The sequence below is a fragment of the Cajanus cajan genome, chromosome 5, assembly GCF_000230855.2.
Source record: "Cajanus cajan strain Asha chromosome 5, NIPB_CcT2T_4, whole genome shotgun sequence".
In the NCBI taxonomy this organism is placed as follows: Eukaryota; Viridiplantae; Streptophyta; class Magnoliopsida; order Fabales; family Fabaceae; genus Cajanus; species Cajanus cajan.
In genome coordinates, this window is record NC_138521.1 from 59,784,532 (window position 1) to 59,850,002 (window position 65,471).

At 31.4% G+C, this 65,471-nt stretch overlaps 4 protein-coding genes and 1 long non-coding RNA gene across 6 annotated transcripts; 3 read left to right on the forward strand and 2 right to left on the reverse strand.

Moving 5' to 3' along the window:
* Positions 1-3,349: 3,349 nt before the first annotated feature.
* On the reverse strand, positions 3,350-4,728 carry LOC145958402 (uncharacterized). The gene is made up of 2 exons (XR_014434171.1): positions 4,534-4,728; positions 3,350-4,204 (listed from the first exon to the last, which is right to left on the reverse strand). It is a non-coding gene; the product is annotated as an uncharacterized LOC145958402 (long non-coding RNA).
* A 14,722-nt stretch (positions 4,729-19,450) lies between these two features.
* Positions 19,451-23,758, reverse strand: LOC145958403 (uncharacterized). Of its 2 annotated transcripts, none has more exons than XM_083075516.1 (2): positions 23,130-23,758; positions 19,451-21,414 (listed from the first exon to the last, which is right to left on the reverse strand). In XM_083075516.1, the coding sequence occupies exon 2, from the start codon at positions 21,411-21,413 to the stop codon at positions 19,596-19,598; it is 1,818 nt and encodes a 605-aa protein (XP_082931642.1). In that variant the 5' UTR covers position 21,414; positions 23,130-23,758; the 3' UTR covers positions 19,451-19,595. The 2 variants fall into 2 exon arrangements, with proteins under 2 accessions (XP_082931642.1, XP_082931641.1); XM_083075515.1 differs by having other exon boundaries at positions 19,451-21,853.
* A 9,468-nt stretch (positions 23,759-33,226) lies between these two features.
* On the forward strand, positions 33,227-36,799 carry LOC109809577 (putative arabinosyltransferase ARAD1). The gene is made up of 2 exons (XM_020372918.3): positions 33,227-34,619; positions 35,988-36,799. The coding sequence occupies exons 1-2, from the start codon at positions 33,663-33,665 to the stop codon at positions 36,486-36,488; spliced, it is 1,458 nt and encodes a 485-aa protein (XP_020228507.1). The 5' UTR covers positions 33,227-33,662; the 3' UTR covers positions 36,489-36,799.
* Positions 36,800-50,166: 13,367 nt separating this feature from the next.
* Positions 50,167-51,389, forward strand: LOC109809362 (protein EMBRYO DEFECTIVE 514). The gene is made up of 2 exons (XM_020372645.2): positions 50,167-50,541; positions 50,934-51,389. The coding sequence occupies exons 1-2, from the start codon at positions 50,269-50,271 to the stop codon at positions 51,216-51,218; spliced, it is 558 nt and encodes a 185-aa protein (XP_020228234.1). The 5' UTR covers positions 50,167-50,268; the 3' UTR covers positions 51,219-51,389.
* A 5,886-nt stretch (positions 51,390-57,275) lies between these two features.
* On the forward strand, positions 57,276-59,697 carry LOC109807036 (protein RKD1). The gene is made up of 2 exons (XM_083074179.1): positions 57,276-58,474; positions 58,736-59,697. The coding sequence occupies exons 1-2, from the start codon at positions 58,241-58,243 to the stop codon at positions 59,042-59,044; spliced, it is 543 nt and encodes a 180-aa protein (XP_082930305.1). The 5' UTR covers positions 57,276-58,240; the 3' UTR covers positions 59,045-59,697.
* Positions 59,698-65,471: the final 5,774 nt, after the last annotated feature.

A 65,471-nucleotide genomic window follows, 5' to 3' on the forward strand; every position in this document is an offset into this window, starting at 1 on the left:
TGGTGAAAAGAGAATATGGGACGTCATCTTCTGCGGTGGGGAACATAAGATACGGTGAGTGCCAGAAGAATCATGCAGCGAACACGGGAGGTTACGCTGTGGATGGTTGCAGGGAATTCATGGCCAGCGCCGGAGAAGGATCGAGTGCGGCGCTCACGTGTGCTGCTTGTGGCTGCCACAGGAACTTCCACAAGAGGGAAGTACTGCACGTGCACGGCGTCAACTGATGAACAAGTACGTTGTTCTTGTCTCAGACTCCCACTGAGTTCATTCTTATTGCTCTCCTTCTAATTCTGCTCCTTCATTCGTATCTACAGTGAGAAACAAAAATAGAAACACCAAATATATATATATATATATATATATATATATATATATATATATATTGCAGAGTTTGTGTATCGAATTCCATGATTGAATTCAACTTTTCTTCTTCTCCTGCTTAATTTCTTTGGTGCGTGCGTGCTTGCAAGTGTTCATTGCCGATACAACAGACATTCATCATTGATCATTCTTGTAAAAGAACATATTGAACTTATGGACTTGTGTTCTTCGAATATTATTCAATTTAATTAAATTCTTCTCTTGTTTTCTGCTCCTCCATTGGTTTACAAGCCTTAACCTGGCACGCTGGGATAAGATAATTAAAGCGATACCCACCTCCTTCAGCTTTCTTTTTTATTTTTTAATAATTTTCAAAACTTAATATCCTTTATCATCTTCTAATTTACCTTTTCGATTTCATTCATCCAAAAACAGGTGGAAATCTTGGATAATAAATTTAGAGGAGATTACGCGTTAAGGACATCTGTTAAAGAAAGAAAAAAAGAACTTTATGTCATTTTTTTTAATTAGAATTTAGTATTAATGAATGAAAATTAACAATAACTTATAATATGAATGTTAATTTTGATTGAAGAATGATATAATAAATATTTATTTTATTTAAAAAAAATTTAAATATAAAATACTTGATCAAGAGAATAGCATTTAATACATTAGAATTTTCTTTTTTAATTTTCATTTAATATTTGATGGGAAATACTCTACTGCTTTTTTAGATCATTTTTGTTGGTTTTTTTCTCTACCAAAAAGTTTCTCGAAAAATATCTTAAAACATTTGCCAATTAAAGTTTAATACATGAATGAAGGATAATTCATTAATCTTATAATTAACTTTGAATTAGAAAGTATGTATAGTTGGATGTATAAACTAACTAAAATTTATAACTTTATTATATTTCCCGAAAGGCTTAGCTCTATAAATAGTTATTCGTTAATATGATATTAAAATATTTAATTATTTATTATTGAGTAAGATTATTAATTTAAATAATTTTTAATCTGTCCCTAGCTACTTCTGATTACACGAGGTATAAATAATAAATATGCCTTATTAAATATTTTAAATTATGAAGAAAAAAACATTTAATGATTTTATATTTTATAATTATATAATAAATATTTTAAAATTTTGTTTCTATTTTTGTCTTTAATTATCACGTGTTTATATAAAAAAGTTGGATGTACCAAAAGGAAATATTCAAACGTTATAGGAAGTTCCTTTATTTAACCATAATCATCCCTATTTCTTTTTAAATGAAGTCCAATTGTTATTGAATGTCTACGGATATATAATAAAAAAATTTAAAAAAAAATACTTTATTAAACTAAAAATATATAAATATTTAACATTTACCTTTTAAGTAATTTAAAATATTTATTAAAATATATTTCATATTATTACATGTTAATTAAAAAAGTCTAACTCAGATGGTTAAGTAAAATATGAGTATTATAAAGTTCTTTAGTATACTATTCCATTCCATGATTAAAAGAAAATACTATATACATGATCTATGAAATAAAAAGCTTCAACTTAACTCAAATTTAACGTCTAACCATATTTTAAACAGAATTATTTCTAATAAAGTAAATAGAAAAAAAACTCAAAATAAATTTATAAATAATCTACAATTCATTTCCCAAAATGTGCTTTCCCAAGTAAACTTAAGCTTTCAAAATAATTAAGTGGTTCGTCATGCTTTTCATCATATATCACTTTGTATAATAATTACTATCCGATGCTCCTATATTAATTATATAGCTCATTATTTTGAGTTTGGCAAGGGGTCCAGAAGCTTTCTTTTTTGTACACTGTATTGCACTCAACACTTAATTTGAGTGAGCTGTCGAATTTTTCTTATGATTATGTTTAAATGTCTTTAATGAGTGAATTATGTCCACTCTAGCTATATAGATGCAGTAGACTCAGTCAAATATATTGACATTGACTGACAAAGGAACTTCAATAATATTGATATAAAATGGTTCTCTTGCTATATAGTTTACTTATTTAATTTAGGTGGTAATATAATTAAAAATGCTTTTAATATTAGTTCTTTATATTAATTTTAGATCGGTTGTTTGAGAAATAAAAAAATAGATATTTTTTAAAAATTGATTCTATATATAATTTTATATTAGTTACGACCACATCGAATTTTATAATTTTTTATATCAGATATGAGTATACACCGATATGGAAAGTCTGTTTAAAAAAATGCTACAACTGCATTATATTCTTAATTAATGTATAATATATTATCTTTTTATAAATTAATATATAATATTCTGATTCAAATTTACGAAAACTTAATTAGAAACAGTTACAGAAAAAATAAAACACTCGAAAAACATTTCATTATTATATATACACTATTTCATACATGAAAAATATAAGTGTAATTTTTCTATTATATATAATGACTAAATCAGAAAACACTATGTTGACAATTTTCCTGTTACAAAGCTAATTTCATATCTCATTGTACATGAAGAAATTCGAATTCTCGCAAAATCAAATAAAAACAAAAAAGAATAACCAAATTCCTCACATTTATCTTATGTTAAAAAAATATATTTTTTTAGAAATATTTTTTGAAGCACCGATTTGTTTTTGTTAACTTTGTCAAAAGTATTTTTTAGAAGGTAAGAAAAACAAATAAGTGTTCCAGAATCTACTTTATGAAAAAGTAATTATAAATATGTTTGTTTAGACTTTTTTTTTTATTAAAAAAACACTTTCTTTTAATAAAATAAGCATTTTTTTTTAGTTTTATGTTAAATTTCTTTTTTAAAAATAATCAATTTTTTGTGTCTTAAAGAATTGTTTCTTTTTGAAGCACTTATTATAAACACTTACTTTTAAGTTTAAACAAACAAATCTTATATTATCAATGATTGCTTAAAAAGTGGATTAATCCAACTTTACTTACTTGAATGAACTTTAAAAAGTGAACTTGAATTGGACTATCACAAGTTAATGAATTAAATTGAGTTAATTCACTTAATTAAAAAAAACTTATAATATTGTATCTTATAATTACAACTGTGTTAATAATAAGACAATAAAAAATATTATAAAAAAATGTTGTGGGTTGCATCAATTGTCCCGTGGCGGAGGCTAGGTGGGCCAAGTCACTGTCGAATCATGGCGCTTGGGCTGCTGCGCTCTTAAGTAAAAAGAGTTGCGCCCTGACTAAAAGCTATAGCTTTTGGCCTAGTGGTAAGCGCTCGATCCAACAATTGGTATCAGAGCCAAGGTCATGAGTTCGATACCCAGCGGGGCAATTGCTGAGGGGGAGATTGTTGCGGGTTGCATCAATCGTCCCGTGGCGGAGGCTAGGTGGGCCAAGTCACTGTCGAATCATGACGCTTGGGCTGCTGCGCTCTTAAGTAAAAAGAGTTGCGCCCTTAAGTAAAAAGAGTTGCGCCCTGACTAAAAGCTATAGCTTTTGGCCTAGTGGTAAGCGCTCGATCCAACAAAAAAGCAGGCATCAATTTCAACTAATTAATCAACTTACTAAAACAAGTTTTCTACATTAGTTGCATAACCAATGTAGATCACACTTATCTTAAAATGATGACATTTAACATCAATTAAATTTTAACCGATGTAGAAATATATGAAAAAATATATATATTATGTTCATCACCTCATTATGCAACCTCCTTGCCCACCCCTTCCTTCCATCATATCACATCACCTCCTCATGTCTAGATATAAAATTGTTCACCCACAAAGCTATCATTATCCTGTTATGTCACCTCCTCACATCTAGATCTGAAATCCACTTATAGTGTTAATCCCTCAATCATACCAACAACAAGCCTTAACCAACATCCAAGAGAGAACACCTATCTAGAGAAGAACAAAGAGAGTAATGCACCATGGCAATGATGAGAAAAAAAGAAAGAAGAGTGCATTGGTAGTTATCTTTTAAAATCAATTATTTTTAACTGATTTAGTATATTAAATTCAAAATCACTTAAATTTTTAACTAGTATACTAAATCAATTTTCATTTAACCAATTTTAAAAATGTTGACATAATTTCAAAATGTCAATGCTTCATCTATTAAATAAGTTACAACATAATTGGTTTAATAGTCTGACATGGTAGGGTCTAGGGTTTTTTTTTGCCTGACTCTTTGGAGTTAAGAATACTGGTTTTTAAGAATGAGTGATTACCTTTCTCTGACCCTTATTGTCCAACGTGAGAGCGGATAGCTAATTTATTCCACTATTTGAATAGGGTTCTATGGTCAGTCTGTGACCCTTGGATGTCGAAGGCATCCTTGGGGTGATCTTGTAGTTCCTACGAGACGGAGGCGATGGGGTCAGACGTCCATGGATTCTTTTTTCTCTTTCTGCATCTCGCTCAAAGGGTTGAAGGAAGATAGTGCATCAAGCTGTTCACAAGGGCCAGCTTGATCCTCTTCCCCATGATCCCAAATGAGGAAACCCTAGGAGACCAACTCCAACGTACCGTCCATGTACGATCCATACTAGATCTGACCAATTGTCTATCCTACCTCCTCTACGTTCTTAATAGCCCATTTTTGTCTCTGTAGAGTCTTTCAATGACATGTTTTGGTCCTCTTTCCCATTAATTAGAAAAAGTGAGCCACCGATTCAGGTGTGTATATATATAGGGAGAAATTCATTTCTTTCAAGAATAAGTCTTGTTAGATTTACTCCACTCAATAACATATTCTATATCAAATTTTAGTGATATAACCATTGAATTAAAAATTCTTAATGCATAAATTATGTCTATAAATTTTTTAAAAAAATTAAAAATTATTTGATACTCTATTTTATTAATTTAAACCAGCGTATAAAATGTCTATAATTATTCATCAATTTGAATTAATCAAACAGAGTATCAAATAGTTTTCAAAAATTTTAAAAATTTGTAAACTTGATCCATGTCATAAAGTTGCACATAAAGAAGAGAGAAAAATCCTTACAAAGGATGAAAATGGATCAACAGCAGCTTAAGCATTATTGCATTGATTGTATCCAAATATATAAAATGAAAAGGAACAAAAAAATAATAGAAGAATAAAGTTGTTATAAAGAGAGAAAAAGAAATGACAATGAAAAAAGATACAAAATAAGATGTTGATGTGTACGACCATGCAAAACCAAGCAATATTGCATGTAAAACTCCAAAATGAAAATATTAGTTAACAACCCCCCCTCTCAAGCTAGGAATAGATGTTTGTCATTCCCAGCTTGGAACGTAGAGTCTAAATAATGGAGGGTGAAAAAGCCTTGGTAAAAAAGAGAGAAGAGCAGGGCGAATAAAAGTTACACGAAGGTCCTACAAAAGATAGATAAGTCATTGTAGTTCACATGTTGTGGAGGCAAGTGCATGATATTCAGCGTTAGAAGAGCTCTTGGACATAGTTGGCTATTTCTTCAATCTCCAAGAGATAAGAGAATAGCCAAGATAGATAGAAAAATTGGTGATTGATCGACAAGAATCCACACAACCATCCCAATCTGAATCACTGAATGCTTTTAACTGTGGAGAACTACTAACATCAAGAAATATGCCTAAACCTGGAGCTTGTTTTAGATAGCATAGCACATGAAAAACGGTTTGGTAATGAGTCGTAGAAGGCTTAGAAACAAATTGACTAAGATGTTACGCAACATGAGTAATATCTGGATGGGTGCTTGTGAGATAAATTAATCTGCCAATTAATCGTCTATAAGAAGAATGGTCTTCAAGAGGTGTGCCACTAAATGCAAATAAACGAGTTGAAGAATCCATTGGAGTAGAAATAGGACAACAACCTAGCATACCAATATCAACCAAAATGCCAAGGATGTACTTGCGTTGAGATAAATGGATCCTAATTTTGTTCGTAACAACCTTCAAGCTAAAGAAATATGTAAGATCACCAAGATCCTTGATTTTAAAAGCCGGATTAAGGAGAGTGGTGATATTATGAATCTCAAAAAGATCATTGCTACCAAGAACTATGTCATCCACATATACAAGAAGGGTAGTAATAGAGTGATCAGTAAACTTCAAGAATAGAGAATGATTAATACACGAATGATGATACCCATGAGACAAAAGAAAGGCCAAAAGACGGACATACCATTGACGATTGGCTTGCTTGAGCCCATACAAAAATCTCTATAATTTCATACTTAACCTAGCTTGGGAGAAAATAATCCTGGTGGGAGTTGCATATAAAATTCCTCATGAAGTTCTCTATGCAAGAAGGCATTGTTGACATCTAGTTTCTTAAGAAATCAGTTGTTGATGGCAGCCAAGGAAAGAAGAAGACAAATTGTAGTAAGCTTAGCAACATGTGAAAATATATCAATGAAATCAAGTCCCTCAAACTGAGTATACCCCTTGGCTATGAGGCACGCTTTATGGCGTTCAACAGAACCATCAGCTAGCATGACATTTAACTTTGTAAACCCATCTACACCCAATAGTTGACTTATTAAGAGGAAGAAAAGTAAGGGTCTAGGTGTTGTTTGCTTCAAGTGCAACAATCTCCTATCTCATAGCTTTAATCCAACAATCACCCTTGGAAAGCTCAACATAAGAAATAGGCTCAATGCTGGCAAAAATAGACATTATGAAATGATGGAAAGATAAAGATAAAGGCGATATGAAACTTTAGAATCCAAGGGATAGGGAATAGTTGAAGAAGAATGTGATCTAGCTGATGTGAATGTGACATGAAAGTCTTGGAGGTATAAGGGTGGTTGACGTGGTTGAGTGGATCAACGAAGATTAAGAGGAGAAGCGAAATTCTTAGTAGAAGGAGCAGAGGCTACAAGGGTATCATAACAAGTATGCTGAGTAGGTTCAATGAGATTATTAAAAGGAATGGGAAGGGAAGGAGGTGAGGATGTCTCGTGAGACTTTGAAGTAAGGTATGGAAAATGGTTTTCATAAAAAATGACATTACGGGATACTTCAAGATGGTGAGTTCGAAGATAAAAAAAAAATAAGGTAGCCTTTTGTATGAGGTTTAAAACCAAGAAAGATGCAAGGATTGGCCCTGGGATCAAGTTTCTTTCGATGGGTTTTATAGTGCCATTGTAACAAAGGCAGCCAAAAAATCTAAGTGTGGTAATATCGTAAGGTTTGGCATATAGTTTTTCAAAAAGAGAAACATGTTGTAAGAAAGGAGTAGGTATGAAATTGATGAGATATGCAGTACACATGAAAGCAAAATTCCAAAATGAAAGTGGTAGATTAGATTGAAAAAGTAAAGCCCGTGTGATATTTAATAAGTGATGGTGTTTACGCTCAATGATTCCATTTTGATCAAGAGTCTCAGTGCAGGTTGGTTGATGTATTATACCTTTTGATTCAAAAATATGGTTGATGTAAAACTCCAGACCATTATTTGTTTGAATAGCTTTAACTTGTCTTTCAAATTGTGTGGCAATGTGATGTATAAAGTTTATTATGTGAGTTTCACCTTTATTAGTCATAAGTAATATCCATGTAAAACGAGTATGATCATCAATAATAGTAAGAAAATACTTGTGTTCATCAAAAGAAATTTTGGAACATGGTCCCCATATGTCAAAGTGAAGAAAATCAAAAGGATGAGATGCAGTCACTCAAAGAAAATGGAAGTTTCCTTTGTTTAGCATGATGACAAATATTACATGTAAAATGTTTGTTGATGTAAATACAAGGATAAGATTGTTGCATCATTTTTAATCTATCGTATGACAAATGACCCATGTGATAATGCCACAAATCAAATAGGCTGAATATGATATTGAGGGTGAATTATGGCAGATGACATAAAGGAAGGACAAAGAACAACAAGTCATGGTGTAAAGGTCAACATTCACATCAACTATACCAATCTTTTCTTTGGTTTTCACATCCTGAATAATATAAGAGGTAGGACAGAAAATAAGCTAACAATTAAGGGAAGAAACCAATTTAGATATAGAAATTAAATTGAAATTGAAATCAAGAATGTATAAAACATTAGTCAGGTAAAAAGAGTTAGTGAACTTGATAGTTCCTGAATGAGTCACAAGAACATAAAGGCTTGATACTGTTGAGGGGTGAAACGAAAATCTTGAACCTTGGGAGCTTGTTGTTGATCTGATTCAGGAGCTCTACAATCACTAGCCACAATGTTGTTAATAGTGGAATTCTTCACGTTAGAGGATTTATTAGGAGGAAGTTCGTGCTTACGATAATAAACTTCTATAGTGTGACATGTTCTTCTATAATGAGTGCATATCTTATTGGATTTAGTGGAGGAAGTGCGTGGGCCTTTGTTATCATTAGTGGAAGGAAACTCGTGCTTCCTATAGGGGTATTTGGTACGTGGAATGTTTTTACATTCATGGGAACCTTAAAGCGGAAATCTTAGTTTTTCATGTTTGATAGCTTTTTTTAAAAAAAAAAAGATTCTCAGAAGTATAGTTTCCCGAGAACCATTTGTATCCCATTTTCTCACAAAAACATTTTCATGAAAGAGGTTGGAATCTAACTTTTTCGAGTTAGGAGAAAAGTTTTATATATATAAAAAGACTATATTATCTATTTTTAAAATAAAAAAATATCTTTTTCTCAAATTTTTTATTTCTCTTTCTCTCTCACTCATATGCTCACCCCTCTCTTTTCCTCTCTCCCTCTCCCTCTCCCTCTCCTTCTCTTTCTCTCTCTTTGTCTCTCTCACTCTCACTCCTCCTCTCTTCCTCCCCTTCTTTCTCCTTCTCCCCCTTGCTCTCCCTTCCTCCATATCTTTATTTCTCTCTCTTTTTCTTATATCTCATTATTTATTGACCTTGTCAATTTAATAATATTATTAAAATCTATTTTATTTTTACATTTTAATGATATTTATTGACATTTTTTTTATTTGAATAAAATGAAATAATATATTTTTATTCTTCTTAATTATAATGTAACATTTTTATTTTTTATTTTTTATTGTTGAATTCTGTATTTAGATAATTTTAATAAGTTTTTAACTTTTAAAAATAATTTAATATCCTATTTGTAATAAAATTTGAGTAAATAAATATATCTAATGAATTTATTTTAATAAACGATATTTTTGTAAAAAAAATATTTATAAATTTAAGAATATATTATTATAATCAAAAATAAAAATCTTTAATTCTCATAAATCATAAATGAATAATTTTAAAAAAATTTATGAATAATCAAACATATTTTAGTTATTTTCAGGAATCGTAATTTTTATGTGTAAAAAACCTTTTCCTCTATCAAATACTCCTTTAAAATAAGTGGATTTCTTTTATATATATTTATTGAAGAGGACAACTATGGCAAACATAACCAAACATTCGTATGGGTATTGTAGGGGCCGTCTAGTGTGGAAAAGAGTAAGGATTACATCATGTAGTGAGCCCATAATTAGGTATAGATATGGATGGATGACCTTAAAATAATATATGTATAGGCTCTGTCAGGGATAGATATGAGTGCATGCATATGTCTACTCTGCCTTCTCATTCTAAACTTCCGGAGTTAATTTGTTGAATATTCTTCAATGCAATGAAAAGCATATAAATCCAAACCCTGTAGTGGAGTCTCGATCATGCTCTACCATTTCCACCATATCTTTTAAAATAACTTATTTATGTCACGGAAAGAAAATAATGAAAAAATAATTAATAAAGTTCAAAGGTGTCAAATGAATTAAACTCTATGGGTCAATACAATTCATCATGGGTCGAGTTAAGTTAAAAAAAAAAAATTATATTAATTTTAGTTAAATTCTAATATGACACACTTAACCAATGAGTCAAATGGATTCAAGTCAAATGAGTTGGGTTAGCTTCTTTAACTCACTATTATATATATATATATATATATATATATATATATATATATATATAATTTTTATTTAAAATTTTGATCGATATTTTTTTATGTATTATATTTTAATCAATGATAAATTTGATTTATGAATATAAAAGGTTATAACTTTATTTTATTTATTAAAAATAGAAACATGTAATTAATTATTTTTATTTTTAAAAAATTTGATGAGTTAACCCACCTAACCTACCAATCCATGATGGATCAAACACGGTTATAATTTTTCTTGCTCAACAAAAAGTAAGTCAAATTGGGTTAACTCATTTAAAGTGTCAACATGTGATGAGTTAACCTGTGTAAGTCGGATTAACTCGCGATCAAGTCTAATCATTTATATTTTTCTTTTTAACTTGACATGTCTAAGTTTGAAGAAGATAAAAGAATTTGCATGACATGATATCTAAACTACTCTAAACTAGTTTGAAAAGGGTTATAAATTTGTTTGACCAAATTTAATTTTTATTTTGTAAAATGTCTTATTTTACTATATTAAGATTTAATTTTGGATAAAAAAAATAAGATTTAATTTGGATAAACTTGTGAATATTTATTTGTAAGAGAGAGAAAATTAGAAAGGTAAACTCGAAATTAAAACAAAAATGAGTTATTCTTTTCAAACTCCTACCATAGTTCTGTTTGGGAAACATAATCATATAATTAATATTCTTTTCTTTGTAATGGAAACAATTTTTTTAAAATAAAACTTAAATTACAAAATATTTTATATTAATATACATGAATTTCTATAGTTATAATTTGCTAAAATATTTCTTCTAAAACGTAGTGTATACTACTATGCTAGCAAATAAATCTCACAAACTTTAATTTGTAAAACCCACTTATTTTTTAGTTGAACTAAGTTAACAAGCTATACTCGAGTATATTTAAAAAAATGTAGTTATAATTTGTTAACTTACTACAACTAAAAAATAAGTAGATATAAGTTAACAAACTTTAAATGTGTGTGTAATTAATGTAATTAATAATAAATACGGTGAAATAATTGAATATTTTTTTAAAAAAATTCTACATCAGTTACAAAGAAATCAATGTAGAAAGTCCTCTTTTAATAAATGATAGTTTAGCTGATGTGAATGAGATATTATATATGGATTCAATCTAAAGAAATTATTTGACTTAAATATGTTTTTAATCTCTCAAATTTAAAATAAATTTATTTTTAGTATCTTCAATTTAAAATTGATCTTTTTAATTTCTGTAATTTTCAAAAATATTATTTTAATTATTATACTAAAATTTTGTTAAAAAATCTATTAAATATTGTCGCATAAAATCTACCTATTAGTTTTTTCATTAGTGAAAACATCGCATTAAACCCAATTGATACTATATAATTGTCTTAATCTGTTACTTTTAGATTTGTTATTAGTAACATGAGAGACTAATTAAAACAAAATTTTTAAAAATTACATGATTAAAAAAATAATTTTAAATTTAAGAAATTAAAAATAAATTCATCTTACTTGAAGTACTAAAAACATATTTAAATTAATCTATTTTTACATTGATTGTACAATAAGCGAGGTAAAAATGTTTTCCTTATAAAATTGGTGTGTATAACATTTGTTCTACAACTGATGTAAAATATTCAAAATAATATGTGTAGATCAAAAGATCCTTCTATATTAGTGATATGACTAATAATTATGATAGCATTAACAATTGGGAGAGGGACAAAAGAATTATGATAGCATTAACAATTGGGAGAGGGACAAAAGAAGGAGAAAGAAATATAGTTATTAAATAAAAACTGAATATGAATTATAATTTAAGTATTTTATATTCGGGACATAAAATTGCTTCATCATTTATTGTATAATATGAAGTTATGTTCTGTCTTTGTCTGTTTTTTCTTAGTTAATTTGTGTTATCATACAAATGTTTCTTAAATAAATATAGAACAATTATATTTATATTATTTAATATAATAATTTTCAGCAAATAAAAAAAAAAGGTTAACTCAAGACGATCTTGTGCGATAAAAAATGCGACTTGATTTTCCTTATATATATTGTTAAATGGTGCATATGCTATACATGAAAAATTGATATAATATAGCATTGCATGGTTTTGTAAGTTTGGGGTGTGGGATATGAACACACATTTATATTTATAAAAACCCATATGGGCATGGTAATTCTTATTATTTATTATTTGATCATATAAATAATTTGAGTTATTTTATGCGTATATAATCTATGTAATACAAAAGCAAACAAATGTTTATTATTTGATTGTATTTTACAAATGTAATGTAATGTGGTAGAAACTTTGGGATGGTTTTTACATGTAGGACCTACGTGGCGAATACGTCTCTTTCAATAAATATTTGATACACAGAAACAGAAGGCAAATTTGTTGGATCATACCCTCATCCGAGTGGCTTTGTACAGAAACCCATGGCATGATACTAATAATGGTAGCAAATGGCCAAATCAGACTCACTGCAGGGCTGCAACATCCAATTAGTGTAGCTAAAAATAGCAAAGCTACAACCATCACGACTCATGTCTTGCACCTGTCACTGGTTGTGTTTGGATTGAAAGATGGATTTGGGAGAGTGGAAAAGGAAAGATTTGAAGAGAAAGAGAGTGGAAAGTGGGATTATTTAGATTAAAAGAAAGATAGTGAAAAGTGAGTGGAAAGTTTCTGAGAATTTGTGTAGAAATTGATTAATGTAATAGATAAAAATTAAAAATTTAATAGATGAATATGTAATTTACACTTTTATTCTTGGATTAAAAATGAGTAGAATATTATTTATTGTAAATAATAATAATTACAATAAAATTATATTAATAGGTATAATTTATTAAAAAATAATAAATAATGATAATAATAATAATAATAATAAATATTAGAAAAATAATAAGAATCATAATAAATAATAATGATAGTAATTATAATGAATAATAATAATGATAATAATAATAATATCTATAATAATAAATAATAATAACAAAATATATTATGATAATTATATTTTCTAACATTGTTTTTACCCATAACAGCCAATTTGGAACGGCCCGTTCTCAACTAGGATTTTTAAGCCAATTTAGTAATTTAGAACGGTCCGTTCCAGTTTGGGAACGGGCCGTTCTAGGATACTAAATTACCCTTGTTTTAATAGTTTGGAATGACCCGTTCCAATTTTGGAACGACCCGTTCTGGGATTGCCTCGAAGCAAAAATATGCCACCATAATCGATTATGTGTCATGCATAATCGATTATGTGCCTCCATTCTTCATCTCTTTTCAGCCTTTGGGGTAGGGGTATTATCAGTTTTTCTCATTTCTTATGTGACTTTCATCTCTTTTCAGCCTTTGGGGTAGGGGTATTATCAGTTTTTCTCATTTCTTATGTGACTTTCATCTCTTTTCTTCACAACTTCGTGAGGACATTCTCCTGCTTTTTTTCGCTTTTCTTTCGGTGCAAATCAGCGGAAACAAACGTGAACTTTCTTCACCTTTTGTTCGTCATAAACAGTAAATCCCCTGAAACAAACAGGGACTATATATCAAAATTAAACCAAATTTCTTAACTCTTCACCCTATTGAATTATATAAATTTAAGATAAATTTATATTTCATTTTTCAAATTTAAAATTGTTTATTTTTATTTGTATAATTTGAAAAATTATTTTAATTTTTATATTTAAATTTATTAAATATTATCACATAAAATTTATTTATTAATATTTTTGTTAGTAAAAATATTACATTAAATTCAACTAATAATATTTAATTATTTTAATTTAATTATCACTTTTATATATTTAACAATGATTTGAAGGATTAAAACAAAATTTAAAAAAAAATATAAGACTAAAAATAATTTTTTTAAATTTAAAGAATAAAGACAAATTTATCACTAAAAATATATTCATACCGAATATATATTATGTTTTTCTGAAAGAAGGAGGCATTGGGGAAAAAAAAAAAAAAAAAGATGATGACTCATGATTGATTGGAAAGAACTCAAGAAAAAACAAAAACTTCGTCGCTTACCTCATCGGGCAACTTAAAACGAAATGTTGGGATATTTTAGCATATTAATTTTATCATGCGTTGAGCTTATATTTTCTAGTGTTTATCGTAAAATATTTAGATATTGGGTTAAATATATTTTAAGTTTTTAAAAAATTGCATCTATTTTATTTTGTTATTTTTAAAAAAATATTCTTTGATTTTGGTTCTTTAAATTTATATAATACTTATTTTTAATTTTTTTAAAAAAATATTGTTAAATTTTATTGTTAAAATAAGTTATTTCAATACCTAAATCACCATTAGTTTTATATACATGTAACTTTTTTAATTTAAAATATTAATTATTTTAGTATTAAATTAAGTTTTAAGATACAAATAAGTAACAAGACTTACTAATTGTAGTTTTAAATATATTTTATCTAATAATTAAAAATATATTTAAAAAAATGTATTGTTAATACATGTGACTTTAATATCATAAATTAACTTAATATATAGATGCAACAAATAAACAAAATCACTAAAATCACATGAAGGAATAACATTGAGGGAGGAAGCTTAGTCGTAACATTATGTAGTGAAATTATGAGTGTTTGGTTTAAGAAAAATGAAAAAGAAATAATATTACAAAGTTATATAATTTGAATGAGAAGACAAAGGATAAATCAAAATAAATTAAAAGTCAAATTTTTATTATGGTTATATTTATGTCGGGACAAACATTGTATCACAAATCGTTGGTCGGTGATCCTTTGCTATATATTTTCACTCACATTAGCATGAAAAAAAAACGAGTCCCACCACTTTTTAAAGCTCTCTCTCCTATTTCAATTGCACCAAACAATCCAACTTATTCCCTTATCCCTATTTTAACTGTGTTTCATAGGTTAGAATTTAGAAATACATTAAACAAATATTACTGACACTTTTTCTAACATACAAATTTTATGTATACATATTATGCTTTTAGCTCTTAGGAAAAAATTATTGTTTTAATTTGTATTAATTTTAGTCTCATTTTGTTAAGTGATAATATGATCAATAAATATTGAAAATTAAGCAGGATTATTTTCTAAAATGATAAAGATGAAAAAAAAAAAAGAGGAATTTATTTGGAAATTGATATTTTGTAAGGTATAAACCAGTAATATCTAATGCTAAAATAGAAAAAATATTGATAAAAATTCATTTAAAAAAAATCAAGAATAAAATAAAAATATGATATGATGACTAAAATTTATTCAAATCTTTTTTTTTTTTTTTAAACTTTTATGTTATTACTTGCTGAATTTGATTTAATTTTCCATCCGTGGTGACAATTGTAACGACCCGCCACGGTCTCTACACTTAGTGGAATCGCACTACAACTAGTTAACTAAGAGAATATTAAACTGGATAACACATACATACAGGCATAAATATAAAGATCGAAATAATTAAGTTTCTGTATATAAAATATAGCACCATATATGTACAGTCATCCCAAAATATTCCTTAGTGCCGGTCAAGCACTGACAAAAAAAATGTTACCCAGAATGGTAACTCAAAACACGAGACTCAGCTCCTCGTCTCACAACGATCATCTCTACTCCCAAGCTATCCCTGACCTGCTCCCATACCAAGTATGATCATCGCAGTTCCACCACATGGAAAACAGAAGGGTAAGCTAGAATTCAAAGATCAATAATACAAGTACAGAATAAAAATTCTATACTACACATGCATCCCAAATCCTGTCCCTAAGGAACCTTTCATCTCAATCAATCATTCATTCACCAAACATGAAGTCAAACACCACACTTCATCATATTAATAATCATGCAATGAATGCAACTCATGACAGATAGGCATACATATCAATCATCTAATGCGTCGTCACGCATACACCTAGGAGATCTCCATAACAATAGAGCTGTATAAGTGACATTCCATCCTACCGAAACCACCCCAACCGTTTTCACGCCCAATGCGCCCGCTCGGTCACAGCTAAACAGGATATATAATCCTCACTCGGGTTTACTCGGATGATGTCACTTACACACTTGGAAGTCCAGATCCACCGTCAGGTATAGCACAGCTGGGTACGGGCTTACCACGACCTTGGCATGCATTAACCAAGTCAATTGTGGAGTTCGCCCACCGACTATCCGCAAGGATCCACGCACCTTCCCGAGTACTTGGTTAAGGGAATAACCCTCGACCTCATACCCTGCTCCAACACTAGCTAAGGACTTAGAGGAGACTCACCCAACCCAGTGGCCTATCTGAGCACCACTCTCCCAAATCCAGTGGCCTCCCAGAGCACCACTCTCATATATTAGTGGCCTATCCAAGCACCACTCTCAAGAGACTCTATGTGAGCTCTTCCAGTTCGAAATATTTTTCCTCTCCTCAAGTCCTAGGCTAGACTCATGCCATAGGCATCACATGCAATCATGCATCATACATCATAATGGTCTGCCCACCATCATGATCAACAACCATACACATGTCATAAGACATCACATGCAATAATGCATCATACATCATAAATGGTCTACCTACCATTATGATCAATACATACCATATGAACGTATCATATTCAAACATTCATATATATCATCACAAAGCATACATATGAATCACACCTCACCATACATCATATATCATACATACATGATCTAAAACTTCAACTTTAAACATGCATAAGCATCAATTCATTCATAAATATATTCAAGCACAGTGCCGTCAACTCGCGCCTGGCCTAACACCAACCCAAGAGCTCTAAGCTCTTCCACGCCTGATACGCTCAACCTGCGCCCGGCCTAAAACTATTCAGAGAGTTCAAAATTCTCATCCAAACTAACAAATTCAGCCACATGCAAACAATCTAGCTTCCCTTACCTGAAGATTGGCTCAGATAGCCAAAGACTGAATCAAAAGTATAATTTCCCCTCGAGGCTCAACTCGAAACTTCAGTCCTCCCAAAACAAGCTTTCTAATCTGAAATTCAAGAAAAGACAGAAGGAGTTATTGATCTAGAGGAGAAAAGGAGTTAAACAGAGAAATTTGGGAGAGAAAGGAGCTCACTGACCCAGAGACCTTCTCTCTAAAACTTCTCTCTAGAACCATAACTCCTCACGGCCCCCCCTTCACCCCTATTTATAGGCAATCCGGAGTGGCCAGAACGGCCCGTACCGATACCGGAACGGCCCGTTCTGAACTCCCAGATCACGCACAAAATCCACGCCCAGAACGGCCCGTTCTGAAAACAGAACGGCCCGTTCCGGGACTCATCCAGAACGGCCCGTTCTCCCTCAGGAACAGCCCGTTCTCCCTCCGGAACAGCCCATTCTCCCTCCGGAACGGCCCGTTCTCCTTCCTAGAACGGCCCGTTCTCCTTGCCGGAACGGCCCGTTCTCAACTACAATATGTAGTTCAATTCAGTAGTGTGGAACGGCCCGTTCTAGTTTGGGAACGGCCCGTTCTGGGCTACTGAATCAGCCTTTTTTTTTTTTTTTTTTTTTTTTTTTTTTTTTACAATGTTACAATACTCCCCAACAAATAAGAATTTTCGTCCCCGAAAATAGGCTTACCTGAAAAGAGGAATGGATATTGTTCCTTGAACCGACTCTCTTCTTCCCAGGTTGCCTCACTAGTAGCTGCATCCCAAAGAATCTTCACTAAGCTAATAGACTTGCCTCGAAGCTCTTTCAACTTGTGATCAATTACAGCTATCGGTCTCTTCTCGTAAGTCAAGTTTTCTCTAACTTGCACCTCATCCATCTCTATCACGTGACTCGGGTCTCTGATGTACTTCCTCAACTGTGAAACGTGAAACACATCATGCAGGTTGGACAGAATCGGAGGTAACGCCAACTGATAAGCTACTGGACCTACACGACGAAGGATCTGATAAGGACCAATGAACTTCGGTGTGAGTTTCTTGGCCCTTACAGCCCTTCCCACTCCAGTAGTGGGTGTCACCCTGAGAAACACATGCTCTCCCTCCTCAAACTCTAGAGGTCTCCTCCTCTTATCAGCATAAGACTTTTGTCGATTCTGAGTAGCTCTCAACCTCTCCTGAGTCTGTCTCACCATCTCAGTAGTCTGAAGAACTAACTCTGGACCAACCACTACTGACTCACCCTCCTGATACCAACATAATGGAGTCCTACACCTCCTGCCATATAGAGCCTCAAAAGGTGCCATGCCAATACTCGCATGATAACTATTATTATAGGTAAACTCTACCAATGGCAACACCTCCTCCCAGCTACCCAGATGGTCCAACACACAAGCTCTCAGAAGATCCTCTAGTGACTGAATTGTCCTTTCCGACTGACCATCTGTCTGTGGATGATAGGCGGAACTCAACCTCAATCTCGTTCCCAACGCCTGATGTAGAGTCTGCCAAAACCTTGAAGTAAACCTTGGATCTCTGTCAGAAATAATACTGGAAGGCACTCCATGCAGCCGTACTATCTCTCGGATATATAACTGTGCAAGCCTCTCCAAGGACCACCTCTTGTTGACAGGAAGAAAATGAGCACACTTTGTCAACCTATCAACAATCACCCAGATAGAGTCACTGTTCCTAGTTGTCCTAGGCAATCCAACCACAAAGTCCATAGTGACACTATCCCACTTCCACTCAGGAATCTCCATCAACTGTAAAACCCCTCCGGGCCTCTGATGCTCAATCTTCGCCTTCTGACAAGTCAAACAAGCGGCTACAAACTCTGCTATCTCCTTCTTCATACCAGGCCACCAAAAACTTTTCTTGATGTCTTGATACATCTTAGTCATACCAGGATGTATGCTAAGACGACTCATGTGTCCCTCCTCTAGAACAACTCTCCTCAACTCTGAATCACAAGGCAGACAAATTCGACCTCTGAATCTTAGAATCCCATCAGTACCAAGCTCAAAACCAGCTGCCCTCTCAGTACCAAGTAATCCCAAAGTCCTTAACAACTCTGGATCCTGTAACTGTTTAGTTCCCACCTGCTTCAAGAACTCATTAGTTATGGTGATCATACCACAGCTAATGTGATCCTGAACAACCTCCACCTCTAGTCTCAAATCTCGGAACTGTTCAATCAACTCCAACTCCCTAATCATCATAGCCGACATGTGAATGGATTTCCTACTCAATGCATCAGCTACCACATTCGCCTTTCCAGGATGATACATCAACTGGAAATCGAAGTCCTTTAGAAATTCCATCCACCTCCTCTGCCTCATATTCAACTCTTTCTGATCAAACAGATATTTCAAACTCTTGTGATCACTGTATACACTGAATCTCGCACCATACAGATAGTGCCTCCACGACTTCAAGGCAAATACCACAGCTGCAAGCTCCAAATCATGAGTAGGATAATTTCTCTCATGGGTCTTCAGTTGCCTCGAAGCATATGCCACTACTCTCCCTCCCTGCATCAACACACAAACGGGCCCCACCATCTTTCTTCTTCACTAACAGTACCGGAGCACCCCAAGGAGAAACACTGGGCCTCACCATCTGTTTCTCCAACAAATCCTCAATTTGTGTCTTCAGCTCTACCAACTCAGCTGGAGCCATCCTATAAGGAGCCACTGATACCGGTCCTGCACCTGGTACCAGATCAATGCTAAACTCAACATCACGCCTGGGTGGCAATCCTGGCACATCATCTGGAAACACCTCAGGAAATTCACTGACAATCTCGATCCCAGCGATAGCTCTCTCTGTCTCAATACTCAAAGTTGCAAACAACATGAAGCACTCAGCTCCATCCCTCATCAACTGCTCAGCCTGACCCGCTGATACCAACACCTCATCCTCCAACTGAGGAAACATCAACTCTCTCCGAGCACAATCTATAAGGATGTGATGGGCAGATAACCAATCCATCCCTAAGATTATGTCGATATCCACCATGGGCAACACAATCAGGTTCACTCGGAACCTCCTACCAGACACCTCTATCGGGCATCTCACACACATCTCCGACGTCACCACAGAAACTGAAGCCGGAGTAGACACAAACAAATCAACATGCAAGGAAGATACTGACAAACCCAATCTCTTCACACAATCAACAGAAATAAAAGAATGCGTGGCTCCAGAATCGAATAAAAATAAAACATCCTCACCTGCTGCCTTCCCCTTTCCCTTCACTAAGTCTGATGAAGTAGAAGCCTCTGCACCTGACAATGCAAACACTCTCCCCGCAGCTGTAGGTCTGGGTGGCCTCGCAGATGAAGTCGCCGGTGTCTGACAATCTCTAGAGATGTGGCCTGGCCTACCACATCTGAAGCAAACATTCCCCGGAAGGGAACAATCTCTCACCATATGTGCTCCTCCACATCGATAACACCGCATCGACTGTGCTCCGCCCTGAGGAGTAACAGGTCGAGGTCCCCTACTAACAGCTCCTCTCTGAGACTGTACAGGTCTGTCATAAGGTCCCCTCTGCTGGCCTCCCCTCCTGGACCCAGATGATCCCTCCTGAACTCTAGCAGCCTTACTGCTGCTACCACCACTCTCCAAACTCTCAACAGTCTTTGCCTTCTCAACCAAGGCAGGAAACTCTACTATGGACATGGGGACTATAACCCTCTTCAGCTCGTGCCTCAATCCCTCCGCAAACTTTCTACATCTCCAAGCCTCGGATATGGCCTGAGAGTAGAAACGAGCTAGATGCTCAAACCTCATAGCATACTCAGAAACAGACAAACTCCCCTGATGTAATCTCATGAACTCTGCCTCCTTAGCGTATCTAACGCTATCCGGGAAATATTTCTCCAAAAAGACCCTCCTGAAGCAATCCCAGTCAACAGGCACACCCCTGCTCTCTAACATCTGCCTGGTGCCTCTCCACCAGTACTCAGCCTCGCCCCCCAGCATGTAAACTGCATAAGCCAACTTTCTCTCATCAGAAGATCCTAAAACACTAAAAATCTTCTCCATATCCCTCAACCACTGATCCGCCACATCAGGATCTGAATCCCCTCTGAACTGAGGAGGCTGACATCCCCTGAACTCTGCTAAATCTCTCCCCTCCTGAGAGACCACCGGTCTAGCTGCATCAGCCGCAGCTCTAGCTGCCTCAGCCGCAGCTCTACCTGCCTCCATATGAGCAAAGTGAGCACTCTGCTGCTGCATCGCCATGGCTATCATCTCCATGGCCCTAGCAATCTGGTCATACTGGGGTCTCACCATACTACAAGAATTCAAACATCCTATTAGTAACATAATACCCCCACAATTCACCAAAGGCTAACACATATCAGAGATATGACACAACAGAAACCTAGAAGGATCACTCCCCACATAGTATCCTAAAAGACTCGACCGGCTCTGATACCATAAAAGTGTAACGACCCGCCACGGTCTCTACACTTAGTGGAATCGCACTACAACTAGTTAACTAAGAGAATATTAAACTGGATAACACATACATACAGGCATAAATATAAAGATCGAAATAATTAAGTTTCTGTATATAAAATATAGCACCATATATGTACAGTCATCCCAAAATATTCCTTAGTGCCGGTCAAGCACTGACAAAAAAAATGTTACCCAGAATGGTAACTCAAAACACGAGACTCAGCTCCTCGTCTCACAACGATCATCTCTACTCCCAAGCTATCCCTGACCTGCTCCCATACCAAGTATGATCATCGCAGTTCCACCACATGGAAAACAGAAGGGTAAGCTAGAATTCAAAGATCAATAATACAAGTACAGAATAAAAATTCTATACTACACATGCATCCCAAATCCTGTCCCTAAGGAACCTTTCATCTCAATCAATCATTCATTCACCAAACATGAAGTCAAACACCACACTTCATCATATTAATAATCATGCAATGAATGCAACTCATGACAGATAGGCATACATATCAATCATCTAATGCGTCGTCACGCATACACCTAGGAGATCTCCATAACAATAGAGCTGTATAAGTGACATTCCATCCTACCGAAACCACCCCAACCGTTTTCACGCCCAATGCGCCCGCTCGGTCACAGCTAAACAGGATATATAATCCTCACTCGGGTTTACTCGGATGATGTCACTTACACACTTGGAAGTCCAGATCCACCGTCAGGTATAGCACAGCTGGGTACGGGCTTACCACGACCTTGGCATGCATTAACCAAGTCAATTGTGGAGTTCGCCCACCGACTATCCGCAAGGATCCACGCACCTTCCCGAGTACTTGGTTAAGGGAATAACCCTCGACCTCATACCCTGCTCCAACACTAGCTAAGGACTTAGAGGAGACTCACCCAACCCAGTGGCCTATCTGAGCACCACTCTCCCAAATCCAGTGGCCTCCCAGAGCACCACTCTCATATATTAGTGGCCTATCCAAGCACCACTCTCAAGAGACTCTATGTGAGCTCTTCCAGTTCGAAATATTTTTCCTCTCCTCAAGTCCTAGGCTAGACTCATGCCATAGGCATCACATGCAATCATGCATCATACATCATAATGGTCTGCCCACCATCATGATCAACAACCATACACATGTCATAAGACATCACATGCAATAATGCATCATACATCATAAATGGTCTACCTACCATTATGATCAATACATACCATATGAACGTATCATATTCAAACATTCATATATATCATCACAAAGCATACATATGAATCACACCTCACCATACATCATATATCATACATACATGATCTAAAACTTCAACTTTAAACATGCATAAGCATCAATTCATTCATAAATATATTCAAGCACAGTGTCGTCAACTCGCGCCTGGCCTAACACCAACCCAAGAGCTCTAAGCTCTTCCACGCCTGATACGCTCAACCTGCGCCCGGCCTAAAACTATTCAGAGAGTTCAAAATTCTCATCCAAACTAACAAATTCAGCCACATGCAAACAATCTAGCTTCCCTTACCTGAAGATTGGCTCAGATAGCCAAAGACTGAATCAAAAGTATAATTTCCCCTCGAGGCTCAACTCGAAACTTCAGTCCTCCCAAAACAAGCTTTCTAATCTGAAATTCAAGAAAAGACAGAAGGAGTTATTGATCTAGAGGAGAAAAGGAGTTAAACAGAGAAATTTGGGAGAGAAAGGAGCTCACTGACTCAGAGACCTTCTCTCTAAAACTTCTCTCTAGAACCATAACTCCTCACGGCCCCCCCTTCACCCCTATTTATAGGCAATCCGGAGTGGCCAGAACGGCCCGTACCGATACCGGAACGGCCCGTTCTGAACTCCCAGATCACGCACAAAATCCACGCCCAGAACGGCCCGTTCTGAAAACAGAACGGCCCGTTCCGGGACTCATCCAGAACGGCCCGTTCTCCCTCAGGAACAGCCCGTTCTCCCTCCGGAACGGCCCATTCTCCCTCCGGAACGGCCCGTTCTCCTTCCTAGAACGGCCCGTTCTCCTTGCCGGAACGGCCCGTTCTCAACTACAATATGTAGTTCAATTCAGTAGTGTGGAACGGCCCGTTCCAGTTTGGGAACGGCCCGTTCTGGGCTACTGAATCAGCCTTTTTTTTTTTTTTTTTTTTTTTTTTTTTACAATGTTACAGCAATCAAAGTACAATCATATATATATATATATATATATATATATATATATATATATATATATGAGGAGGGTTCAAAAGGCACCGGTGTAATTTTTATCAAGTGTTACACTGCTCAATAACTTTATATTAAATGTTATTTTTTTAAATCTAACCGTTAGATTTAAAGTTCGTATCACGTAGATCATATATGTCAAATTTTGTTAAAATTGAACAACAACTTGAAGGTAATCAAAATCTTCATATTTTAGTATATTTTGAAATATATATATTATGTCAATTTTGTTTTATGAGAATGGAGTATCAAATCATCTTAGATTAATATAAAATTTGACATACATGATGTAAGAGATATGAACTTTCAATCTAACGGTTGGATTTTCAAAATTCACATTTAATATAAAGTTATTGAACAGTGTAACACTTAGTAAAAGTTACATCGGTATCATTTGAACCCTCCTCTATATAATATATATATATATATATATATATATATATATATATATATATATATAAATTACTCCCAGTGTTCGAGTACTAGATGTACATTTCTGTTAAATATTTAAAGTAAAAGTTTTTTTTTTTTGCATGATAATCTTAACTCGAATAGGATTGTCTTATCCAAAAGTACATATTTTATAAAAAGAAAAATACTTAATAGAATCATGAAAATGATTAGAACTTGATTAAAAATAATTTATACATTTAAAAATCTAATTACAAACTTTTTGATACACTACTAGAATTTTTCTTATTACATACGACTTTTTCTGTGAATTTTTATGAAAAATTCGCAGGAAACGTTGTTTCTACAAATTTTTCTGCGAAAGTTTATCTTTAATCGATATGGAACTTGAATTTGTTTTAAAATATTAAACTTATAAATTTAAATATTTTTTCCTGCGGATTAAAATTTGCAGGAAAAGTTACCTGTAAAATTTTTCTACCATTTAGTAAACATTACTTGCGAATTTATATTTTGCAAGAAAATCTGCAAGAAACAAAATAAAATTCTTACAATATTTTTTGCAAATTTTTACCATGAAAAAAAAAATTCTATGATTAAAATTATAGCAAAATTTGTAAGAAATATCTGTAAATTATTTTTCACACAAAATTTCTGTGAATATTTTTTTACAGGAAAATTCATAAAAAAAATTTCTACAAATATTTTTTTGCAAGAAAATTCACAAAAAAATGACATTTTTATAGTACTGATACAGTGCCATTAATATTCTCCATTTTTGACAATCTTCCTGAAGCTATATAAAATCATTATAATTAAATAATAAAGCTTTTTCTTTGAATATTTAAAATAACTATATTCTCAAAACTTAAATTCGAAACATCTAATTAAACTAATAAGATATGCATGCAGTAGGGGGATTTCTCAAAAGCTACTCATCCTGTGATACTCTTTTCAAAGTACGCTTAATTGCTAATCATATAAGATACGATGTATCAGGACTGGTATGATATTGATGACACCTAATATTTTCACCATCTAAATTGGAGTCGTTGGCATCCCTAGCGGTTTGTTTTGTTTGGTAATATAGCATGATTTTAGGAAGATAGAAATATGTGAAAAAGAGGTGATAGACAAAATGAAGTTTTTTTTTTTTTTGTTGTTGGGGAAAACAAGAAAGAATAGTGTGTGGGGATCCACATTAAAAAATAATATCCCTTCATGTGGTGAGATTTTATGGGAGAATGGAGAAAAAAAAAATATTGACTGATCCAAAAAAATAAACTACATTTTTTTAGATTAAATAAATATATTTTGGAGGTAAATATGTTCTTATAACACACTCATTTTTGGTAGAATCTTTTATTATCCAAACAAAGCATAAGTATCGATTAAACCCACTATCATATTACGCCGGAATCAAACAGCTATCCCTCTTTACAATATAAAGTTTCAAAGTAAAGGGAGAAAAATAAAAATTTAAAAAAAATGAAGAAGAAATGAAAAAGTATCGCTATCATTTTAAATGGTATAAAACAAGAAAACAGCACATGGGCGTAGGTAATTGACCTTTGGTTGTGAAGCACATGGGTCTCTGCTTTAGATAGAACGAGTGAATGAAGTAATCAGCAGAACTACAACGATGCCTGACATGGGACTGCACGACAATTACCAATAAAACGCCATTCCATATGTTTCGACAAATAAAATGTGGATGTCTTACCTACAAATTCTTTTCCAACTACTGACATTTTTAACGTGTGCTTTAATGCATTACAATTTTTAAATTATTTCTAATTTCTATATTTAGATCAACACCATTTTCTTATACCATACCTATTTATTTATTTTATATTTTCCTTTTTCTTTTCTCTTCATCACATTTATTTATTTCTTTCTTATCCCAAGATATATATGCCCTGAAAAATGAAAAATAATAATTTATTATTTTCAGGTTCAGCGTCCGATTATGGGTACCAAACACACTGATAATTGTTGTGGAGATAAGATTACAAAAGATGATACTAAACAAAGCCATCAACCAGCAAATAGTATTGATTACACATATGCTGCACATGATGCATTTAATATGATTATCTAGCTGCGATGATTATTTAGCTGTGGCATTTATGCTTGAAAATAATTGCATATTACATAGGTACGTAGGTCCATTATATACGTATGAGTTGAATACATAAAATGGTTCAAATCCGTATTCAAGATAATTCTTCTTTCTGACAATAAAATTTACGTACATTCCAACACTTTTTTGTTAAGTTTTACTCAAACATATATTACCTTAATAACAAAATTAAATACGAACATAAGTATAGAGTATTTTATCTCCAAAAATATTTGCAGAAACTGATTCAATTCACTCTATCAGGTGATATCAACTAAACTCCAATTTGACGCTTCTTAATCATTATGATCCAAGATAACAGCAGAACTGTAGAAGGGTGTGTTGGAAAAAACAAAAACATCAAAATGGTTGTGTTGTTCATTTTTCCCTTTTGAACATCTATTGTGTCCTGTCCGGTATCTATGAAAACAAGAAACGATGTGGTGTCGTGACAGTAGCGACAACTTTTTGTAAACAGAAAAAGTAAGAAAGAAAACGTGCATAGATATATGGCCCATTTTTTAGGGGTAGTCTTCTAGGGTGGTAGTGGTGGCAAATAGTATTATAGCTCGACGGCACTGTCTAGCAGGCGTAGGCATCGTGCGGTGGAGCCAACCAGCCACTGTACAATGCATCATACGTACCCTTTCCCTTTGTGACGCAAATAAAGTCAAAAGACAACACTTTAATATTAACCATAAAGAAAACCAACCGAGCTGGTTAAGTGGTTGTAAGATACTATACGTTCTAAAACACCAAAATTTGATCTACACGTCTCTCATCATCGATATTAAAATAATATTTTTACGTGAAAATCACGTTCTACAAATACAAGTTAATGTTGATTCTCAACCTTGAAATATTATGCGAAATTATACTCATGAAAAAAAAAATATTAACTATAAATAGTACGGAATAGAACTGTTAATTAGAGGAAGTGTGTGTGACACAGTGACCGTACATGCAAACTCAATCACAGCCTAACTTCACGGATTCGACTGACAGCGTTGCATATAGGGATGGATGGATCCAAAAATCTATGGAAAAGGTCATAAAAAATTTAATAATTGGTTTGTCCGGAATGAACGAAACCGCCAACCCGAATTCTTTGTAGATGTTTGATCTAATTAAGCAAGCTGTACGTGGACTTTATCCAAGTTATGGAAGGTTTTGATCTGATTTAAATCCTGCTTCTGCACCACCAATGATGTGCTATTTATAAAGATTCAATGAACTTTCACGTTGAAAGTCGGTAAAAACTTTTGCACAAAGATTATATGCAGTGTAGTAGTAAATACATATACTTTAGTGACGTTCGGACTATGGCCAATTTTCAATAAATGTATATAACTTAATGAGGAAAGGAATGAAGACAAACTATGGGAAAACTAGTGTAGTGAGGTGCTCAGACATACATATGATAAAAATTAAAGTTAGTTTGATAGAGAAAATAAACTGAAATTTTATTTTTTTATAAAATTATAAATAAAAACTATTATTGTTATTATTTTAAATTTATTTATTATATATATATATATATATATATATATATATTATAAGGAGAGATCCATTTACTGTACTTAATAACTCGTGTTCTACATCAAATTTTAACGTTTCAATCGTTAAATTAAATTTTTTTAATTAATACATAAATTAAAACTATAATTTTTTTAAAAAATTGAAAACTATTTAACCTTTGTTTTATTAATTTAAATTGACAGATAATCATAAATATATTTTAAATGTTAATTTAAATTTATATAATAAAGTATCATATATATATTTTCAATTTTTTTTAAAAAAATTATAGACTTGATCTATATATTAAAAAAATTTAATTTAACAATTAAATTATTAAAATTTAATATAAATAATAAATTATTAATTAAGTGAAATAAATATACTAAAACTTATTTTTTTTTTGGAGTGTGAATATATATGAGGGATCCCATCTTATCTCTACAAGTTGCAACAGTAGTTCTATTTTTCACCGTAAAATTTCACACATTTCTCTCTTCGTTTTAGAAAGAAAGTTTTACATAATGTCTCACATTAAAAGACATATTTTCCCCCCTTTTCTCTTCATACCAAGTACATTTCATTTTTCAACTTCTTTTCATTTCTCCACACTCTTATTCCTTTATTTTTTTCCCACTTACTATCTTTCTTCACAAACACAATCTAAATGTGTATTATGTTTTTTGAATATTGAGAATGTTAGTTACACATTTTTTTAACAAGTGTTTTATTGTTGATTAAAGTTTTATTGAAAATTATAAAACAAGAAAAGAGACTCATTAAATAAGTAACAAGACTTACTAATTATAGTTTTGAATATATTTTATCTAATAATTAAAAATATATTTAAAAGAATGTATTGTTAATACATGTGACTTTAATATCATAAATTAACTTAATATATAGATGCAACAAATAAACAAAATCACTAAAATCACATGAAGGAATAACATTGAGGGAGGAAGCTAAGTCGTAACATTATGTAGTGAAATTATGAGTGTTTGGTTTAAGAAAAATGAAAAAGAAATAATATTACAAAGTTATATAATTTGAATGAGAAGACAAAGGATAAATCAAAATAAATTAAAAGTCAAATTTTTATTATGCTTATATTTATGTCGGGACAAACATTGTATCACAAATCGTTGGTCGGTGATCCTTTGCTATATATATTTTCACTCACATTAGCATGAAAAAAAAAAAAAAAAAAAACGAGTCCCACCACTTTTTAAAGCTCTCTCTCCTATTTCAATTGCACCAAACAATCCACCTTATTCCCTTATCCCTATTTTAACTGTGTTTCATAGGTTAGAATTTAGAAATACATTAAACAAATATTACTGACACTTTTTCTAACATACAAATTTTATGTATACATATTATGCTTTTAGCTCTTAGGAAAAAATTATTGTTTTAATTTGTATTAATTTTAGTCTCATATTTGTTAAGTGATAATATGATCAATAAATATTGAAAATTAAGCAGGACTATTTTCTAAAATGATAAAGATGACAAAAAAAAAAGAGGAATTTATTTAAAAATTTATATTTTGTAAGGTATAAACCAGTAATATCTAATGCTAAAATAGAAAAATATTGATAAAAATTTATTTCAAAAAAATCAAGAATAAAATAAAAATATGATATGATGACTAAAATTTATTCAAATCTTTTATTTTTTTTAAAATTTTTTTTGTTATTACTTGCTGAATTTGATTTAATTTTCCATCCGTGGTGGCAACCAAAGTACAATCATATATATATATATATGAGGAGAGTTCAAACGACACTGGTGTAACTTTTATTAAGTGTTACACCGCTCAATAACTTTATATTAAATGTGAATTTTGAAAATTTAACCGTTAGATTGAAAGTTCATATCTCTTAGATCATATATGTCAAATTTTATATTAATCTAAGATGATTTGATACTTCATTCTCATAAAAAAAAAAATTGACGTAATAACATTTCAAAATATACTAAAATATGAACACTTTGATTACCTTCAAGTTGTTGTTCAATTTTAACAAAATTTGACATATATGATCTAAGAGATATGAACTTTCAATCTAACGGTTATTTTTTCAAAATTCACATTTAATATAAAGTTATTGAGCGGTGTAACACTTAGTAAAAGTTACATCGATGTCGTTTGAACCCTAAACGACCCTCCTCTCTCTCTCTCTATATATATATATATGTTATAATTATATGGTGTAACTTTTACTAAGTATTACATCACTCAATAACTTTATATTAAATGTGAATTTTTTAAATCCAACTGTTAGATTAAAAGTTTATATCTCTTAGATCATATATACAAAATTTTATATTAATCCAAGATGATTTGATACTTCATTTTTATAAATCAAAATTGACGTAATATATTCATTTCAAAATACACTAAAATATGAATACTTTGATTACCTTCAAGTTGTTGTTCAATTTTAACAAAATTTGATATAAACAAATAAAGTGGTATGAACTTTCAATCTAATGGTTAGATATATAATAACACCGGTGTAACTTTTACCAAGTATTGCATCACTCAATAAATTTATGTTAAATGTTAATTTTGTATATTTAACTGTTAGTTTGAAAGTTCATACCACTTTATATGTTTATATCAAATTTTGTTAAAATTGAACAACAACTTGAAGGTAATCAAAGTGTTCATATTTTAGTGTATTTTGAAATGAATATATTACGTCAATTTTGATTTATAAAAATGAAATATCAAATCATCTTGGATTAATATAAAATTTTGTATACATGATCTAAGAGATATGAACTTTCAATCTAATGGTTGGATTTACAAAATTCACATTTAATATAAAGTTATTGAGTTGTGTAATACTTAATAAAAGTTACACCAGTGTTATTATAACCCTCCTCATATATATATATATATATATATGGGGAATGCTAATATACTCCCACCTATTTTTTAGTGGGAGTATGTTAGCAACTACACCAAAATTTTAGGATAAAAAAACCACTCATTTTTTTATTTGGTTAATTTGTATAAAGGATATTATAGTAATTTAATTTAATTTTAAATAAAAATAAAATATTTTTTCTCTCTTATTATCTCTAAGTCATTCTTTCTCCTATTAAATTCCTTCTCCAACCCATTTCTCTTTCTTATTAAATTTTTTCTCTAACTTATTTATCTCTCTCTTATTAAATTCATTCTTTAACTCATTTCTCTCTCATCTCTCATGATGTCTCCCTCTCTCTCTCTCTGAACAAATAACAATTCATTTAATAGAAAAAAGAAATGAATTGGAGAATGAAGCTAATAAGAGAGAGAAAATAATTTATTTTTATTTAAAATTAAATTAAATTACTATAATATCCTTTATACAAATTAACCAAATCAAAAGAAATGAGTGATTTTTTTGTCCTAAAATTTTGGTGTAGGTTGCTAACATATTCCCACTAAAAAATAGGTGGGAGTATATTAGCATTCCCCTATATATACATATATTTACTTGCATTCGGAAGAAAACAAAAGGCTCTTGATATATACACCTCCTTTATTTTTTGTAAAAAAATTATAAAATATTGTAGGTTTTTTTTTAGTTTTCTAATTTTACACCTTCAACTTTCAATTTGGTATTTTGTTTTTCTTTTTCACACACTTTTTTTATTTATTTTAGTTTTCACATGCTACCAAAATAGGTGGATAAAGGAAAGGTAACGGGGTGCATATAAAAATTGAAAAAATGAGAAAAGATGTGTGAAAAAAAAGTACTAAATTAAATATTATAGATATAAAATTAAAAATTAAAAATTAAAAATTAAAAAATATTTTAGAAATTTAATTATTTTTTTTAAAAAAGAAGTGTACTTATATAAAAAAGGAGGTGTATATATCATGAACCAAAAAAAACATGGAGCAACCTGAATTTAATAGATAGCCCATTGAAGGCGGCGAGAAGAGAAAGGCCCACCATTATTATTTTTGGAGGCCCAGAGCAGAGCAAGCTGAGACATTCAGTTCCTCCTTCATGTGCCCACTTTTCTGGTTGTTTCGGTCCATCTTTCTTCTACTTTTTCTAGTGTGAATTAATAATATTTTTACCCAAAAATTAAATTAATCTTTTTGCAACGTAAAATCATTCAATATTACAAATTAAAACATATAATTCGATAATAAAACTCATACTTTACTAGTTAAATATTTTTAGTATTTTTTTTTATCTTTTAGATCATTGGATATTCATTCCAATTCCGTACGCTGCCTTTCAATTAATAATAAATAAATAAACCTCAACCATGACAAAAAAAATACCTTTTTTTTTAATCTTTCAATATCCTCTTTTTAATCGTCATATTTATACTTGACCATTTATCTGTCTATCCCTTTTAATATGTTCTTTTTTAACTTTATCTTTAAATTGATTTTTAATCCTTTTTCTTAAAAAAATAACACGTCATAATTTAAAATATAAGTTATATTTTAAAAAATATACGTTTATTATGAATTTTAGTATAATATATTTTATATATTAAAATTTTTTAATTATTATAACTTTTAATTATATAAAAAACAATTCTTTTATATAATACACACATACTAAAATACTAGTTAAAATATATTTTACTCCCAATAAAAAAGTATTTGATTAAAATCGTGGTAATCTACCCACTCATGTCTATGATATGTCTTACCCACCTTATCTTCATGTCTATCATCTATTACTGTCAATATTATTATAATGCTATTACTTGCACATGATTTTGCCCTTTGAAAATATGTTATCTAATAATGAGTATTTAGTCGTATTAAGTATTAAAATAAAGTGATATGATAAACTATCATATAAATTTTAAATCATATAAGATTTTGTATACTTAATCTAATTAGTAAAAACAATAAATATATAAATTAGATTAGTTAAATTTATATTTTTATAGAAAAATATCAAAAAGAAAGTAGAGATCAGATAAGGTCATCTTTATAATAATTATAAATTATAAATCTATACCAAAATAAAAGATATTTTTTTATTTAATGTCCTTTTTTAATTTCGTTATTTTATCCTTAATAATTATATTAATCTCTAACGGTACAAAATTTATCAGGAGAATTTTATTATTTCATCTCTTTTTAAACGAAGAGAGCCTAGTATTTTTTTCTATTAGGATATGCAATTATAATAACGTTTGATTTTTTAATTTGAAAAACAAGAAAGGATAAAGAGATGGAGCAACTTTGAAAGGGTTTTGAACTCTGATATTGTTAATGAATCTCAGGATAATTCATTTATTGATTTATTTAATGGATTTCAAAATGCCGGAATAGAAAAAACGTGACGTGAATGTGATAGGTAATCACGAATTTGCCAAACAAAGCCTTCCTTGCTTCCTCTTGTCCCAGTCCAACCTGTGAACTTGATCACTGTTATCAGCTACTCTTTATTGTCCAACTCAACCCCTAAAGGTTCTCTCATTGGGCCACGTGTCTTCTTATGCCCTTTCTTAATTGTGATACTTCATCCTTTTGGGTCAGAGAACTAAGTGAACGCTTACAAATCTATTTATAAATTACTTACTCACCAATAATTTACGTATTTTTCGAATACATGTTTATTACCAAATGGTGCAATTTTTGCTGGTCAATGCATATACCAAGGACTTAAGGCATTTACTTTGTGTGTTTCAGCAAGCAATTAGGCTTTAATGAAGAAATTCTGTCACTACATTCTGTAATTTCTGTGGCTGTTTTGATTTATTAGTTGCATTTCCTAGGCTACTTTCTTGGGACCTTGTTCTTCAACAATGTCAGACAAGAACATGGTTCCCTCAAGGTTTATATTTTGTGTGATGGTCATGGCTATGTTCCTTTTGGTCCTGTCTTCGTTTTCCCTCCTCCACTTGAGCAATCGCTCATTCATTCCTAGATCAATGTTGGAGCTTATTGTTGTCAACAACACATCACTTCACTTCAAACCCAATTTCAAGAGGCAACAAATAACACCCTCTCCCCTCCCTTCTGAAGATGCAAAAGTTCAACCACAAAGCTATCAACTTTATCATAATTCAAGCCAGAAACCAAGTTCTCCAAGGCAGCAGAGAAAGTCGGCATGTGACTCAACACGTGCTCTCTTAAGGGTGTTCATGTATGACTTACCTCCAGAGTTTCACTTTGGGTTGTTGGGTTGGAAGGGGAGTGTGAATCAAACATGGCCTAGTGTGAGTAACCCCAAACAAGTCCCACCATATCCAGGTGGGCTTAATTTACAGCATAGTGTGGAATACTGGCTCGTCCTTGATCTTCTGTCTTCAGACATTTCAAAAATTATCAGGCCTTGCAGTGCAATTAGAGTGCAGAATTCTAGTGAAGCAGATGTGATTTTTGTGCCATTTTTCTCCTCTCTGAGTTACAACCGGCATTCCAGAATCCATGGGAAGGAAAAAGTTAGTGTTAACAAAATGTTGCAAGAGAGATTGGTGCAGTTCCTAATGGAGAGGGAGGAATGGAAACGTTCAAGAGGGAAGGATCATGTGATTGTGGCCCACCATCCTAACAGCATGCTGTATGCAAGAAGAAACTTGGCTTCTGCCATGCTTGTGCTTGCAGATTTTGGAAGATACCCTTCAGAATTGGCAAATATTAAGAAAGATATAATAGCTCCATATAGGCATTTACTAAGCACTATACCAAGAGCTGAGTCAGCTTCATTTGAGGAACGTTCTACACTTCTGTATTTCCAGGGGGCAATATATAGGAAATCTGTGAGTTTCTCCTACTCTAATATTATCTTTTTAATGCATGCTCTAATTAATATTATGCTTTAATACAGTTTTCTCCCCTGTTTTGGGTGGTAATTTATGCTGAATTGGTAATTGATTGTACGCATTAGAAGTTATAAAACATATTCCATGATGCAAATTAAGGTGAGTTTAGAAGCTGAGTTAATTCTTGTTTCAGAAATTTTGTCCATAAAAATAATTAATTGCGAGTAAAATAGGGAAAGTTTTGTTCTCCACGGTCTTTAATCTTTAGTAATAAGCACCGTATCTCCTGTGATCTCCAGATGCATATTTTGACTGTATAGTATATTGTTTTCTACTTAGCTGACTGTGCACTTTTGTTTCAGTTGTAATTTGTTCTTTAATTAAAATTCATAGAAAAAACAATAAAGAAATGAATAGAAGAGTTAAGTTGAATCCTTTGCTCCTACAATGAATTAGTTGAATTTTCACCACTTCCATCATAGATAGGATCATTGTTGTATTTTCATGCTGCCCATGCCAGAAAGCACTTTGATGGTTCATTTCAATATCGTGTAATTTTCTTCATCATCAAAATGCATAAATTGGGTGTATGATTTAGGATCACTTTGTTAAGATATCAAAAACTTATCTTGTTATGTTATGGTAGCTTGATAGGGTTATTGGGTTTAGTTTGTTTGAGAAAGATATATTTATCAAAGGAGAATTATACTTTGTTGTTTATAGAGGATAATTTGTCCACACATTTCCACATTAGTAAAATATTATTCACATTAAGTTTTTTTTTAGTCATCATCCAAATTGGATGTCTAATTTAGGATTACTTTATTAAAATATCAAAAACTCATCCTTGTTATGGTAGCTTGATAGGGTTATTGGGTTTGGTTTGTTTGAGAGGGGTATATTTATGAAGAGGAAAGTCATATCTTGTTGTTTGTTGAGGGTATTTTGTACACACATCTTCATATTAGTAAGATATTATTTACTTTGAGTTTGTTTTTGGTCATCACCTAAAATAATTTGTTACCGATAGATTATGTGTATCATAAAAACTTTTATTTCTCTTCTTATTCTAAAGATGTGAGATTTTGAACTTAGTTAGATATAAGTTAGAAATGCTTTTTAAAAATTCTATATTGAAAATAAAGAGTAATTTTTAGTAGATAAGCTCTCAAAAACCCTTCCAAATTTGTATCCAAACATGCTCTTGATTTATATCTCAACAAGCTTTTCTTTGAATCATCATAGCAAGTAATGATGTGATTTTTACTACCTTTCGTCATATTATCAATATTATTGTAACTAATTCTATATGGATGAATGCTAATTTATTGTAATTCATTTAATTGTCATGGTTAAACTCTTTAGGGAGGAGTTATTCGCCAACAACTATATTACCTCCTCAAAGATGAGAAAGATGTGCATTTTGCATTTGGAAGCTTCAGAAGAAATGGGATCAGTCAGGCAAGTCAGGGCATGGCCTTGTCCAAATTTTGCCCAAACATTGCTGGAGATACTCCATCCTCTAATCGCCTCTTTGATGCCATTGCGAGCCACTGTGTTCCTGTGATCATTAGTGACAAAATTGAGCTACCCTTTCAAGATGTTTTGGACTACTCAGAATTTGCCTTATTTGTCCAGGCATCAGATGCTGTGAGAAAAGGCTACCTGCTGAATCTCCTTCGTTCAATTAAGCCAGAGGAATGGACCAAGATGTGGGAAAGGTTAAAGGATATTACACAACACTTTGAGTATCAATATCCAAGCCAGCCTGGGGATGCAGTGAATATGATTTGGGAGGAAGTTGCACATAAGAAATCTTCACTACAGTTCAATTTGCATAGTAAAAATAGATACCAGAGATCTTAGCTTCTTGCTCATGACCTACTAAAGTACTGTTTGGAAGTATTTTTCCAACATTGTAGATGTTTCAGGTGGTCAAGAAGGCTCTGGCAGCGGCACAACCAGATAATGACTGTGGTCATATTCATGTTCAACTTATCAATGGGAGAGTCACTGACCTGATTTTACTTATTTGCTACTAGCACGCTTAGCTCCCTCCTCTCCCTTGTTACAATTTTTTGCCGAATCATTTTTTATCTTCTTAGTGAAAAGATGAGTTGTCTTCTTATATATATATATATATAATTGAAAAGAGTAAAATAAAACATTGATTTTTCCTTCTCTTGGCAATGACATATTAATTATATGGAGATTTCTACAGTATCCCCATCCTCTGTATGGTAGTACCCATGCATTTTCTTCTATTAGATTTTTTTGGTATGGAGATTCAAGAAACAATCATCTAACTGGCCATAAAGTACTACAACAATCTAACTGGCCATAAAGTACTACAACAAAGAGGTAAGTCGCCTAATTTCATTCACAAACTAGTGTCTTTTTTTTTTTTTCCGTGTTGAACCCCTACACGATACGAGATCCATATTGACGAGCTCCACAAATGCATTACCCCTAGCTTTTGTAGTGTTTATGGATTATTGATGAGCAAATAAGTTAAATGGCAAAGGCAGTACGGACTAAAAATGTAGAGTAGATTTTGATTTTCAAGTGAAAACTTCATCTTAATTTTATTAAATGCAAGCATGGTATAAGCAAAGGTGATTATTCAGGAAAGACAGTCTCCAAATTGAGATAAGTTCTGATGATAATAGTAATAATACACATAACAGCTAAATTTTATCATGTACTTAATTTAATGTCACATATTTAATTTGTGGACTACATGTTAATCTTTTGATTGATTGTGCGTATACCGATGTCTCCTGAATTAGTGGGAGAAACAAGTACAAACATCAAGAGGGGGGAAAACCATATAAATATATATTCTTCCTCTTCATAAGGGGGAAAATTAAAATGCACTATATTCATCAGTATTTGAGAACTAACAAGATCATGAGCTATCCAGCTATTGGTCAATTCCTACGATTTCTCTACCCTATTGGAAACAATGCAGGCTCAAAGATTTGTTCAGCACTTCAGCTGCAGTTTTTCAGCTGATAGATAAACTCAAGGTAGAACTGAAAACTAATCCAAAAGAAAACGCAGTAAACCAACCAACCTTCTTAACAGTTAAGGACGCAAAGAACAATTATTTTTGTCTTTGCATGGGGAACTCTCTTGGAATTCTCTTGTCATTTCTCAGCATAGAGAAGCATGTCAACTTCTGTTGTGAATTGGGTCTGGTCCTTTTCTAACTGTCCTTTTGTCTGACTCATTAGGATCAAAGGAAGGTGTAGGTGCCAACTCCACCTTTGATTGCAAATCCTCCACTGCAACATCCTTTAGGAGACGAAAACTTCTAACCAATGGCAATAGTCCCTCATCCCATCTCAGAGCAAGATCTTTGCTTCTGAAGCCATAAACCTTAAATGATTGAGAAGCCAAAATCCCAACACAAACTAAAACAAAGAAGCCTCTAAAACTCAAGAGACTCATGCTCCTTTTTTGTGCTGTGGAATAACAGAAACTTGTGTGTTTGAAGCAAAGAAGAGGAGATAGGTAATGTGCTGGCTGCAACTGCAACTCCTCTATTTGTTGTTGTTACTCATTCGTGTATGGGACTTGGAAGAGTAAAAGCATAAAGCATGAGAAGCCTGGAACATGTAGGTAAGGAAGTTTTAGATTCACCCCCAATCATAAGCATCCTATAGAAGCAAATTTATAAGGGTGTTGTGGAAGACACTGACAGGTTTTGAATAAAAGTTAATTGGAACAAGAACAATACCCTTGGGAAGCCAAGTATCTTTTCATTCAGTTTCCCTACGTCCGTCCCTATCATTTCTCATTCTCTTTTTTACCAAACAAAGACCGAACCAAGTTTCTTCAACACTTTATCAATCTGCCACGTCAGCTCCGCTTGCTGATGTGTCCATGTATCGTACCATGAAAACGTTAGCTGACCAGCCAAGATTCCATGCATTGTGCTTAATTGCTGATGTGTTCATGTTTTATTTTTTTTTATTCATACGGATCACGGTAACGGAATTCACATATTATTTAATTTTCAATCACTAGCTCCATCCTTAAATAATCAAAATAAAATAAATTTAAATATTCTCATTAAAATTAATTTATGCTCTTTTTTAAATTAAAGATATTTCAACATATTCTCAATAGTAATTTATGAACTTATTTTATTAGAAGAAAATGAGATACACCAAAATAATCCCTAAAATCATAGAATTATCTAATTATTAGATAATATATAAAAATTCAATTATCTAATTCATTTTTTATCCACATATACTTAACTGTTGAGACTAAATTAACATATTGGTTAATATCTTTGATAGCATTAAATTTTTTTCTTAAATTTACTTTTTTTATTCAAGACTATATTTAACATTAAAGAATTTTACTCAACTAACTATTTATGGAATTAAGAATAATTATTTTAATTAAGGGCATTTTTTTAAAAAAATTACGTGGAATACATTTTAGATCCGTTCTTATAGACTAAACAACATTTCTAATTTGCGTCTTATATTGGAGGGAGAGAGTATTTTGGTACAAAGTTGCATATATTCTCCATGTAAGATGATTTTGCTTGATATACTATTATAGTTGAAAAAAAATTGTAGCTATTTAATATAATTGCATATATAGAGTTAGAGTTAAGACTACGTACTAGTTATCGTAATAATTTTGTGTAAATTAATTTATGTAGTTGGTGATAAATAATAGATATTTGATCTTTTACATTATAAACATTAAACAACGGTGAATTTAATTCTGAAAACACTAATAAAGAGACTACCATACCAAAGTTTAACGAATTGCGTTCCATGACTACTAGAAATAAAAGGTAGAAGAAGTTCAGTGAGTCATTGAGAATGCTAATGCAACATAGACAAGAAAGTCATTAAAAGTAGAGCATTTTGGTAGAATAGGTGGGGAATAGCAACCACTCCCAAAAAAACCAACCAACCAATAACTGTCTTTTATGTTTCCCCTACTTTCTTTATGCGAACTATCTTTAGAATTCCAAGCACTTCTATCCATGAAAAAACAAACATGCATTCTCGGTTTCTTGTGTTTAATGGAATTCCTTTATGCTTTTCTCATCTCTCTTTGGATTGCTTAGCCCAAAACACACCATTCAAAGTTTAAAGAAAACGTTTGTTAACTTCCAAATATGGCCAATCTTCCTTTATTTTTCTCGCTTATCCATGAAGACCAACCCCAACTCTCTTTTCTCCAATATCCTCTTGTCTCTTCTATCCAATATCTCCTTCAAACTCTCTTATAGTATTTTATAAATTTTTGGTTCCAATAGACTGGATAATTCATGTGTTTCATCACGTTTACAGAAAAAAGAATCAACGAGGGAAAGGGCATGGTCAATTACTTAGATACTCTTTCTGACCCACCACTTTAGAGCAACGTATTAAAGTAAAAGATATATCTGACCATTGTTTAAGGAAAAGAGAAAGAAATAAATGAACTGTTGCTTTACAAAATAACCCTTCACCGTCAGTAACAGCTTTTCAGATCCATCAATGTAATATAATCACTATACGATCAGAATGAGCTCAAAATGATTCCGGACTTACGGGTATCGCTAACCAGTGCGAATTAGTTAAGGAGTCAATATGTAAAAAAATTACTATAAAGTTATACCAAAAAATATGTTAATACACTTTTCAATAATAATTTTCTTTCTTTTGATTCATTAACCAGTGTTGTAACAGTCCTACTTAACATTTTCCCTGGCTTATGAACAAGCATTTGGTAGCTTCATTTTCCAATTTCTCATCAATTATTTTTTATCTGTACCAACCTCGGTCAAATGGTGATCGAGTTTGAACCAACTCGGCTTGTCCAAGCTTGAATCACAATATCAAGTAGTTAATTTAACGGTAATAATGACGGTTACATAGAGAAGGAAAACGGACAATAGCAGGTAAAAATATATACATTTCATTGGACAATCTCAGATAACTAATTTGATCGTCGGAGTCCTTTTTGTAGGTACATCCGAGACGCTTGGAGAAGGGCGACCAATCTCGGCGACCAATCTCGAAGACCAACCTCAAAGACCAATCTCAAATACCAATCTCTCATGATCTCTAGAGAAACCAAGATAGAGAAGATGATAAATCTGACTTGAAGGACCGACCTGATTCTGGTAAGAACATCTTGGCGCTAGAAGGAGGGCATGTAAAACTTTCCTCCGATAACCTTATGGTTTCAACTCGAAGCTAGATTCGCCATACAACTGAGGCTGTAGCCCATCGAACTTATGCCTCAACAAAATTCCACAACTATGGAAGTCATGCGCAAACAACCTGAGGCCGATCTCCAACGGTTACGGGCTAAAAATGGTATCATTGGATCCCAATTTCCCAACCAAACAAGTTACATCCCCCAAGTCGAAGAGGACTATCATTCTTCTTCGAACCCAACTTACCACTCCATGCGCCCTCCCACTTACCGATCTGGTCATCTGTACACCCATGGCCAATTTCATCGCGAACATGATCATAATACCCTTCAACATCGCTTTCTAAACAGTATTATGGAAGTCCCCCTTCCTGTCGGTTGGTAAGCTATAAACTTTGAGCGGTACGATGGTACTCAACTGCCACCAAGATCGGTGGACAACTTCAACACATTGGTTCGTCTATTCACAGCCCTATAGACTTTGAGCGATACGATGGTACTCAACTGCCACCAAGATCGGTGGACAACTTCAACACATTGGTTTGTCTATTCATAGCCCAATACACTACAAGTAGACCTTTCCATCACATTACATCGGCCACCCTTTCCAACCTATGACAACAAGATGATGAATCCCTACGAAAATTTATGGAGTGCTTTGCTAGCATCTCTATAAAAATTTGTAACCTTAATCCTGAAGTCGATTTGCACTTCATGCTCATGGCTTTGAAAACTGGACCCTTTGTGAATAGCCTTTGCCGACGCCAGCCAGCCAACATGGACGAACTCAGGGCACGTGCTGTCGGATACCTCCAGACAGAGGAACATGCCAAATTCAGGAACCAAGTTTGAAACAACATGAATCCCAAGGAGGAGTCAAGCACCAAAGATAAGGCAAAACCACACACCGATTACAGGCTTAAAAGATCTCGTCATGTACGAGGTCTGAGGTATGATTTCTATACCCTATTAAATGCATCGCGCGTCAATATTCTTGAAGCGGCTAACCATGTAGATTTGATATCTTTACCTTTGCAGGTGCACAACCCAATAAATGTCGAGTTAGGTGGTAAAGTTCTACCAAGAACTTGGAATGCTACTTATTTGAAATTTTATTATAGCTAAATATGTAAACTTAGGTAATGTACTCTTTTCCCACTTCAGTCTTTTTCCAAGTATTGAAAAATAAGGGTTTTGGTTGAAGAGATTCTAATGAGGCATACCTTGAGTATGAAAAGAGATGTAAATTGATAAACACGCTTATATATATATGCATCCCCCTTCTCTAATCATAATGTATATATATATATATATGGACCTATGCATGTGCGTATATGTTTTCATTTAACCATTTGTTACCACTTTGAGCCAAGTTTGAGCCAATTGGCCAAGTTTGAGCTAACCTCCTGATCAACTATAAGTTGGCCAAGTTTGAGCCAACCTCCTAATCAGCTATAAATTGGCCAAGTTTGAGCCAATAACCTCCTAATCAACTATAAAAAATAAAAAATAGAAAACGATCATTCTTCTCTAGATCCCACATATCCGTCGAAGCCTATTCGAACTCATCAATCCAAGCATACCCACATTAGTCATCCCACATATGATCACAACTATAAGTTGGCCAAGTTTGAGCCAATAACCTCTTAATCAACTATAAGTTGGCCAAGTTTGAGCCAACCTCCTAATCAACTATAAGTTGGCCAAGTTTGAGCCAATAACCTCTTAATAACTACAAGTTGGCCAAGTTTGAACCAACCTCCTAATCAACTATAAGTTGGCCAAGTTTGAGCCAATCTCCTAAATCAGCTATAAGTTGGCCAAGTTTGAGCCAGCCTCCTAATCAACTATAAATTGGCCAAGTTTGAGCCAATCTCCTAATCAACTATATGCAAGCACATCTATACAAAGTTCATACTTTGTCAATTTTCATATGTTAAGCAGATAAATCACATTGGTAGCATTATTAATTCATAATTGGCCAAATCTGAGCCAACTTTGGCCAAATTTGAGCCAACTTTGTTATTGATTTATGTCTTGGCCAAATTTGAGCCAACTTCATTATTGATTTATAACTTGGCCAAATTTGAGCCAACTTTGTTATTGATTTATAACTTAGGCCAAATTTGAGCTAATCTCAAACCTGCTAACAGAGCTTCGTATTCAGCTTGGTTATTGGTGCCTTGGAAATCAAACTTGATGGTGAGCTCAAGCATCATCTCATTGGGGCCTTCAAGGATGATTCCCGCACCACTGCCTTTAATGTTAGACAATCCGTCAACATGTAAAATCCATGATTGATCTTCTGTGGCAATAAGAGATGTGAGTTTAGCAACAAAATCAGCGAGGCATTGGGCTTGCAATGGCCCCTGGCTATCATACTTGATTCCATACTCGGATAACTCAATTGACCAAGTTGTCATTCGACCTGCCAAATCTGGCTTCCGTAGTATCTGCTTGATAGGATAATTAGTTTTTACCACAATCTGATGACCTTGGAAATAAGGATAAAGTCGGCCATCAAATTTCAATCTCTCAAATAATTATAAATTGGCCAAGTTTGAGCCAATTTTGTATCTGCTGATTTATAAATTGGCCAAGTTTGAGCTAATTTCGTATCTTATTTATAAATGGTCGAGTCCAAGCCAACCTTAAAAATTGGCCGAGTCTGAGCCAACCTTAAAAAATTGTCGAGTTCGAGCCAACCTTCAAAAAATTGTCGAGTCCGAGCCAACCTTAAAAAAAATGGTCGAGTTCGAGCCAACCTTAAAAATTGGCCGAGTCCGAGTGAACCTTAATGTTACATTGTAATCTGGCCAAATCTAAGCCAATATCAATCACATCTCAAATAATGGCCGAATTCGAGTCAATACTAATATTAACTTATGGCTTAGCCAAACATAAACCAATATCGCTCTCGACCTAAATATTGACCGAATTCGAATCAATATTTCTAAATTGCAATTCGGCCAAATCTGAGTCAAAATTATTATTAATTTAAAAGCTTATCAAACGTAACTTAATTTTTTACCTTTACCAATAATTTATCCAGTTCATTATAGATTCAAATCCAAATTTATTATTCATCTGTGAGTTGACTATGTTTGAGAAAAATCCATTGATTCAATATGCAAACTCCATATAATATTCATATTTTTGAATTCAGATTTTTGAATCAAAAGCAACTCTGAAATGTTATCACAATATTTTACTTAATACATTTCAAATATCGAAATACGAAGAAACGACAACAAAAATAATTGTAATTTAGACAACTATTGCAAAGACAATATTCAACATTAATCTTCACTACTGACATCTTCCGGTAAGACATCTTTATTAACCAATTTACCATCGAACACATCCTTGTTGACATTAAGCTCTTGAAGATTAACCTCAGGAGCAATCACTCTGGTTTGCCGAAATGCTTTGGCTAATCCTTTTATGTTCTAATATTACATGCAACTCGGTAGTTTGAAGCTCTTCATTCAAACTTTTGTTCTTAGAGTCTAACTCAGTAACCCGCTCGACATCAGCAGCTATGACTTCTTGACAAGCCTTGTTTTGCTCCGTCAGTCTTTGAATTTCTTCTTGCAAATCCAACATGGTCTTTTCTTTTTCTTCAATCTTTTCTCTCAGCTTGGTGCATTCCTTTTCATTTTCTTCTTTTTCTCTTTCCATAACCTTCACCTTGCTCAATAATTCTTCCACCTTGGCCGAATAAGATTTATTTGATCTTATGGATATTTCAAAAGCCTTTATAGTCTTAGCCAATTTCTTCTTCACGTCATCGAGTTCAACATTTATAAATTGGTCAAGTTTGAGCCAATTTCGTATTTGATTTATAAATTGGCCAAGTTTGAGCCAATTTCGTATCTGATTTATAAATTGGCCAATTTTGAGCCAATTTCGTATCTGATTTATAAATTGGCCAAGTTTGAGTTAATTTGTTAACCAACAAAATTCGTGCCTCTCTATTAACTGACCAAAGAGTTAGCCTAAATTATGCGAACTTATAAACCATTTTTAAATGCCCTAGCCAAATACATATAATCTCTCCTAAACGATTTCTACTATTCAATTGAAATTCATTCTTCACACTGTGAAGTCGTTTTAATGGTTTATCACTCAATTTATGAATAATTGATGAGATTTGTAATTTGTCAAACAAACACAAAATGAAACATCATTATATTATCACGAGGAGTTGGTGAATAGGTTTTGGAACATTCCCAATCTTACAAAAAAGCAAATCCTAGCCGAATCCAATATGTTATAAAAAGAAAAGAAAAAGACTTTCGCGGTCAACTTGGCGTTCCAAAGTGAGGTAACGTCAAGAGACATACTTATATGATCCAACTTGCCAAGAGGGTGATTGGAGTCATACCTCTGATGTAATGTTCTTGGTCGAGAAGATTGCTCAACTTGAGATGGCCCTACTTGCGTTGAAGGAGATGAAAATCCGAGCTGAGCAATTGACTCTTGTAAACTTGATAATAAGTTAGAATTTATATCCTTTTGCAAACTTAGACAATATTCAAAAGTCGTAGATGTTATAGCTTACCTTTTCTTGGCCGAGATCACCTTGGCAACTTGACCCCACAACTCGTTTTTCAAATTCTCGTTTGCCAGCCTCAACTGGGTCGTTGGTTTTTTGTTTCTTCCCTTTACGAGAAGGGCGATCCACATCGAAAATTTCTATCTCCTTAGTGTTGAACTTGGCTTTTAGTTCACGCCACTTACTTCTTCCCATGATTTTTGAATGACAAGGTAACACATCAGCATATCAATCAAACAAAACATTACTCACTTTAAACAACTTTACCATTACTTACTTTCTAATTCATCTCGAGGATTTTCTGATCTAGAAAGTGCTACGATAGCTTTGCTTTCTAAAAGCCGAGGCAATAATTGTAATTTTTGTATGTCTTCCTCCTCGGAAGGGGTTAATGTTAACCCCTCTGAACTGGAAAATCTCACGGGTTGAGATTGCCAATATAAAGGGAATTTCGGTTCATCGTTACAATACAAAATGAAACGCCACCTTTAAAAATTTCATCTGTTTTGCAGCGAAAAGTGACCAGGTGAAAGGACGTGTTATCATTATGTCTTTTGATATTCAAAATATTAAATAAGTTGTCATTAGTCCCTTAATATGTTACACCAAATAAAACTTAATTTATGGCCAACTTCAATATACGCATCTCCTGATTAACCTCTATCACTCTTACATCGCTCAAAGCTTGGGAGGCTTGTGTACCAACCTCGGTCAAATGGTGACCAAGTTCGAACCAACTCGGCTTGCCAACTCGGCCTGCCCAAGCTTGAATCACAATATCAAGTAGTTAATTTAACGGTAATAATGACGGTTACATAGAGAAGGAAAACGAACAATAACTGGTAAAAATATATACATTTCATTGGACAATCTCAGATAACTAACTTGATCGTCAGAGTCCTTTTTGCAGGGACATCCGAGATGCTTGGAGAAGGGCGACCAATCTCAGCGACCAATCTCGAAGACCAACCTCGAAGACCAATCTCAAAGACCAATCTCTCATGATCTCTAAAGAGACCAAGATAGAGAAGATGATAAATCTGACTTAAAGGACCGACCTGATTCTGGTAAGAACATTATCCTCTCATGTTTTCTTATTATATCATCAATCATATCAATTACTTTTTTTTTTTGTCTTTTTCTCTCTCAAAGTACCTACATCTTAAAGATGTTCAAGAATATTTTTCCTCGTGATTTATCTTATCCCAGTCTTGAAAAGAGTACATTACTATTTAAAGAAACCATTTTGAAAACCAGACATGGAGCTTCTATCACCCGAAACTAGGGGTGTTCATGGATCGGTTTTTTCAAAAAACCGATCCAAACCAATCCGAACCGTTTTATAAAAGTGGATCGGTTAACCGATCCATTTTTTATAAAGTGGATCGGTTTGGTTTTTTTAAAATATGAATCGGTTTTTTTGAAATTGGATCGATTCGGTGCGGTGCAGTTATCCACTTTTTTACTCATATATGGATCGGTTTTTTAAGAAAACCAAACCGAACTGAACCGATCCACTTTGTAAAAATAGATCGGATAACTGAACCGGTTTTATAAAGTGGTTCGGTTCGGATTTTTTTCAAAATGGATCGGATTTTTCAATATGAATCAGATCGGTTATGGATCGGTTCGGATCAATTTGAATTTTTTGCACACCCCTACCCGAAACTAGTAACAAAACAATACTTCTATCCAGTGTTGGCGACCATGCAGTAGACACCGGGTCCCTTGTGGAGCCAAAGACTCTTGGCACCGACCTAAAATAAGTAAACAAACATAAATGAATGCACGAAGTAGGGAAAAGCAAACTCAAATTGGTAAGGAAAAACCAGTAATTAATGTTATATCAATCTGTCCCTGTCTCCATTGTTGTCTCCTAGCACAATGACATTGACTACAATGATTGATCAACAAAAGGGTAAAGATCTTTCACATTGCTCCTCTATCTTAAATGTTAAGGAAGGGCCAAATACTCGAAAGATAAACTGCTACACATGCCTAAAAGAAGATTGGTCTTCATCTGGTGCTGATGTCGATTGCCTAGTGGGCATGAGTGGATGATCTCAAAGTATGACAGAGAGGAATATAGTTGAAGTGCTGCCTAGGGACTTGTTTCTACGAAACAAAGGCAATATTATCAAGTGATAAGATACAACTTCAAAATAGAGTATCGTAAGTGTGCAAGTGTGAATAAGAGTGTTATATTTAATAGAGTTAAGTATGTTGAGTAACGTAATATGAAACAAAGGCAATATTATCAAGTGATAAGATACAACTTCAAAATAGAGTATCGTAAGTGTGCAAGTGTGAATAAGAGTGTTATATTTAATGAGTTAAGTATGTTGAGTAACGAATAAATGAGAAAGACTTATAACCTAATGTTTTGAGATTTTGGATTAATATGTGATGCAGAATTCACTTGTGTGATTAGTTTAGTTTCCTCGATATTTAACCTCCCGTGTTTCCAACATGTACCACATGAAGATAAAGGCACAGCATGATCTGTTCTTCATAAATAAGGGAGCAAAAATTATATTACCAACGAGTGAAACATGAAAAACATACAGAAAAGAAAGTTCGACAGAAGCAGATGCTATAATGAGATATTTTTAACTTGGAAGCGACATTGTCTGCCATACTGTTAACTTTTAAGAGCTTGACAATAGTTTAATAAGAATCAAATAATTTCTTAAAAGATGGAAAGTGTCAGAATATTACCTCATTTCCCTTAGCTGCTCTGAGACCTCAGGATGTCCGTAGTAGACTGATATCTAATACCAATGATAGGAGTTTAAAAGAGTACTTGCATTTGCATAGTAATTGAAGTAGATTATACAAATTACCAACAAGGTCCCACAAAGTAGGTAAATAGTTGAGTCTCTTATATACTAATGACATTTTATTTTGTTGAATGGGAAAAAGATTTTGGTGAAAGAAATAAAACTCACGATTATCAAAATTTTGTGATCCGTTATGTAAAATATTTTAATTCATTAAAAGATATCAGTATTATTGTTAAAATTCTCTTATTAACTAGGGAAATAATTAAATAAATGTATATAAGTGAAGAAATAATCTTTATTTTATAAATTTATTTTGTATGATTGACACTCAGATAATCATGTATCGAAGAAGACTCAAATCTCAAAGCTCTTAAGCATGAAAACTTGAGTCTTGGGTGTCTACCATTTCTGCATCAAGACATTGTTAAAGTGAATTGTATTTCATGACAGATCATTAAAGGCATTAATCTTCGGTTGTGGTCCTTGTGGACTAGAGATTCCTTGGTGCAAAAAAAAACATGAAAAGACAGATTCACATAGAATATATATTTTTTCATCAACAGTGACCATGTACCGTAAGTTTTAAAAGATGTTAGCTATGTTTATTCTAAGTTCCGAAAACAGGACAACATTAAAAATGTAGCATTCGTCGACAGATATTTTCATCTGTAAAGAACAGCTCCGGTTAACATTGATTTCACACATTAATTTTTTAAAATTAAAACTAATCATTTTGTTGATTTTAAAGATTGATGATCAATATTTAGTTCTCTTATTCTCACACATTTCCTAACACATGGACAGTTAACTCAACTTAAGTTTGATCAATTCGGAGAAAATCAAGTTAATCAAAAGAAATATAAAGCTCAAATCTAACTTATCCTACAATCAATCGATTAATTTAGATATATTTTTTATTTTCTTAAAATTAAATATGTGTTATATTAATTAGCTCTTTCATGCATGAAATACTGTCTTGATTTTTAAGGGTTTATTAAGTGATAAAAGATCATATAACAATGAATAAGATAAGAGGACAAAACAAAAGTAAGGAATATGAATAGGATAAACCTTTTGTTTTATTATGCGTTTAGTGCATAATACACAATCTAGTAGATGAAATTTAAGTTATATATAAATGAAAATATTGGTGGTAATGGTATCGGTGAACTTAGTGATAGTAATTGCATATTATTTAAATTAATAATAATAATAATAACAATAATAACAATAATAACAATAATAATAATAATAATAATGATTATCATAAAATTTGTAATTATGCTATCAATTATAATAAATACAGTAATAGAGACAACAATTATGTGTTAGTTGTAATGAAAAAGAAAAGGTTGTGTGAGATAAATGTGAAAGAGGAAAACTTTCTCTATATTATGTTATATATTCCTAATTAAGTTCCTAATTATTTTATAATTTTTTATTGATAATTTATTTAAAATATTAATATTTTATTCATGAATAATTATGATAAGAAATAACCAAATTAGATTAGTTTAGAAAAAAAAAAACTACAAATATTCTTGTTGAAGAAAAATTCATAAAAATACTTCACACAAGATATGAATTTGTATTTAATATATGAGAGTTAATTTTATATATTTTTTATGATTTGAAACTAAGATTTTAAGTTTAATAAGAAAGAACAATGCTCCAAAATAGAGATATGGTTTCTCTCTAGAGAATGTTTGATTAATTTTTTTTCCTAAACACTTTTAAGAAAGAATGAAATAATTTTTTTCATAAATTAAAAATAACTTATACATAAATTAAAAAATAAAATTCTCAGAAAATATAATATGAGAAAGTTTATATAGAATATTTTTTAAATTCTTATTTTTTTTCCTATAAACATATCCTTAATATAAAAAATAAAAAAAAAATTTAAAAAAAAGTATTGACTTTTTATTTCACCTTGGACCTGAGTAATGAGCACAGGCCATAATTCAAACAATAAGGCCCTGATCCAGAAAACAACAGTGAGGCCCAAATTGTTGGCGTGGGAAGAAAGAGAGAAAAATTAGGTCACTCCCTCCCGCTCCCAATTTTGGTTTCAATTAACTTTTCAAATATCGCACTCCAAGGCGGAAGCCACCGTCGAGCCGCCATGACGGACGCCACCGCCGTTGACTCAGCATCGAACGGCGAGCCCAACCAGAAGCGAACTAGAGAGGACAACGTTGACGAAGAAAACGGCGTTTCGAAGAAGCAGAAGGTGGAGGCAGAAGAAAAACGTTCGAACGGAGAGGATGAAGAAGAGAAGAAGAAACCCTCAGGTCCCGTGAAATTGGGGTTCAAAAACTTCGCTTCTTCCGTCGAAATGTTCGATTATTTCTACAATCTCCTTCATACCTGGCCCCCCAATCTCAATCTTAACAAGGTACTTCAACATTTGTCACCAATGATGATTATCGTTTAATTTGGTTACCCCTTTTTCTTGGATTAAAAAAAAAACTAATTTTTTTTAACCTGGCAATGACTATGCAGTATGCACCGATATTATCTACCCATTTTTAATTAATTTTTCAGCTAAATTTCAGTTTTTTTTTTCCAATGAAAAGAAGAGATTTATGTTTATGCTTCTATTCATAAATAGTTAATCCATTGAAGATCATATTTCCTATCTAATTGAACTGTATGCAAATCCATCATTAGCTAATGTGTAAATTGGGTTTTAAATTGGTGTATGTTGGCTCCGTAATGCATCTTGATGATGCAGTAGCCACACAACCTGAATTTACTTATTGATGTTTTGATTTGTTTGTGTGGCAGTATGAACATACAATGTTACTGGAATTGCTTAAGAAGGGCCATGCAGAGGGTGATGATAAGATTGGAGGAGGAATCCGTGTTTTTCAAGTCCGGAAGCATCCAATGTGGAAAAGTAGGTGCTTCTTCCTCATCAGAGAGGATGAATCTGTTGATGATTTTAGCTTCCGCAAATGTGTGGATCATATTGTTCCCTTGCCAGAAGAGATGCAGGTGAAAGCTGATGCAAACAAGGCATTGGGTGGAGGAAAGCGTCATCATGGGAGAAAGGGAGGGTCCAAACATTGATTGCAATGGTGAATGCTAGTTTTTTGTTGTTGCTAAAAATCAAATGTCTAGTTTCATGTCTACTTGGCATTTGGCAAGCTTATTTCATGATACCTGCTGACTGTAGCTGTTGTATACTTCAGTTTCTGACCTTTTTAGTATAACCATTAAGCACTTTTATTTCTTTCCTAATTCCTTGCATGTTGGAAAATTATGTTTTACATGAACATGGACGAATTTGATAACCAGTTGAGTTGAACTAAATTGGGATCGTAAAAAATATTCTACTTACAAATATTTTTTTTTTGTTAAATATGATTTCAAACTGGTATCTAAATACATACTACATCGACACAAGTTCACTTGTAGTAACCAATTTGAATGTTATTAACTAATTATTATGTTCATAATAAAGGTGAAATACAATGGAAAAATATAATAAGGAAAGAAATAAAAAGTTTAAAAGTAAAAGAAAAGTAGAGTACAAAATTAATGTTTTAAATGGATAAAAATAATAAAACGAAAGGTTTAATTACCATTTTTTTAATATGATTTTATGAATCTTACTTCTTTTAGAAGATAATTTTACCAATTAGTTCCTATAATTAATAATTTTTTATTTTAGTTTATATATATATATATATATATATCATTTTTTCCCTTTTAATAGTCACATGATATTTTTTTTTCTTTTAATCCTATAGTTATATAAACCTTCTCTTAGTCAGATAATTGCATAAATTTTCTTTCTCGGTTTGTATGAGAATAGGCAATGGAGACTAAAGGAGAACAAAAATAGTATGCATAGAACTAAAATATGACATTTTTAATTAGTAAAAATTAAAATTTATGAAACTATAGAAAAGAAATTATTAGTAAATTTAAAAGATAAAAAGGAAGAGTATGGTTCAAACTGTCAACGAATATAAATAAATTATATAAAATATTTTTATAATGATTGAAAAATGATAATTTTTTTACTATATAATTTTTTTTTGACGTGTATTATTTATTATTTTTTATGATATAAAATTTTATTTAATTATTAAAAAGTAAAACAAAAATCAAATGTGTCGAACATTTCTTTTCAATCTTATATATATATATATGAATAATTTTATTGAATGAATTTTTTTTTCAAATATTTTGTCTTTTTCAATATACTATTGTCATTTGCATTTCTAAATTGAATTTTAATATTAAAAAATATCAATGGCTAAAAATAAATTTGTATTGTAATAATTATAATTTATTATAAATATTTATTATAATATAAATTATATGTGCTTAAATATGTTTTTATTCTCTAAAATTTGAGATAATTTGGATTTTGGTCTTCAAAATTTCAAATTATTTTTTTAGTCTACAAATTTCATTAAAAAAATTTACTCAATATCTTTTAATTGTATGATTTAATCTCAAACTTCGCGTTCAATTAAAAGTTGTTATTATATAGAGATCATTTTACAAAATCTTGTATTAATTTAAAATTCTTTAATATTCAATATGCATTGTAATATATTTTTTTTTAAATACATATATTTTTGGTTTGGTTTGTGTCAAAGACTAATTATGTTCGAGATACAACCAATGTAATATAAATTTTTTCTTTGATTATATGCTTTTAATTATTCAATTTTGATAAATTTTTACATAAATTATCAAGGTAACATATAATTACAAATTAATTGTTTTTTACTCATACAATATAATATTTAAATCAATAAAAATCACATCTTTACATGTTAATCATATAATAATTGATGCAGTAAAAAGTATAATAATTAATAACTTATAATGATATAATTTGGTTCATAAATAATTATTATGCCATGTATGTTGTTAACTTGCATAATTTGTAATCTTCCTTGATCAGAAAGAGTTTGTGTTTGGAAGAGAAATGTACGGAGGTTCAATAAATCACATTTATTAACGGGAGTTGAATATCGTACAAAAGATTAAATTTATACATGACACTTCAATATTCAAATTTTTGTTGGGAGGAGTGTATAAATTTAATAATTGATTGTACTTCAAAAAAAATAAAAATACCTTCAAATTAAGAAGATACTCTTGAGAAATAAGAAAACAATTTAATTGAAATAGATTGACAATATATATATATATATATAGGGAATGCTAATATATTCCCACCTATTTTTTAGTGGGAGTATGTTAGTAACTTACATTAAAATTTTAGGATAAAAAAACTACTTATTTCTTTTGATTTGGTTAATTTGTATAAAGGATATTATAGTAATTTAATTTAATTTTAGATGAAAATAAACTATTTTCTCTCTCTTATTAATTTCATTATCTAAGTTATTTCTCTCTCCTATTAAATTATTTCTCCAACTCATTTCCCTTTTCTATTAAATTCTTTCTCTAACTTATTTATTTCTCTCCTATTAAATTCCTTCTTTAACTCATTTCTCTCTCATCTCTCATGATGTCTCTACCCTCTCTGAACAAATAAAAATTAATTAATAAAAATAAATAAATGAATTGGAGAATGAAATTAATAAGAGAGAGAAAATATTTTATTTTTATTTAAAATTAAAGTAGATTACTATAATATCCTTTGTACGAATTAACCAAATCAAAAGAAATGAGTGATTTTTTTGTCCTAAAATTTTGGTGTAGGTTGCTAACATACTCCCACTTATTTTACTTAGTGGGAGTATATTAGCATTCCCCAATATATATATATATATTTATTTATTTATATAATTTCAATCAAAAAGTCATTCGGTTATAATGTTAATCATTGTTATGTTTACTTAAAAAATTATATTTTAGAGTATGTTCTAATTAATTAATTAAATTAATATTTACTCATTAAAGAATAATAATTAATTGTATCTTGCTTTTTTTTATATATTAAATTTATATAAAATAGACGAACAAAATATAAATAAAACTTTAAAAGTATTTTATTTATCATTACCTGGTAATCTGAAGCAAACCAACCTCATATTAATCAAATTGGTTCAATTGGATTGAAAAAAAAAATATTTCAAACTAAATCAATTAAATATATAATCAGTTTGAATTAGATTTTATCTTAAACTCAGCATGTAAACACCTCTATTCAGATTTATATAAATATTATATTCCATTTAGTTATTAAAAAACAACTTATATTAGTTTTTTATTTTTACATTAGTCCTAAACATTTTTAATGTATGATTATTGTATGAATAAGAATTTAATTGAAGTATATTGATAGTGAAAAATAATATATAGTCTATGATCTAATTATGAAGTGTGGTCATAATTATTAACTTTTGTAACAAATACTTTGAAAATAATATATAATTAAGGTAATTTGTAATTTATTAACTATGTGTACAAATCTTTAGGTGATAATACGTATAAAAATTAAGTGTTTTTTTAGTTAATATATAACATGTATATAAGTGAGTAGATAGGACTGGGGATGGTAAAAATACCCGCACCCGCGGGTATCTGTGGATAAAATTCGCTACGGATAATAAATTGATAGGTTAATTAGGTACCCGTAGATAATGGGGACAGATAATTTTTTACCCGTTTATAAACGGGGCGGAGCCGGTATGATGATATTCATACCCGCAGGTACCTGTTTAATAATATTTCTTAAATATCTTAATTATCCTTGTACCACATAACCCTAAAACTACACTCTCTTATTTTATTTTATTTTCATAGCCGCACAGCCCAACATTAGTCATCACAATAAGATTTATGTATTTTAAGTTGTTTACTTTCATTTAGAATTATAAGATTGAATTATTGTAGTTTTCTGACATGAGACTTTCACTTGTGAGATTAATGTATTTTAAGTTATTGATTATCTTGCATTTTTATTATTATTTCAACAAAATTAACGTCAAATACAAGTTCAAAATTAACATTGAATTTTTATTTTTAATATTTCAATGACATTAAATATAAACTTAAAATTATTTCTAATATAATTTTTTTAATTTCTTAAAAAATTTATAAATATCCATGGGTATTCAAGAAATTAATGGATACCTGTTTAATGGATTACCCGCATGGATATAAGGTGGGTATGGAGCCAATTTTCATCCTGCGAGGCGGAGACAGGTTTACTATTATTCGCCCTCATGGGGAGGTGGGTATGAAGCCAATTTTCATCTTGCGAGGCGGGGACAGATTTACTATCCCCCCATTGCCATCCCTAGATAGGACACTTTCAAGTTTTGATACTTTTTACAAGGTAATTTGATCTTCCCAATACTATTCAATTGTCTAATCTCTAGTCAATATGAGACTTGAGTTTTTTCCAATACACCACCCTTCACTCTTGGTACGTGGATAAATGGTGGGTGACTGGCAGGACTTGTTTTTCTCGATACACCCCCTCATGCTTACGGTGGTAGGCAGCCCATTTTTTAAGGATCTAGATAGCTCTGATACCATCTTTGAATAGTGGATTAAGCCTAACTCAACCCTACAAAACCGGCTTGTAAGATAAGGATTGTTTTCCACTTATATACTATTCAATTGCTTAATTTCTAGTCGATGTGGGACTTGAGTTTTTCTCAATACTTGCTAAGCATAATAAATTTTTGCAAGTAATATATATTTTTTTCAAGTATTTTTTTTACAACTATTTTTTTTTCTTTCAAGTATTAAACAGTCAATTATGGATTGAAAGTAACTCTTACAACCGCCAAGTACTTCTCTTCATAACAGACGAGAAAAATCATTAGTTTTTTTTATGAGTCCGTTACATCTCAATGAATATGATAAGTAATCATAACTCGCAGGTTCATTTCGTCAATTAGCCTTCAGTTAAAAATTAATTAAAACGTAGAAATTAATCAACTAAGGGCATTAAGGTAAAAACGATGAAACAAAAAAAAATAGCTCTTTGTTTTTAATTTTGGCTCCAATTAGTAATGATTAATATTGGTAGAGTCTGAAGATGGCGGAGAGGCAAATGATTATGATTTATCCTTCATAATATATTCAAGTTTCAGGTCGATCTATTGCTTGGAAGAAAACGGGGAAACGTGCATGCATGAATATATGGAAAGATTATTACTATTAGGTTTCATCTACTGGAAACCTAGCATGCCTATTGCTCATTCCCAACCAAATTTGTTGAAAGTGACTACTACCAATTAATTGATAATTGATAGGAACATTTCCTGAATTTAATTATGAGGCTATATATGTCACAGGCTTCATTTTATCTAGTAGTCACTAGGCACCATATCTACTATATCTAGCCACAACCACTATTCAATTAATTAATGTCCATGTCTCCCTCACTCTCTTTGAACTTTGCGTATCTTATCTATTAGATTTAAGTGGAGTGAACAAAATCAATTTGTTGTGCTAAAGTATATTCTATTAGGTTCTTCTGAACACAGAGCCTGGGGAGGTGGAGAGTGAAGACCACCACTGAAATCAAAATCCGAACGCGAAACTTAACAGTATATTCTGAATTATAATGTGAAATGAATAATTAATGGCTAGCTCCTTCAATTTTAAATTCATGATTTAATTTGTTAAATTAGGAAAACTATGAGTAGTATAGTATAAATGAATCATTGGAATTACAAAAAATATGATTTCAGTTCCCCAAGGTTTTAATTGTTGTAATTTCAAGAACCATAATGACTGTTAATTCATAGTTTTAAGAACTAAAATCACCATTGTTAGATAAATTCAAAAATTAAATGATATTTTTATTTTTTTTACTATAATCTTAAAGACTAAACTAATTAATTAACACTAGTAATTTTAACTAGGTTGGTAGATATAGTATATTTCTCAGAAGAAAATAACCGAATTCATGATTGGCCTAAAGCAGTTGCATAGCTTGCACAATGCACAGTTCCATTCTAGGCTACAAAACAGCACATTATATAGTAGACCTAATCATTTTGCCTGTTCACAATTGCTCTAACACGGATCAAAGGATCCTAAACAAGTTCAAAATCTTCCAAATGCAAAGAAGGTTCCTCCGCAACCCCTTCAACGAATATAGAACCTAAATCCATCAAAGAAACAAGAGAGTTCATTAAGTTGAAACTTGATTTTTTTTTCTTTCATTCCTCTATTTTGTTTTAGATGAACATGGACCGCATAAGCATAACAAGGTGAAAAATTAATGAATAAAAGGAAAAAGAAGGCAAAAAAACGTGTTGAATCCAACGGCTGAGATTGAGCAGAACCCTTGGATATTATCCTCGTAATTAAATTGATCTTGTAACTCTCGCAAGCACACTCATCACCATTAAAACGCATTCACGCATAGAAGGCGGCGCGCACATTCTCCAACAATTAATTGCCCCCTTTAGTTACAAATGATTCACTATCATCATCATCATACTATATTCACATTTCGTATATATTGCCAACTTCCTTTCATATTCCTCATTCTACTGTTTCATCAAGGACTTAATCCTTCTTCACTCTACACACAATCCTTTCACTACTTCAGCTTCTTTGTATATCTAAGTTTGTTGAGCATGATCATGGATTCTCAGCCACTCATGGGTTGGAACTCTTACTTCGAAATTGATGAAAAACCATTTCCATTTACGTGCCAATTTTCTTACAGGTAAACCATGAAACTTCTTTGCTCTATATCTCTTCTGTTATACTCGTCATGCATGTTTTTAAGGTGTCGTTATTGGAATGCCTTTTATCAGTGGAAAGGGTGAAGTGTATCCTGCACTGGATTGGGCACATGATTTTCCCATACAAGACTATTATTTTGATGCAGTTCCTCTTATGGACTATTACCCTTCAGATCCTTTATATGAAACTCTCTCCATTGAACCAACACCAACCGTGCAAGGTTATATATCAACCCCATGGACATGAGTTTTCCTAGTTTTTATATTTTGTACTGTACTATTATATAATATTTTGTCCTTATTTAGATCTTGGCTATTGCAGACTATGATTTTTATGATATTAAAAAGGGGTTTTCTGTCTGGAATGAAGTTGATGCTGTGTTAGATTCAGAAAAAGTTTTTTTATTTTGCAACAATGAAGAAAGTGGGAGTGGGAAGGAAATGATGGAAGATGGAAAAGTTAACAGAGAGAGAGAAGAGAGAATTGGCAGTAGCAGTACCAGATTGTTGTCAAGGAAGATATTATCTCAGTACTTCTACATGCCCATTACACAAGCAGCCAGAGAACTTAACGTGGGCCTAACACTTCTGAAAAAAAGGTGTAGGGAATTGGGAATCAGAAGATGGCCCCACAGGAAGCTAATGAGCCTACAAACCCTGATAAATAATATACAGGTTTGTTTTCATTGCGTTGCTAACATTATGTATGTCCTAATCTTGTTTATTTGTAGTGTCATCATATGTAGAGATCTCAATATATAATATATATACTATCATCATTCATTATGTTTCTCTATTTTATTAGGATTTGTTTGTCATATTTATATTTGTCTCTATTTTATGAATAGAGTTTGGTGGTGGTGCATATGAATCTTTTTCCGTGGTTATATTTTATGATGATAAATGAGGGGTAGTTATTTTCTTATATTCATGTAGGAGCTAGGAAAAGAGGAAGGAAAGGAGAGTGAAGAGAAGTTAAGAAGTGCGATTGAGATATTGGAGAGGGAAAAGAAGCTTTTGGAGGAAATGCCAGATATTGAACTTGAAGATAATACAAAGAGGCTTAGACAAGCCTGTTTCAAGGCTAATTACAAAAAGAGGAGGCTCGAAGGGCGCAGGGAAACACAGTCTTCTTCGTTCAGTGGCCATGCTAGAACTATTGACACAACAGGAGAATATAGTTATGAAAATGAAGAAGAACGAGACATCAAATATCCGTTGTCCTCAGTTAACGTAATGATCTAAATATGTAGTTTCAACTGTAGTCTAAATATAGCAATTATATAGAATCGGGTTGGTGTTCTTTTTTTTTTTTTTTGGAGGGACAACGTTTTCTCGAGTACAATGTCATCATTAGCTTCATGCAAGCTAAGTCATTTGCAATCCGGATAGTTAAATTGTGATTAGAAACAGCAGGATCTTTATTATATGCAGTAGTCACATCTTGTTGTCTAAGTAACGTGTTTTTATCTTGATGTAGCAGTCACGTCATGCATTCAGTAAAGCCACGCAAAACAAACCATTAGGAGTTTTACTTTATTTTTTATGGGATTGTTTAATTTGTGTATGTATAAAACGTTGCTAGAATTGGTGTATTTAAGAAAAGGGTGCGAATATTGGGAGATTAATGCTTTGTTTGAAAGTGGGAGAGAAATATAGAAGAGGATAGAAAGAAATATGTGAAAATTGATAAAGTAAAATGAAGTTGTTTAATAAAGGAAAATTGATTTAATAAAGTAAAAAAAGTTACCTTTTTTTCTTCTTCATGGAATGTCATTTCATTTACATTAGAGTGCAATATGAAGTTTAACATTGGAAAAAATAAGTTGACCAGTGTATGAATAAGAGAGTTATGAATCTGATGTACTTTGCGATGGATGTGTTTTAGTAGTTTGCTTTTACGATTTGCTCGTGATCCTTTGACAAAGCTCTCAATTTGGACGTGGTGATGAAATTTTCCATGATGTTTTAATCCCTCTTAAACAACAATATACAAAAGAAATAAGTAATTTGGACCCTCTTTAATTAGATAAAATATGCTATATATAAATAAAATAATTAATTTGGATCGGTTCCAGGAAAAATTAATGTTGAAATATATTAGGTTCTCATTGTTTCATTTAATTTAAATTTACTCTAAACTATCACATATTTAATGTTTTTATTAAAGGCATTATCTATACACAAATGAATATAATGAAGATTGCAGTAAAAAAAATATTATTTCTACTTACATTAATCACTTCCTCTAATTACAAATTACCTACTATTATCTAGTTTTTTTCTGATAATTTTATTTTATTATCTTTATATTATATATATATATATATATATATATATATATATATATATATATATATATAACCAGATCTTTCACCTAGTTTTTAATTAAAAGAGTAGGAAAAGAGACATGAACAGGAATTTAGTATCTTGGTATGACTCCAACCCAAAATTATATGTACAAGAACTTTCGTGAAAAACCATAAACAATGTTCCATGCATCTTGGCCAGCTTTTTTCATTTTTCTCGTTAGGTCATTTACGTAATTCACTTTTTTAAGGTATTCCTAGCACTGTTTGAAATTTAATATATGAAACTTTTTTTAATTGAATATATTGTATGTATAATTTGAGTTTGACCAATATTACAGATAATATGTTAAAAATAATGTGTTTCAATGTATAGCTATACACTGTTTCCGGCCTTTGGGAAATGAAAATTGTTAGAAATCAAATGAAGACAAAAAAAAAAAATCTCAAAGCTTTGAAGATTAAGATGCTATAGTTTTAGTTTCGTCTCTTGTGTCATAGGTTTAGAAACATTGTTGTGGTGATGAGTTCATATAAACTTGATCATACCAAAATTTAAAACTTATAATTAATTTAAAGAGAAAATAAAATTGGCTTTTCAAGTTTAAAATTCGTAATTAAATGTGAATTTGAAAAGGACCTCATTTAGATCATAAAAGAAAAGGCTCACTTAAGAATAATTGTAATAGACTACAAGGGGTCAAATTTAATATTTTGAGAAAACTTTATCTTTTTTGTTTTAATTGATTTTCATGTTGTAACCAATTACATAGTATATTTTGAAAAACATGTTTTCCAAAGCTTTATGTTTTGATCGATTAATTATTTCTGATGTTAGTTGTTTTTAAATGCTAATTTCTATAAATAAAAAAAATCTTTGTTTTAATTGATTAAATTCATTCAAGAATCATCCCATAAGAGTTAAAGAATGTTTTAATTGATACATGTTCACTTAATCAATTATAACAATTACAAGAAGTTTTATACATAACTTTCTATGGATCATTTTAAAATATAATAAAATATACTCAAAGTACATCTAAAACAAGGGTTTTTGAAAGAAATATCACTACTAAAAAATTGCAAAATAGCGACCGAAATTAGCGACCGAAATTTATCAATCGCTATTTAGCGAATGATTTAGCGACCGATTATGAAAAATCAAAATAGCGACCGATTTAGCGACCAAAATAAGTCATCGCTAGAAAATCAGTCTCTATTTCGGTCGCTAAATAAAATTTTTTGATTTTTTAGCAACAGAATTAAATTCGGTCGCTATTTTGGTCGCTAAATTATAAATTTTGATTTTTTTAGCGACAGAAATAATTCGGTCTCTATTTCAATCGCTAAATTATAAATTTTGATTTTTTAGTGATGGAATTTAATTCGGTCACTAAATATTAGTTAAAATTAGCGACGACATTGAATTCGGTCGCTAAATAGTAGTTAAATTTAGGGACAAAATTGAATTCGGTCGCTAAATTATAAATTTTAATTTTTTTAGCGACAAAATTTAATTCGATCGCTAAATAATAGTTAAAATTAGCGACGAAATTAAATTCGGTCGCTAAAAAGTAGTTAAATTTAGCGATGAAATTAAATTCGGTCGCTATTTCGGTCGCTAAATTATAAATTTTGATTTTTTTTAGCGACGAAATTTAATTCGGTCGCTAAATAATAGTTAAATTAATAACGGAATTGAATTCGGTCGCTAAAAAGTAGTTAAATTTAGCGATGGAATTAAATTCAATCGCTAAATAATAGTTAAACTTAGCGACGAAATTGAATTCGATCGCTAAATAGTAGTTAAATTTAGCAACGAAATTGAATTCGGTCGCTAAGTATTAGTTAAAATTAGCGATCGAATTGAATTCGGTCGCTATTTCGGTTGCTAAATTAGAAAATTTTGATTGTTTAGCGACGGAATTGAATTCGGTCGCTAAATTAGAAATTTTGATTTTTTAGTGATGAAATTTAATTCGGTCGCTAAATCAGAAATTTTGATTTTTTTTAGCGACGAAATTAAATTTGGTCGCTAAATATTAGTTAAAATTAGTGACGGAATTGAATTCGGTCTCTAAATCAGAAATTTTGATTTTTTTAGCGACATAATTAAATTCAATCGCTAAATATTAGTTACAATTAGCGATGTAATTCTATTCGGTTGCTAAATATTAGTTAAAATTAGCAACGGAATTCTATTCGGTAGCTAAATATTAGTTAAAGTTAGCAACGAAATTCTATTCGGTCACTAAGTAAAACTCAAAAAAATTTATAAATTGCTTAAAAGTGATGATAATATTTTTGTTGAGTATCAATCCCATTTTCTTTTTTTTGTAAGAGCAAGACATTAATTTATATTAAAAATATATATATTTATATGCACTCCTACATAATTAATACCAATAGTTATTTATGTGAAAAATTATTTAGAGGTTTTTTTTTACGATTGGATTTTTAGGCAGTTTTTTAATTAGAGTATATGAATTTTAAAATTTCTTATTTATTTTGATCCATATTTATAATATATATTTCTAACTTATGATAACTTTATTTTTAAATGAATTTTTATATTTAAATTTTAAATTAATATTTTATTAATAGTTGATAATAGAAAATAAAATAAGGATAAATACATTTTTTGAATTTTATATCTTAGATTTAAGATGAATAAATATATTAAGTTAATTAATAATTTATTTAAAATGTTAAAATTTAAATTATAAAAATGATATTTTAAAAGAGAAGGGTTATAATAACATCGGTGTAACTTTTACTAAATATTACATCGCTCAATAACTTTATATTAAATGTGAATTTTATAAATTCAACTGTTAGATTGAAAGTTTTTTACTCTTAGATCATATATACAAAATCTTATATGAATTCAAGGTGATTTGATACTTCATTTTTGTAAAACAAAATTGACGTAATATATTTATTTCAAATAAAATATGAGCACTTTGATTACTTTTAAGTTGTTGTTTAATTTTAACAAAAATTGATATAAACATATAAAGTGATATGAACTTTCAATCTATCGGTTGGATTTACAAAATTCACATTTAATATAAATTTATTGAGCGGTGTAATACTTAGTATAAAAGTTATACCAGTGTTATTATAACCCTTCTCATTTTAAAATATATAAATTATTACTTAAACTTTTAAATTTATAATAAATAATTTAAATTGTATCATAAAATTAATTTTAAATAGAAATAAGTAGATTGTTAATTATAAAAGTAAGTATATATATAAATAAAGATTAATTAAATATAATATAATTATTATTATTAGTAATATAATTATTATATATATTATTATATATTTATAACGGTCCGGATATACCAAAATGATAAGGATCCAAAAATAATATAAGTATGAGATTGGATAGTTGAGGATGACTTAAATGAATTAATTTGTACTACTTATACTAACAACATGCATTTGCTTTTCGGTAGCTTATCTCATAAGAACTTCACAGTTAAGCGTGTTTGACTTGAAGTAATGTAGGGATGGGTGACATTCTAGGAAGTTTCCAAAAATTGTGTAATTAAGGACAAAACATGCTAAAAACTTAAGTATTGTGAAATAAAATCCTTAAGAGGCCAAATATGAGTGGTTCATAGCGACCAAATTTGCAACGTTTATAAAATTTAATAAAAATAAATAAATATTTAGCAACCGATTTAACGACCGATTTATTCGGTCACTAATTTGGTCTCATACACTTCAATCATTTCAACCAATTAGCGACCGAATTAGCGACCGAAAATTTTTCAGTCGCTAAATAGCTTAGCGACTAGGGTTTTAACGACTGATTAAATTCGGTCGCTAATTCGGTCGCTAAGATAAATAGCGACCGATTTTTGCTATCAAATACTGTGTTCGTGAGGATAATAATCCAAAGCTTGACATTTTTATGGCAACAACCACAACTATTTCGATATTGGAGTAAATCATCCCCACCTAAAATCCTGATTTGCCAAGGTCTTTGGAGAGATTATAAATGATGTGAATGTGGTTCTACATGTTGTTGTCATTAATTCTCTCATTAATAACTTTTGTGATGCTTACAAATTTGGGTGATGTGAGTACTATCGTTGAGTAGATTTTGTGGCTTATTATGTGAATGTTCTTGTCAATTGCAAATTGACTAGGTAATTTAGCTCCTTTTTTTGTCATGATTATGCCTAATGCGTTTCAAGGATTGGTTACTGAAGCACCTTTGACTTAAGATTCAACTTTTGTACTTGTTGATAGGCTTATTCTAAAGCAGAGGAAGTGATTATGAAGCCATTTGAGTTTGAGCAATGCATTAGAACAATCTTTGCCCTAGTTCTTCATTTCAAATCCCTATTGAACCTAGCAAGATAAGTGAAAATAAGAGGCTTGCATGCATGGTAATATGTAATGAAGGATTTTGAAATAGGTTATTGTTTTAGTTCCCTAGTTAAAAAGAGTTTTCACATCTTTTTTATTTAATCAATAAAATTATAACTACGTATCTTGTTATCTAAACGTACTTAAATAACATCTAAGATGAATTCTTTTTTTTACACCTAATTAAGGTTGAGTGTGTTTTTCAATGAGAAAATTTCATCGAGTATAAGGCGGAGGTACACTTGTTTGAAAAAGACTTGTCCAATGGTATATTGGAGAGTGAACCAATATAAATCTTATATTCTCTTATTTTTGTTATCTTTTTCATTTGAGTATTCATATTAATCATATAGTATAATCTATCATTTGCATTCATTAAGATTGATCAAGTTTGTCTTTCTTTGATAATTGATTTTTAAATTTATCTAAATCATTAATTTTTTTTTAAAAGTTTCTTTAATTGATTAAAGATCCTCAAGAAACAATTTTTTAGGTATCCAATTCACATCCTCATAAATAAAGGCCATTGGTTTTTTTTTTTTAAAAAAGTATTATTCATGAAAAAATACTTGTCAACATTTTATATGTTTGGATCGTGAGTCTTATTATAAAGGGAAGAGGCATGAACCGTTATACTAACTCAATTTATTTAAAATTTAAAAGTTATTTCAATTACATGATTTCTTAATTAATGTATTTAACACATTCCAAAATAAGTCTTATTACGTACCCATTTCATCTTTGTATATGTACAACTTTTACATTTTAATCTTATACCTAGAAACTATGTGTTGTAGTCTTTACTCAGATTGCTTTTTAATCCTCTATCTTCCGTCCAAAATTTAAGTTAATAAAACAATTTAAAAATTAAGTATATGTGTAAACACTAAAAGGAGTTGAAATATGTATGTGTAAGAACTAAAACAAATAGTTTGTAAGTATAACGATTAAAATATAAAGAATGTATATGTATAAAA

Bases quoted from the DNA above. Each gene is read 5' to 3' on its own strand.
- LOC145958403 (XM_083075515.1), bottom strand. From the start codon at position 21,446: ATGTTACTAATAGGATGTTTGAATTCTTGTAGTATGGTGAGACCCCAG.
- LOC109809577 (XM_020372918.3), top strand. From the start codon at position 33,663: ATGTCAGACAAGAACATGGTTCCCTCAAGGTTTATATTTTGTGTGATG. The intron at 34,620-35,987 runs GTGAGTTTCTCC...TAAACTCTTTAG, and splicing joins GGGCAATATATAGGAAATCT to GGAGGAGTTATTCGCCAACA.
- LOC109809362 (XM_020372645.2), top strand. From the start codon at position 50,269: ATGACGGACGCCACCGCCGTTGACTCAGCATCGAACGGCGAGCCCAAC. The intron at 50,542-50,933 runs GTACTTCAACAT...TTTGTGTGGCAG, and splicing joins CCAATCTCAATCTTAACAAG to TATGAACATACAATGTTACT.
- LOC109807036 (XM_083074179.1), top strand. From the start codon at position 58,241: ATGATGGAAGATGGAAAAGTTAACAGAGAGAGAGAAGAGAGAATTGGC. The intron at 58,475-58,735 runs GTTTGTTTTCAT...ATATTCATGTAG, and splicing joins CCCTGATAAATAATATACAG to GAGCTAGGAAAAGAGGAAGG.